General features: G+C 48.2%; 5 protein-coding genes across 7 annotated transcripts in view; 2 read left to right on the top strand and 3 right to left on the bottom strand.

Annotated features, from left to right (window-relative positions):
* Positions 1–3,055, bottom strand: part of Mavs (mitochondrial antiviral signaling protein) — a 13,903-nt gene extending 10,848 nt beyond the window's left edge. The window contains exon 1 of the mRNA XM_032904240.1: positions 2,829–3,055. The gene's annotated coding sequence lies outside the window, so the exon portion shown is untranslated. The remainder of the gene's footprint in view (positions 1–2,828) is intronic.
* A 19,567-nt stretch (positions 3,056–22,622) lies between these two features.
* On the bottom strand, positions 22,623–25,595 carry Ap5s1 (adaptor related protein complex 5 subunit sigma 1). 2 transcript variants are annotated; one of them, XM_032904238.1, is made up of 2 exons: positions 24,858–25,580; positions 22,623–23,680 (listed from the first exon to the last, which is right to left on the bottom strand). In XM_032904238.1, the coding sequence occupies exons 1-2, from the start codon at positions 25,031–25,033 to the stop codon at positions 23,254–23,256; spliced, it is 603 nt and encodes a 200-aa protein (XP_032760129.1). In that variant the 5' UTR covers positions 25,034–25,580; the 3' UTR covers positions 22,623–23,253. The 2 variants fall into 2 exon arrangements, with proteins under 2 accessions (XP_032760129.1, XP_032760130.1); XM_032904239.1 differs by having other exon boundaries at positions 23,496–23,676; positions 24,858–25,595.
* Positions 25,596–38,289: 12,694 nt separating this feature from the next.
* On the bottom strand, positions 38,290–48,486 carry Cdc25b (cell division cycle 25B). Of its 2 annotated transcripts, XM_032904236.1 has the most exons (16): positions 48,061–48,486; positions 47,205–47,326; positions 46,519–46,570; positions 44,371–44,412; positions 44,171–44,207; positions 43,831–43,953; positions 43,617–43,739; positions 42,853–42,984; positions 42,313–42,393; positions 42,053–42,226; positions 41,745–41,837; positions 41,262–41,324; positions 41,001–41,099; positions 40,681–40,814; positions 39,781–39,892; positions 38,290–39,627 (listed from the first exon to the last, which is right to left on the bottom strand). In XM_032904236.1, the coding sequence occupies exons 1-16, from the start codon at positions 48,258–48,260 to the stop codon at positions 39,487–39,489; spliced, it is 1,728 nt and encodes a 575-aa protein (XP_032760127.1). In that variant the 5' UTR covers positions 48,261–48,486; the 3' UTR covers positions 38,290–39,486. The 2 variants fall into 2 exon arrangements, with proteins under 2 accessions (XP_032760127.1, XP_032760128.1); XM_032904237.1 differs by lacking the exon at positions 43,617–43,739 and having other exon boundaries at positions 43,786–43,953; positions 48,061–48,485.
* A 7,478-nt stretch (positions 48,487–55,964) lies between these two features.
* Cenpb (centromere protein B) lies at positions 55,965–58,763 on the top strand. The gene has a single exon (XM_032904233.1). The coding sequence runs from the start codon at positions 56,159–56,161 to the stop codon at positions 57,971–57,973; it is 1,815 nt and encodes a 604-aa protein (XP_032760124.1). The 5' UTR covers positions 55,965–56,158; the 3' UTR covers positions 57,974–58,763.
* Positions 58,764–58,871: 108 nt separating this feature from the next.
* On the top strand, positions 58,872–65,110 carry Spef1 (sperm flagellar 1). The gene is made up of 7 exons (XM_032904235.1): positions 58,872–61,464; positions 62,727–62,838; positions 63,363–63,519; positions 63,730–63,769; positions 63,859–63,910; positions 64,093–64,216; positions 64,344–65,110. The coding sequence occupies exons 1-7, from the start codon at positions 61,356–61,358 to the stop codon at positions 64,449–64,451; spliced, it is 702 nt and encodes a 233-aa protein (XP_032760126.1). The 5' UTR covers positions 58,872–61,355; the 3' UTR covers positions 64,452–65,110.
* The last annotated feature ends 4,173 nt before the right edge of the window (positions 65,111–69,283 follow it).

Here is a 69,283-nt window from a genome sequence, read left to right as displayed (position 1 = left end):
GTATATATTCACACAGACATGCACATAAATTAAAATTTTTTAATGATTTAGGGAGCTTATACAACATAGTAGTTCAGAGATATAAGCTTAAATATTTTTTAAAAAAGATTTTTTTCAAATTATTTATGTGTACAGGTGTTTTGCCTGCCTGTATGTTTACACACCACTTGTGAGCTTGGTGCCCATGGAGGCCGGAAGGTGGCATCGGATGCTGTGGAACGAGAGTTAAGACAGTTGTAAGTTGCCATGTAGATGCTAGGAATCAAACCCAGGTCCTGTGGAAAAGCAGTCAGTACTCTTGCCACTGACCCATCTCTCTAGGCCCAAGGTTTATTATCTATTTTTATGTACTCAAATGTTTTGCCTACATGTATGTCTGTGCACAGAGGCCAGCAGAGGGCACTCACAGATGGTTGTGAGCTGCCCCGTGGGTACTGGGACTCACACTTGGGTCCTCTGGAAAAGCAAGCCGTGCTCCTTCCCACTAAGCCTTCTTTCCAGATCCTCTAAGCCTAAATTTTTTAAAAATATGCCACTTTCATATTTTTACTCACTTATTATTGTATGTATATGATGGGTGTGTGAATGTGTGCACACACATGTCACAGCACACACATGAAATCGGAGGACGACTTTCGTGATTTGGTTCCCTCCTTCCACCATGGGTTCCCGGGATAGAACTCGGTCATAAGGCTTGCACTTTCACCCACTGAGCCATCCCACCATTTAAACACAGCAAAGTGCCTTAAAAGCAAGCATTACGTATGAAGCACCACCATCTGCATTCACGTGTTTTGTTCACTTGTCTCTCAGTTGTTCTCCACATCATCGAGAAGAAAGACAAGATATGCCACATCCAATTTATCTACTATTGGTGTGGAACAGATACCAGATCCATTAGTGCATAATTAGATGACAAGTCCAGAGAGTAATTCTGATTATGAAGAAAGTAAAAGGAGACAATGGGACAGAATCCAGGAGCAAATTCCTTGCTTAAACAGAGGTGATCAAGGAAAGGCCCCTGATTGGTAATGCCTGACTGAATGATTTTCCACTGTGAAAAGACTGGCGTCTTGGGCAGAAGGCAAAGCAGATGCCCAAGTCCTAAGACCTGATGGAATTTGGAATGAAGAGAAACTAAGTGAGTGAAGTGGTTTAAAGCTGAGGGGTGGGACAAAGGTCAAGGTCAAAAGGCCACTAGCACAGGAGGTGTTGTGGGAAGGAATTTGGGTTTTACTCGGTGTGGAACAGGGAAATCACTGACGAGCCAGGGCTCCAATTTGCACTGCAGAACTCTCTGGAGGTTCTAAAGTCTTCAGGAAGCCCAGGATGGAAAAAGGGTGACAAGTCCCGGCCAAGTGAGAGGAGGATGGTGGGTGGGTGTGGCCAGGATGGCAACAGAGGTGGGGATGAGCAGCTATATTCCTGGTGCTCTTCGGACATGGGAGGTGGGTGGGGATCAAACATTGCTTCTTCTTGGGAGGTGGGGCAAGGAAGGTGCCATTTACTACATTAGGGAAGGCAGTGAGAAGCCATGAAAAGAGCTCCACTTTGACAAGTTTAAAAAGTTGTTGGGTTCCAAGAATATTGTTCAGGAGAGAAGAAGGAAGGGGAGTATAGGCCTCTGGGAAACAGTGCAGAGAATATCTACAGTTGCTGCAGGTGCAGGCCCCTGCCACACAGATTAGGTACTGGTTCTGCCTAGAGACCTCAGCCCATGTTAACTCTAGCACAGCTAACTAACAAATGCTACATGCTTATGAAGAGCTACGGATAGAAGGTCAGGAGATGAGGGAGATAAGATTGAGGTCTGTTGGGCCTTCAGGGGATGAAAAATGATACCTCTGTAGAGGCCAGCCACGTGAAACCCTTCCTCCTCCTTTCCCAGGTCACCTAGAAAAATATGACGAGGGAGTCAAATTAGTGATTTTCTGCAGTCCAACCACAATACTGAATGCAGATTAGGGGTGGGGAGTGGCATGTAACCCCACCAGAAGCAGAGGAAGCTCACATTTATTCATTTCTTGAGGGTTTTCTGTTAACAGAAGCAGTCTGGGGTTCTTGTACTTAAATCCTTTGACACAATCACAAGAGAGGAAGTGATACCAAGCTACACGGCTGACCTGCACTGTGGAATTTGTACCCCCGACTTGTTGCCACAGACTAATAGCATAGAGGTCCCTGCAGCAGAAAAGCCACAAAACCCATCTTTATGCCAAGGTCATTGCCTGGGGATTAGACTACAGGTTGAGAAGATGCAGCATTTAGGCTTTTTGAAGACATAAAGGTCTCTCAGACACAGCTGGAATTAATGCTGCCCTCACTGACATTCACCTGAGTTCTGAGATCGAGGCTGAATGCCCTTCAAGTTTTTGAAGCTTCGCAGTATCCAAAGAACATTTTTTTTTTTTGCTTTCTCTTGTTTTCATCCTTTTCCTCAAACTTCTTTCTTATATCAGAGAAAGGGAGATGGCAGGGGTGTCCTGGATACAGCAAAACTTCCGACCTGACTTCCACAGAGCTTCTGATCCGGTCATGGAAATTAATATCCACACTCCCGAGAGACAAGTCTCCTGGCCTCAGGCTAGATTCCTGGCGGGACTCAGGTCTCCAAGTGCAGAGAGGCTGTTTTGAACAGATGTCACTGCCTACAACCTCCAGATCCAGGATCAGGCCGTAGCCGGGACTGGCAGGCCTACCCCCTGGCGCGGCTGCCACAGGTCGTTGCTTGCGGCCAGGCCTCGCTCGAGTCACCAGGGCCTGGAAGAGGCAGGGGGCACTCCGAGGTTCTTTCTGTCCAGCCTGGGCAAACTCTCTGCACCACCTACCTGCTTGCTAAAGGTGCTGGATGCGGTTCAAGGAACTGCCGGGGTCGCGAATCCCTATGGGGCATACCGCATTCTCCCCTAATCCGGTTCAGGATCTTCTCTGGCACCGCGCGCCCAGGCCCGGGGCGCTCCTGCGAAATCCCAGGAGCACTCGGCTCTGACCAAGGTCCCCTCCCTGAACAACCTCAGTGAGCACAGAGCACTGAGGACCCACACCCAGGCTGCGAACTTACCAAGAAGAAACCAGACTAGGCAACAGGTTGACCGCGTTCGACTGTACAGAGCCCTCCCAGATGAAGGGGCGGAGTGGGGCGGGGCCAGCCACAAGGCCATTGGTCAGGCGTGGGGAGGGAGGAGGGGTGGGGCCGGAAGCGCGGCCATTGACCTAACCGAGTCCCGCCGCGATGGTGTCGGAAGTATGGCTGTTGACTGGCTGGGAAGGCCTGGGTGGAGCTGAGCCAGGTCGGTCTCTGGTCCATTGGATGAGTCCCGAGGTTCCGGAGCGGCTGGTCTAGAGGTTAGCGCCCTGCAGGCCTTGCTCTGGGGCGCTTCTGATTTCCTGCAGGTGCATTAAGGAGATTGTTTCTTCCTGCTGGATCTAGAACACTTTCCAGGGAAGTCCAGAAGCCAAGAAAACTAATGTTCTTAAATTCCGTCCCATGTTCTTCAAGCAAAGCAGCTCTTCTAGCCAAATACTGAAGGAGAGAGGGTCTTCGTGTGATCCACTCTTATGTCTCCAGTACTCCGTAAACGAGGGATGTCACGCAAAATGTCACAGGGGTGTGGGTGCCTAACCAGGTGACACCAGCTGGGCTGATAGGAACAGGATGCAACAAAAAGACTGCACCTATCTGGGGATATGCACCAAGTTATAACCGCTTATAACTCCAGCACTAGGGTAACCTGACACCTCTGACCTCCACTGGCCATCAGAGACAAACAAAGGAATGCATGCTTTTTACTTCCAGTCAATTGTTTCAACAAGAAGTAAAAACTAACGTACTTAAAAAGAAGTATCAGTTACCCTAGCATGCCCAGATGGTAGAAATGTTTTATAACTCGATGTAGGTGGTGAGTACGCAGCTTGAGCATATGTAAAAAAAATCTATCAACTGGGGCTGCTGAGATGGCTCAGCAGGTAAGGGCACTTTTTGCCAAGCCAGAGATCTGAGTCTGGTCTCTGTAATCTGCATGGTGGAAGGAGAACTAACTCCCCAGAGCATTGGCATTTATCACCCCTCCCCCTATAAATTTAAAACATGAAAAAAGTTGAAAAAATGCATCAATGACATACTTAATGTTACAATTTCCATGTTAAAGAGAGGCCTAAGAGATTCAGTGGAGATCACTGAGGTTTGAGCTGCCACCAAACGGAATTAGTTGTGTGACAAAGATGCCGGAACTCTTTGAATGAGATTAGATTTTATTAGTGTTTGTCTTAGGTTCCTGTTACTATGAAGAGACATTATTAGCATGGCAACTCTTAGAAAACATTTAATTGGGCTGGAGAGATGGCTCAGTGGTTAGGAGCACTGGCTGCTCTTCCAGAGGTCCTGAGTTCAAATCTCAGCAACCACATGGTGGCTCACAACCATCTGTAATGAGATCTGATGCCCTCTTCTGGTGTGTCTGAAGACAGTGACAGTGTACTTATATGTAATTTAAAAAAAGAAAGAAAGAAAGAAAACATTTAATTGGAGTTTGCTTACAGTTCAGAGGGCTAGTTCATTATGGGCATGGCAGGAAGCATGGTGGAGTAGACTCCACGCAGGCAGACATGGTGCTGTAGAGGGGCTGAGAGCTCTAGCTCTGCATCCTCAGGAAGCAGGAAGGAAGAGCGAGCCACTGAGCCCAGGTTGAGCTTCTGAAACCTCAAAATCCACTCCGGGTGACACATTTTCTCCAACAAGGCCACACTCACTCCAATAAGGCCACATCTCCTAATAATACTCTCCCTATGAGCCAGTGGGGACCTTTTTCATTCAGACCACACTGTTCGTTCTTGGTAGTTATGCAAAATAGTTCACAACCTTCAGCATATGCAAATCACACATAAGTTTCATCCCTGGGACAGGCATGGCAGAAGAACTCCCTAGAGCTGTCGTCTGATCTCCACAACTGCCTGTCCCTGCAAAACAAATTTGTAAATGTAAAAAACGATTCTAAAGTGAATTTTAGTAACAGTCTTGTTTCGAACAAGGGCCTTTCTTTGCAATTCTTGGACCAGCTTCTAAATGTAATTATACATAGCCCTGCTTCTAAATGTAGTTATACATAGCCCTGTCCTTGCTGGACTCTGAAGGGCATTGTAACAATCCAGCTTCCTGGCTGCATGGTTCCCAATCACCTGTCAGTGCTTTTAAAATCTAGACAAGGGACATTGTCATGCCTCCAGCATTCTGAGCCTCATTGGCCACACTTCAAATGTGAAATCCATCCGGATACTGGCCATTGAGCTATGGAACATTTCCACCTTAGAAATGTAGTGAGAATTCTGGAGTTTTGTTTCTTTTCTTTTTTTTACACAGAAATATCGTAAGAACGTGCTTTTGCTTTAATCACAGGAATGTGGGGCTGCTTTGGACTGTCTGGAGCAACTGACCATGATTTGCCTCGTGCTTTAGCAGAAGTATGGGTTTGCCAGCTGCAGATAATTTCTAGGATTGTGTGACATTAGGAATTCTGGGAACTTTACAGAGAACATATCAATGCTAGGGCCCTGAGAGGCAGGGTCAGTCCTTGTTGGTCATTTAGGGAGGTTGGTGGCAGTTTGCTAGTAGCCAGGGTCAAAAGAAGAAACAAAAGGAAAGAAATTAGATTCAGGGAATTTCCTAAATCCTCTCTTCCTTAAGTCCTTGTTTCTCTCCTAGTGTTAGAGGTGAAACCAGGGGGATAAAGGGTTGGGGATGGGGGAGAACCCACAAAGTAGCAAAGACCAGCTACATACAAAGTTCCACTGGATAGCGCTGGTCTACAGATTAACTTCAAAAATGTTAGGGTCATGTGATATAGCCTATGACTCCAGCACTTAGGCAGTGGAGGTTCAAGCAAGAGCATCCAAAGTTTGAAGTCAACCTGGCTACCTAGCAAGACCCTATCTCAAAAAGGAAAGGAAAAAGAAAAGAAAAGTGGCAAGGTCATGAAAGTCAGGGAAAGATCAGAAAACTATTCCAGAGTAAAGGAGACCACAGCGACATCACCGCTGAATGCACAGTGGGATCCTATGTGGCTCTGGAAATACACAGGAAAAGGACACCAGTGGGGCAAAGGTGAGATCTGAAGTAAGCTTTGGACGGTGTGGCTCTGTCATGTTACTATTCTGTTTGGACTGATACACTGCAGTTGAATGACAGGCTTGCGTTACTTGGAAACTGGGTCCTGAGTCTGAAATTTTCCCCAAATTATAAAGTAAGACAAAATGAATAGTTTTTGGACTCTGGTTATGGTATTACTTTTTTTTATTGCTTGTTATATCCCCCAGCTTCATGGCCACAATTAATTGTTGTCTTTGTTGTTGTTGTTGTTGTTGTTCATGTGTTTGAGACACAGCGACTAGATCTATGTAGCCCACGATGTTCTAGAACTCAGTGCATACACCAGTCTGGCCTGGAACTCACGGAGATCCACCTGCCTCTGTCTCTCAAGTGCACTACCAGGCCCAACTCTATTAGTGCAAGGACAGATCTAAGCTCCAAGTTGCTCTCTATGGTGGCCTTAGAATGTCCCGTCTCTGGTAAAGCTCACCCAAGGTCAGAGCATGTCCTCAGATCAGAGCTCTGAGAAGACTGTGCTCACCGTAATGGCTCAGCAGCAATCGACTCATGTCCCCTGGGAGCAGTGATGAGGCCTGGAGACAGTGACGGAGGACCTCAAAAAGGGCAACGTTTACATTCCTCTGTCCTTCAGGGTGCTATCTTAGACAGAAAAACAAAATTATTTCTGCCTTTACAACTTCATACCAAATAATATTTTCATTTTCTTTTAAAATACAGTGTGGCCCAGTATGAGCTGGGGTGGGGAAGCATGGCCCTTGGCTGCTAACTGAAATTCTAACATGGTTCTACAGCTAGATCTAGTCAGTTAAAAGGCACATGGGGAGACATTCCTTATGCCCAGGTTTCCTTCTCCTTAAAAGACAATTCCCACTTCTATAAAGACTACAAACTGGATCTTGATTCAAACGTTTTATTCCTGAGAGCAAGTCTGCTTTCATGAGTTCAAAATTCATGATGGGAGCTAAAGCAATGGCTCAGTGGTTAAGAGCACTGACTATTCTTCTAGAAAGTGTAAGTTCAATCCCCAGCATCCACATAGTGGATCATAACTGTTTGTGACTCCAGTATCAGGAGATCAGATGCCCTCTTCTGGCCTCTGTGGGCACCAGGCACACAAGCAGTGTACAAAAATATACATGTAGGTACCTACCTATACTCATAAAATCAAAATAAACAAATCAGTTCTTTTATTCTGTAGGGAGAGAAACTAAACACAATCATATCTTATTTCACAGAGAGTACTAGAGGATCTTAAGCATTAAAATGTTAGATGCCAGCTTTTCAAAACCGAATATTCCCCTCTGGTAGCTTTTCCTTCTTCCTAAAAGCAAGCGAAAACCACACTGGGAGAAAAGTTTTGTTTCTTGCCAATTCCCGTTCCCAGTGAACAGTGCAGCATGCAATGGTAGCTCATCTGAGCAGATCTATGCGTGTTCCGGACAGGACAAATCTCTGTGTCCAGCCTGTCATCCCCAGGCTCAGCAGTGAGTGTCCCATCCTGCCTGCAGCACCAGATGTTTGTTCTCTCTTCCCTTGGCACTCGAAGAGAAGTGACCATGTGCTGTCTTCCTCAGTTCTTCAGGGGGCGGATGCCTTCTGAATCTCAAGCTATAAGTTACTAGGTTAAGATTTTGGGCTATTTTCTTGCTTTCAAGGCACTTTACTCTCCAAGGTGGCTGGGAGCCCTGTTATCTGGGCCAACTGTTGCAAGAATGGAACGTCCTGTGATTCTCAGACTTTTAGTTAAAAAAAAAAAAAATCAACCCCTGGATCCCGTGGTGTGAAGAGAGAACTGAGCCCTAAGACGTATACTCTGACCTCCACATATGTGCTATAGCAATGCACACATGGTGCACAGGCCCATATGCAGGCAGAACACCCATAGGCATAAAATAAAAATAAACCTGGAAAATTTGTCAAGAAGTTAAAGAAAGTAACACAAAAAGAAAGGAACTGATAAGTAGGCGATAAAAATAATGCAAAAAGAGTGAGAGTCACAAACATGTGGTAGACCGAACTGAAGTCCGGTCTGTGTGTAGTGACTAAAGGTTATAAAATCCCTTACGGTCAAGATTTGGGGTACTTACTGCTCTTGCAGAAGACTGGGGCTTGGTTCCTGGCACCCAGGGAGCAGCTCACAGCCTTTGGAAGCTCTAGTTCCAGGGGATTCGATGCCCATTTTGGACCTCCTCTGGGACCCAGCATGCAAGAGACACCCAGAGAAACATGCAAGCAAACACTCATACATATTTTTAAAAATATTTTTTAAAAATGTATTTTCCTATCATTGTTTCAATGGGTATGGTGAAAGTTGTTCCCTGCTGTCCATCAACAAGATTTCTTATGCAGCTGTACATTTTCAGACCCTGCCTCCTTCCATAGCTAATCGAAAGTCTCTCTTCCAAGCTTCAAATGGTTATGCAACCAAAATGTTGGCTCACCTCTTCTGAACCCGATCCTGAGATATGCTCTACACCGGAATGGGGCAAATTGTGTATGAGACTTTCTAATCAACAAAATTAGCTGTTACTCGTACCAACAGCTCCTTTCTTCTGCTTTAATTTTGCCTTGTGTCTTGGATCCTTTTATTTAACTTTCTGGTATAATCGATGCCATCTAGACTCTGGAATCTAAAACCTCAAGTGATTCTGACCAGTGATGCCAAACCTTGACCACCATGACCACCTCCTTCTATAGAGTGCTCCTGGACCAGCGGTCCCCAGAGGAACCCCAAGCCTCAGGCACCTATCGTAATGTCACCCTTACTTACTGAGAAGTAGCCAGAAAAGCTGTTCCCTCTATTCCCTGAAGGGTTTCTGGGGCCTAGTTTCTGCAGGAGAGAATGTTATTCAGGAGGTTAGCTCTTGTAGGGACTGACCAGTTGGCCTCCAATGACAGGATATACAGAACAATGTGAGTGAGCTTAAGGCCCTGACAGTGTAACATAATGGCAGTGAATGGTGGTAAGGATATAAAGATGATGGCCGAGGTCGACTCCGACTCCTAGAACCCCAAATGGATAAGGGACGATGAATGATAGTGGTCCACGCTAACTAGATCAGATTAAAGCCACTCCAAGACTCCCTCCAAAGTGTATGCAGAGTGTGCTGTTACCCTTGTCTCCAGCAAGCTTTGGAACTTTAGGAGTACTTACATTCCTGTGCATATCCTTACACATCTCGTTACAACAGAGTGAATTCTGGGTAAAATGGCTTTCTGAGGAGAGAATGCCCACCCAGGGGAAGGCACAAAGAGGAGTCAACACAGAAGAGTGTGACAGGTCTCACAGCTGCCGGACTAGCCCACTCTTTAGTGAGAGAGTGTCTCATGCTTCCTTGCTTCTAAGTAGTCCTATTGTTCAGTACTACTGTGTCCCATCTTAACTCTCGTCTTCAGGATGCACAGGCACCAAGGCTGCTGCTGGGATCCAGCCAAAGGAACCTGAGACCTCTGGACCTTCCTGTAACATTACCTAGTGGTAGAGGCAAGCACTCTACCACCAAGACAGACTCCTAGCTCCTTAGCGGTGCTTTAACTAGTCTTTGTTCTGCCTATTTCTCTCTCGGTCTCTCTCTGTCTCTCTGTCTCTCTCTCTCTCTCTCTCTCTCTCTCTCTCTCTCTCTGTGTGTGTGTGTGTGTGTGTGTGTGTGTGTGTGTGTGTGTGTGTGTGTGTGTGTGTGTAACAGAAATGTCTGATAAAGAACTTCCAAGATACAGTGCAAGAGCTAGCAGGAGCCTTCCTGTGCTGCTAGTTTTATGTCAACTTGACACAAGCTAGAGTTATCTGAATGGAGGAACTCTACACTAAGAAAATGCCTCCGTAAGATCTGATTGTAGGGCATTTTCTTAATTAGTGACTGATGGGGGGAGGCCCAGCCCATTGTGGATGGTGCCACCCCAGGATGCTGGTCCTAGGTTTGCGATCTGTGCAAACGATGAGGAGCGAGCCAGCAAGCAGCGCTCCCCTATGGCCTCATCAACGGCTGCCTCTAGGCTCCTGCCCTGTTTGAACTTCTGTTCTAACTTCCTTTGATGTTAAACAGTGCCGGGGAAGTGTAAGCCAAATGTACCCTTTCCTCCTCAAGTTGCTTTTGGTCATAGTGCTTCATCACCCTAATACCCTCTTCTAAACACCACAGGCACCAGATATGCTCACGGCATACATGCAGGCAGGCAAAACACTCGGAGACATTTAAAAAAAAAACCTAAAAAGAAAAAAAAAGTAGAAAAAAGGTAGATTAAGATACCTTTTATACTTGGATGTAGTGGCCTATACCTATAATCCCAGCACTTGAGAGTCTGAGGCAGAAAAATCTTTGCATTCAAGGCCAGCTGTCTAATGACATCCCATACTTACAAAAAGAAGATGAAGGAGAGAGTTGTTAAAATCCACAGCCCTCCCCTAACGCATTTAACTTTTCCTTAGGAGAGGTGAACAGGACACCGATAATTGACCAAAGAAATCATTACCACCAAAGTGAACCAGTGAACTTACTGGTCACTTACAGAGCACAGGTAATGAGTTACTTATGAGTGACCTCAAAACAGCTGCAGCACCACAGAAAGCCAACCCAGCATAATGGGCTCATGGAAGCTGCCTTGTGGATCCCCTTTCAGGCACTCATACACTTCAGTGACACTTGTCACTGGGGGAGGGCAAGAGGGATGGCTGCAATCCCAGGTGAGGGTGCATCCCCCCTCCAGCTCCCCATACCTGCCCATCCTCCAACTAGCTCCATTATTATTAACAGAAACCTGGCTACTCCTGTTCTGTTCTGCTCAACTGACTGCAGCGTGAATGGGCAAATATAAGTTCCACTCCAAGATGCCAATCATATTGTGCAAAGAACCTTTCCCTGGTCATGCCTCTCCAGGGTCCTAGCTTCCCATTGTACTGCTGGAACGCACATGCCCTCAGCCCCCTTGCTACCTGTTGGTCTAGAGCCCTTCCTCCAGTGTTGGGTGTTCAGTTCAGGAATTACAAGTCCCTGGATACTTCATGCCTAAGAAGGTTTGGCTCTTCGAAGCATAACTTACTTTCAGTGAGTCATACCAATCTTCATGTATGTGAATGTATGTGTGTGTACCATGAATGTATGCCACAGCACATGTGTGGAACTCAGAGGATGACCTCAGGTGTCAGCTTCACCTTTGACCTTCTTTGGTGGCAGGGCCTCTCTCTCCTTTCTTGTTTGCTGCTGTATGCTCCAGGCTAGTTGGCTTGCAGGCTTCCAGGGATTCTCCTGTCTCTGTCTCCCATCTGCCTCCCATCTCTCTGTAGGTATGCAGGATCACAGACCCACACTGCCACGCCTGGCTTTTAGATGAGCTCTGGAGATTTGAACTCATGTCTCCCTAGCCCCTAGCACTTGATTTTTATCCAAGTAAATACCTATGTAGTAGCACTCAGATAAAAATATACCACTCAGGAGGCAGAGGCAGGCAGATCTCTGTGAGTTTGAGGCCAGCCTGGTCTACAGAGCAACTTCCAGGACAACCAGGGCTACACAGAGAAACCTGTCTCAAAATCTGCCCCCTCAAAAAAAATCTAGAATGTTCCATATTCTAGATCTAGATTCTGGATTCTGAATCTAGAATCCAGAATCTAGAATCTAGAATGTTCCATATTCTAGACAGTTCTGCCCAACATTTTAAAAAATGGTGGGAGGGCTTCACATAGCCCAGGCTGGCCTCCATATTTATGAACTTGCTATGTAACAAAGGATGACCTTGAACTTCTCTCTTTAAATTTTTTTATTACGTTTAGTGTGTGTGTGTGTGTGTGTGTGTTCGCGCACGCATGTGCGTGCGCGTGAACGCTTGCCCATGCTCTATAGTGTGTATGTGGAGATTGTAAGCTAGGGCACAGTAAAGAAACCACAGAAATGACCACTTGTCCATTTTGGGAGGTTTTTATTATAAATATGAGAGCATGCACCCAGAAGCATCTGGAAGAGTCCAGAGCAGAGAGAAAAAGAAACAGACTGGCTATTGCTGGAGCAATCTCTTGGGATCAGAGAAAACAGCAGGGAGAAGCAAGGGGAGGGAATAGTGGGGAGGGGATGGCCTTGCCATGATGAGAGAGCCTCTGAGAAGGGGAGTGAGCTGTAGTCTGGAACAGCCTGGGAGCTGTCATAGTGGGGTAGGAGTGGGTGGTGAGCAGAACCAGAGGCTACCATGGGGCTTTTGATATTCAATAACAGGTCCTTGTCACTAGGGACTGGAGGAGCCTGGAGGGGTCTGGAGGAGCCTGGAGGTTAGCTTTGGGCTTTGGTATTTAACCACAGGTATATTCCAAGAGAACTGACCCTTCCTGACTGGCAGAAACCCACTTCACAGACTCTAGAGGAATGCTGACTGTAGGCTTTGACCCATCTGCCAAACTCCTTCTATAGTCTACCTCGAGCTGAGCCTAGGCCGTCTATTGGACAGAGTCAGTAGGCTTGCAGTGTTTTGGAGTGCTTGGGGTGTCTTCCTTTGGACTGACGGAGACCAGCAGACAACTTGGAAGAGGTCTCTCCCTCCAACATGTGGGTCCAAGGGATCAATCTTGGGTTCTCAGGCTTGACAGCAAGTGCCTTTACCAGCTGAGCCATCCTGTGGCCCCGCCTTAACTTCTGATCTTCCTACTTCCACCTTCCACATGTGCTGGCTCTCTCAAGCTCTTGGCTTTTTTTCTGATTCTATCACTGTGAAGGAGTGGAATGTGTAATTTCCTCCTCAGGCTCATATTTTGAACTCTCTCGGACCCCAGCCAATGAATGGTGTTATTTTAGGAAGTTCTGGAAACTTTAGATATGGAACCTAGCTGGAGGAAGTAGGTCACTGGAACGTGAGCTTTTTTCTTCTTTTTTCTTTTTCTTTTCTTTTTTTTTTTTTTTTTTTTTTTGGAGCTGGGGACCGAACCCAGGGCCTTTTGCTTTAGGCAAGCGCTCTACCACTGAGCTAAATCCCCAACCCCGGAACGTGAGCTTTTGACGGCTACGTCTGATCCTTTTGGGTTATTTCAACCAGGGATGAGGATGAGCAGTCATTTGGTTCAAGAGGAAGAGGCAGAGGTGGAACCACACCCAGCTTGTTCTGAGCGTGCTGGGGTGCAAGCTCAGGTCCTCAGAGGTTCACCGCGAGTGCTTTTAACCACTGAGTCTTCTCTCGTGTTCATGTTCCTTCTGTTTTTACTGAAACATTTGGGCTCTCTCAGGTTTGGATGGACAGGAATAAAGCTGCTATGAACATTCACAAGAAGTCTTTCTGTGGGATGCTCATTTCCCTTGAGGTTAAGCTGTATTTAGCCTTATCAGCAGTTTCCAGAGTTCTCCAAAGAGGCTGCATCACATCCCCAGCAGCAGCGTGGTGGGAGCTCCAGTCACTTCAGTCTGGTTCACTTCCTCACCAACACTTGACCCGGGTTTTTCCAGTCAAAGAGTTTAATGCACACATTTAATAGGCTTCAGAATGTGGGAGTCAGCGCACTGCCATTGAATGGACTTGAGAGTATATTACTGCAGTGATATGCATCTGTAACCCCAGCACTTGAAAAACCGAGGCAGGGAGACCATAGGTTTAATTTTAGGATATCTGAGCTACATAGTCTGACCTTTTCTCAAAAATAATATCAAGGCTGGGCAGTGTGGGTACCTGCCTTTAACCCCAGGACTCAGGAGGCAGAGGCAGGTGGATCTCTGTGAGTTCAAGGCCAGCCTGATCTACAGAGAGAGTTCCAGGACAGCCAAAACTACACAGAGAAAAATAATGTCTCAAAAAAAAAACAATTAAAAAAAAAAGAATAAAAGAGAAAAAATCCTCCAAAATAAAATAAAAGCAAAAACTCATTTAAAAAAAACCCTTGTTCAAAAGTGGAGATGGCTCCTGCCACCCCCATTCACATGGCTCTGAGAAGCCTCTTCAACACTGAAGAGACATGAATGCTGGGGCTGGCTTTTGACCCTATCGTCTTTGTGTCCTGTTATCAAGTGACAGCAGGAAAATTGCCTCTGTCCCTTGAATAGCTCATGTGGTATCTAATTATTTAACTCACTCCATATTTACAGTTGCAGCTGCCAAGAAGTCTGGGAAGTGGTGAGGCGCTTCACCCTGGAAGAAGGTAGAGGAGCTGGCTATGTTAGTCGCACCTCTTACTTCTTTCACTGTCTGTGTTGGTGATGTGGGGCTGGCCTTCCCGAAGCAGCTCTGGAGTTACTTGGTGTTGTGTTCCTGGGGAGACATGAACATTAGTTCATATCTACTTACCTCAGACAAGGAGTCTATGACAGTTTAAACTTAAGACTCTAAAGTAAGGATCACACTTAAGTCCAACTTGGTGAGCCAGTGAGTTTTATTGTGGTTTCTTACAGGAAGGAACTCAAAGGCAGCTATGTCACCAAAGTTCTCCCAGCGTGACAGCTCAGGGAAGCTGAGAACATGGAGCACACTGCATAGCCTTCTGGCAGCTCAAAAACCTAGAAAGCATCTCTTATAGGCAGCTCATAAGGTCTGAATCTCTTCTAGGCAGCTTAGTTTATAAGCAGTCCTTATTGCTTAGGTATGCTTGGGGATGAGGGAGCCTAGTGAGCCTTGTCAGTTTCAGGGACTTCCTGAAGACTGTGAATTGTTTATTTGTTTAACAGAGCATTTTCATTTTGTCTTAGAATATACTGAGCATTTTTATTTATTTTTTAATTGTATGAACATGAGTGTTTTGCCTGCATGTATATCTATGAACTATGTGCCTGCCTGGTGCATGAGGAAGTCAAAAAGGGGTGTTCAATTCTCTGAAACTAGAATTACATACAGCCATTTGTGAACTGCTATGTGGATTCAGGGGAATTGAACTTGGTTCTTCTAAAGAACAGCCAGTGCTCCTAAACTTTGGGCCATCTTTCCAGCCCCAACGTCTCGTGTCTTGTCCCTATTTCTTTATTTCTCTTTCATATATTACATTCTGACCAGTTTCATGTCTCTCCTCTCCTCCCAGTTCCTTCCTCACACCTCCTCTCTCCCCCAGATCCACTTCTCCATTTCCCTTCAGAAAATGGCAGGCCTTCCACGGATATCAACCAAACATAGCATAACAAGATACAACAAGCCTAGATACATACCCTCATATCAGGGTCGATGAGGCAACCCAAAAGCAGGCAAAAGAGTCAGAGATAGTCCCCAACACAGTTAGAAGTCTCACAAGAACAACCATATATATCTGCAGAGGATCAAGGGTAGACCTGCACAGGCTCTCTGGTTGTAGCTTCAGTCTCTGTGAGCCCCTATGAGCCCTGATTATTTAACTCTATGGATTGTATTCTTGTGGTGTCCTTGACCCTCTGGCTCCTACAATCCTTCCTCCCTCTCTGCTGCAGGAACCCCAGAGCTCTGCCTAATGCTTGGCTAAACATCCTGTGTCTTAACAAGCTTTTAACATTGAAAAACTCAAAGAGACCCACCTGCCTCTGGGATTAAAGGTGTCCACCACTGCCTGTTCTGTTTGTTTGTTCAGTTTCTTTTTCTTTCTTTCTTTCCTTCTTTCCTTCCTTCCTTCCTTCCCTCTTCCTTCTCTTCCTCCTCTTCCTCCTCCTCTTCCTCCTCCTCCTCCTTTTTTGAGACAGGGCTTTGCTGTGTAGTTGTATTAGGCTGGCCTTGTACTCAAATATCTGCCTGCTTCTGCCTCCCAAGTACTAGGACTAAAGGTATGTCCCACCCCATTAACATCTTTGGTGTTTCTTTTTTGTAAAATAAATAAATTAATAAAACTTCCTGCATTTGACTATTATATGTTTTGTTATGTGGTGTGCTCTTTGTTGATTGGCCTTATTTTCCAAATTGTCTGGTTAGTTTTAAAGATAAGAATAACATCTGAAGCCTGGCATAGTGGTGCACACCTCTAATCCTAGCACTTGAGAGGCCGAGGCAAGCTTCTGTGAGTTCAAGGCCAGCCTGGTCTACAGAGTGAGTTCTAGGACAGCTAGGGCTAGGTGAGAGACCCTATCTCTAAAATGATGATGATGATGATGATGACAATGATGATGATTCAGAGAAGGAGGAGGAGGAGGAGCAGGAGCAGGAGGAAGAGGAGCAGGAGGAGGAGGAGGAGGAGCCAGGTGTGTGTCAGGTCCAAAGAAAACTTCAACTCCTCAAACTCTAAAAGTCAGCCCCACTATCCAGAAATGAGCTCATCCTGAACTGTAGGTGGGATCCCAGTTTCAAGGGGAGGACCAAAGCACTGAGGCAGGAAGGTGTGGCTCAGTGGTGGGCCCCTGATTCAACCCCAGCATCACAAAGAGGGTGTGGGGAAGTAACGCACCAAAGAGCCCTTGCGGAAGTTCTGTACACATCTACTGACACTGGATTCGGTGGGGAGCCTGAGAAGGGCCTCCAGCAGCACCAGCACAGGGGCCTTCTATATGCAGGTTTTCTGTAGTGATCCTGTGAAGTGTGGGTGGGTCACCTTGTTTCAACCAGTGTTTTCTGGAGCTATCTGGTAAACTGCATAAGCCAGACTAATGTCTTTAAATTTATAGAGAAATACCAAAGGCTTCTGTCACGTTAGCATAGAATTTATTAGCTAAGGTATGTTACATTTACTTAATACTAAAGTGCCTAAATGACAGTGCACGGTGTCTGTGTAGACTATACCACTACAGGTGTGGAAAGGGCCTTTGCAGAAACCATGAAAAGACAACACGCCTTCATCAGTATCAGTGCAGGCATGACATCCCTGCCACCTCAATGTCATAATGTCATGGCAATATATCCCTCTCAAGTAGCCTTAGTGTCACAGCCCTGTAGCCAGGGCATAGCCAGTGAAGTGTATGTTATATATAAGGGGACAAAGGGCTAACAGTATGTGTAAGGTGAAGTCCCATTGTGCCCAGGGTTCAGCCTTAGGGTATGAGTTGACTGAATTGGCATCAGCATGAATAAAGCTGACTCTTGGCAGAAAACCTCACTGTCCTGTCTCTTTATTCAAGAATTCCATTTCTCTTGCTGACCAAGTCTCAGATTCTGGAAATAACATCAATTTGTGGCTGTCCAGGCTCTATCCACCTTATAGCAGAGGCCTGAATTAATGTTGGAACCTACAGTGTCTGTGCAGACTACCAGTACAGGTGTGGTAAGGCACCCTGAAATCTGGATACTGGTTTCCCTAGTGCCTAAAGAGACACCGGGTCTGTTTCCCAGGGTACACCCTTCAGTGAGAGTAGCACAAAGATGCACTATCGCATAAAGGAGGTCCCATTTTATTTGCCCTCACAGCAGCTAGCCACAAAGCTGCAGGCTTCAAGCAAGAACAAATGAAGCACCCATTTCAATTAGTGAGGAAAGCACGATGCATTTGCCCACCCAACTTGGCTGAGCCTCCTGAATTCTACTTGGACGCCCTGGAAAGTGGGTGGGTTCCAGGTGGATCCTGACCCCATCCATCCTATGCTTTGAATTAGGTCTTAAAGTTCTGCACCTCAGGTTTCACTGCCTTGCCCTGTTTTTCAGAGAACAGACTAAATTCTTCAAAACATTTTCCTCTGATTTGTCTAAGGTTTCCTGTCCTTCCTTTCCTTCCCCTCTCCCCTCTCTCCTCTCCCTCCCCTACCCCCGCCCCCTTTCTTTCTTTCCTGGCTAAATTCAACTTAGGAGTTTTCTCCTAAGTGCTCTGAGCCCTCCCCTCCATCAGGTGGGGTTTTAATTTTGTATTTATTTATTGCTTTTTGAGACAGTCTTAACATGAAGCTTAGGATGGCCTTGAGCTCACTTTTATCCCTGTTGGCCCTGAAGCACTCTTCCCACCTCAACCTCCCCGTTGGGAGGATGAGGAAAATGCGCCACCGCCTGTTTCAGGTGAGCACTCTTGACCTCAAAACCTGTGGAGATTCACTTTGACTCCTTGGCCAGGGTTACTGAACATTCCAACCTGTAGGAGTACTGATCCCCACTTCATGCTGTTGTTGTTGTTTTGGTTTTTCAAGATAGAGTTTCTCCGTGTAGCCCTGACTGTCCTGAAACTCGCTCTGTAGGCCAGGCTGGCCTTGAACTCTGCCTGTCTCTGCCTCCTGAGTGCTGGGGTTAAAGGTGTGTGCCACCGTTGCCCGGCTCTGATCCCAACTTTGAATGATTGAGTGATCAGGCAAAGGCACTGCGAGCCTGTTCCCCACTGTCCTTTTGTTGTCTACTTTGACATTTCCAGATTGCTCGAGGTCTTTGCACATACTCTGTTTATATCTAATTATGCTTGGCCGTGAAGGTTTTATGGTTAGCCCTGTAAAGTGGTTAGCATCTTATTTTCTTTATATTTACTGACTTACTATTTTGTACCTAGGAAACTGCTGGTCTGTGTTTCTGTCTTTACTGTCAGCCTCTGCTTGGGCCTCTCTGAGGCTGAAGTTTGCTCTGCCTGCCAGCACTTTGTTCTTATCATGCGGACGTCCCAGGACTACACGAAATGGAGGACTGCTAAAGGCTTTTAATACCATTTTGAGTGTTGATTCCCAAGCAGTGCCCAAATGCCACCTCTCTCTAGCCTCAGGTAAAATCTTTGCTGCTCCAAACACTTGTAGCCCTTTAAGCTGGCAAGGACAGGTTGAAATTACTCTGACCTTGCCACAACAAATCAGGTGACTGACCTTGAGAGGGAGTAGTTCTGGCCACTCTTCACCTGCCTTCCCTCAGGACGGAAATTGTGCGTGTGTAGCAATGTCCCATTATAACTCTAGCCTCATCTAGAGCACGCACTGGAAGAAAACTTGCTCTCCCGAATACTACCCTTGAGCTTGTTTCTGAATCTCAAGAGAAAGGCAAATCCCTTCATCGGGCTAGGACAACACCTGCCAAGAATAAACAAGGCTCTGGGTTGCTTCCAGTACTGAAGTGGGAAAGGTTGGCACATGGTGAGATTTCAGAGTTCCCAGCCCCAAGGATTTCCTAGAAACTATCTGCCACAAAGCCTAGAGTGTCTGTCTCAAATGGTAATGTTCTAGAAATAGAAACTGTTACCAGGTTGTTGCTCTGCACTGTTCTGCTCCTTAGACCCTGTACTGATTTAGTTTGAAAGAGACATGCAGTACATAGCATAGATCGATGATTAGAGACTGTGGTACAGAGGAGAATTTAATAAACTGAACCATTCTCACGCAAGGGAGAGAGCGGGCAATGACCAAAGGGGCTACTGCTTGGGTTGACATTACAAGACAGACTTTATACTTGTTCTTAAAGTGTGTAGGGCATAAGGAGAAGTCCATCCTCAGTATTTACCAAGCCCATGGATATCTATGTAGCTACATCACAGAAAAGATGCCCTGCATGTATTTGATTGTTCTTTATTATTTTGAGATCAGGTCTTGCTATGTAGACAGGCTACTTAGCAATACACCCCCAACACCCATACCCGTACCAAGTTTTCTGAAGGTCTCTGGATTGACTTCGAGGCCTGACCTTCCACCCCAGCCTTTAAATAGCAACTGTTTTTTCTCTACATTTTGTTTATTGAGACAAACTAATTAAAAGGCACAAACATAGGACATTATAACATGGACATTATATACATGGACATATATACATGGACATTATAACAAACATATACATTAAAAGTGTAGGAATATGGGGTTGGGGATTTAGCTCAGTGGTAGAGCGCTTGCCTAGCAAGCACAAGGCCCTAGGTTTGGTCCCCAGCTCCAAAAAAAAAAAAAAAAAAAAGAAAAAAAAAAAAAAAAAAAAAATGAAAAAGACCCAAAACATATAGCAATGTAAAAAACAACTACAGCATCTTGGTTTGAATGAACACTTCTCTAACACAATGCTTTGAAAACATGAAGTGTGGCATGATGGTGTATAGAGTGTCTGTTCCCCTAGCTTTTGGTTTCTACTGTATGTACAGGGGTAAAGCATCCCGCTAAGAAACAAAAAGCACATGTCTCAACATGCACAATCATAAATAGCAACTTTTTAAATTAAGAAATTATTTGTGAGTTTGATGTGTGTGTGTGTGTGTGTCAGAGGACAATTTTGGAAGTCCGTCCTGCCTTCTTTGTTCTTTGCCGCCATGTACAACAGGTGAGCTGGCCCACAATGCCATCTTGTCTCTGCTTCTCTTCTAACCACAGAAGCACTGGAATTTCAGATGCAGGCTACTGAGCCGGGCTTTACATGGTTCTAGGAATTCAAACTCAGGGACTCATGCTTCTACTACTCATACAAGAGAGTTTTGATCCATGCAAGATTCTCTCCAGCTCTGAACTTAAAAAAAAAAGAACGTGATGGCTTGAGAACTAAGCCCCTCAGAAGAATGGTTGGGAGCTCCAGGGAATCAACGTGATGCGGTTTGTCTCTCAGATTCACTGCTTAGGAACTTGGTCCTAAGTCTGTTTTTTTGTTTTTGTTTTTTTTTTTCCGGAGCTGGGGACCGAACCCAGGGCCTTGCGCTTTCTAGGCAAGCGCTCTAACACTGAGCTAAATCCCCAACCCGGGTCCTAAGTCTGATACTGGGAGGTAGCAGGCCTTTCAGAGCTCATAGCTGCTGGATACTTACAGATGCCTATGCACAGAGACAAGAAATTAATATTGGGGCTGGAGAGATGGCTCAGTGGTAAAGAAGACATTCTGCTCTTGCAGGGGTCCCTGGTTTGGTTCCCAGGGCCCATAGAGGGCATCTTTCAATTGTACTCCATTCAGAGAGACTGACTCACTCTGAGATGACAGGATTATCAATCTCCAAGTATCTTCCTCTTATCTTTAGCAGGGTGAAGAGAAACAAAAGCAACTGATCACTCCAAAGTCCAATCTAGTCTCACTCAAGTGGTTGGACTTGACTCTGAGACTCACTTAGTGTGGGGGATGCAAGGAGTTTTCATCTACACAAAGCCAGCCTGAAACCTTTGCATTCATCCTGAGACATCAAGATTGAGGGTTGGCTCAGAACAAACTAGTAGCTGGGTATATATGTATTTTCCTTCCGAAGATGTACAAATATGCTCTTGTAATATAGAATATGGATATAGACCACCCAGAGCCGTCAGCTACTAGTAGTGCTGAGTATGAAGTCATGGCTGGTTCCTGTCTCTTCCTCAGCTTCCCGTGTGGCTCTTCTCTTCTTCTTCCTCATCCTCTACCCACCATGAGGACATCACCAGAGTCAAGCTGATACCAGTAACATACTTGAACCTCAAAACTGAGAATTACGTACACCTCTTTTCTTTAATTTCATCATAATCTCGGATATTTCATTACAATGTTGGATAGGTGACAAATATGAGGATTTTATAATAATCAATTGTGAGATTTTTTTTGGGGGGGAGCTTGGTTATTTTTTTATGATCCTATCCCCCTAAATGTTCATAATAGTCTGCTGTAACCAAGTGTTTGTTTCTCTGTGAATCAGCGTCGGTGGAAACAGCATCTGTTACATGCTTAAGAGAACAAAGCAGAAAGAAAAGCCACATGTTCTGAAACCCAAGTGAGACTGACGATGCCATAGAAGTAGAAATGTAGAACAAATGATGTGAACGAATGATGTCTTGGAGACACAGATGATACGTGAGATCTTGAGATGCCAGGGTGGTACTGAGCATGCCACTGCTGAGAGAATGGGGTTGAAGACATTGCTATGCGATCCTACTCCACAGAGTGCATGATTTGGAACTACACCTATGGCAGAGATGTGGGACTCAGTTGAGCCTCATTTTGCAGCCTGCAGGCCTCTCCCTTGGTTAAGAACAATTGTACCTTCCTTGTAGGACTGTCCTGTGCCTCCTTACTCACTGTAAACAGGAGATCTATCGTCCAGAAGTAACTTTTCTTTTCTGGAGCTTTCTGCTATCTGCCACACTTAGGGTGGAGATGAGCAACGGTGGCAGGCTGCGGAGCTCCACCTGTTCTGCAACTGGATGGTCGGAATGGAACAAGGGACACAATAGCTACCCAATGACCTAAGCTGAGAAAATACTTCTGAAATAAAGAAGGGCTTCAGTTTACTTTGGAAAAAGTGCTTCATGCACTGGTGAGATGGCTCAGCTGAGGAGAGAGCCTGCCAGAAAAGCTTGATGACCTGGGCTCGATCCTCAGGTCCCACAGTGGAAGAACAGAATCGCCTCTGAAAGGCACCCTCCAAAATTTTATGCTTTAGTCTCTGCTGCTTGGGTAATACGCACACTAACCTCCCACCAGTGACACATACCACAGCAAAACCAAGCACCATCCAAAAGAAGCACAAACATGTCTGAGGGAAGAGGAGGGAGGGGAAGGAGAAGGAAGAAGAGGAGGAGGAGGAAGAAGAGGAGGAAGAAGTGGAGGAGGAGGAGGAAGAGGAAGAGGAGGAGGAGGAAGGGAAGCCTCAAAAGGGAGCTTCTTAGGAGGGGACTTGAGCTAAGTAGCAGGGAGAAGGAGATGGGGCCACCTAGGCAGATGCTCACTTACAAGAGGTCACACAAAGTGGTAGAGCGCTTGCCCTAGCGGCCAAGGCCCTGTTCGGTCCCCAGCTCCGGAAAAAAAAAAAAAAAAAAAAAAAGAAAAAGAAAACAAGAGGTCACACAAAAAGACAAAATCAGACCGCCATTGTTTTTAATTCAAAATAAGACATCGCCTGGCCCAGATGCCTGGCACCTGCTGGCCAGCAGACAAGAAAAGCTGTTGTGCTCTCAGCTGTCCTGGCAGACACAGGCTTGGTACAGAAGAAGCAAGAATAAGAAGAATCCCCCTGCTCCACACTGTGGTGGAGATGGATGAAGAACAGGCCTTGCTGACAAAATCCTTGCTCATGTGCAAAGGCAGGAACCAGGGTGGCTTCCCAACCTTGAAGAGAATCTGAGAGACTCCTTCTGTGCTGTAGCTATCGACTAAGGTGAGTCTGGCAGGCAGTACACTGCTCCAGTACTGACAGCTGGAGGGCTGAAGGGAGCTAGAGTCAAGGACATGGTGGACACTGCACAGTCTAAGAGGCCACAGGGCAGCTCCAGGTTCAGGATGTTCAACAATTCCAGTGGCCTGAGAACAGGCACAGACATCCTTCTATTCAGGTCCCTTCCTGTGGGCTTGCCCAATCCATATGTCCTGAGTGTGGCCACATGTCAGAGTAGGGAGCAGACTGGGCAAGAGGCAGACGCCAAGCTTCCCTTAGCAGTATGCAATCTTACCTCCCTCTTTGTCCTTTCCAGAAGCCTCATTCTGGTGAGGGGTCAGCGGGGCCAAGCAGCACTGAATTCCTTCTCCAGATCCTGGACGAACTGGTCATTGAGGAAAAGCAGCTGCCCGTGTGGCAGGAAGCGGGTGAGGATCCCCTCAATACGATCAGCCCGCAACAAGAAGTTGGTACCTGGTGTCAGCAGCCGGAGGTGGTCAAGGAGGAGGCGGGCCAAGAGCCGGAGTGTGCGCTCAGCTAGCAGCAGGTTCTCATGGGTATCCAACACCAGGGCGAAACCTAAGGAGAGCACGCCCAGCCATAGCACTGTCTGTGGCTCCTGGAAAGGGTCCCCAGCTGCCAGGTGGAAGGCTCCGTGAGGGGCCTCATGCAGGGACACAGACTCGGCTGAGAACTGAGGCTGCGGGTCTGTGGAGGAACATCCAGATGCTTGCTGCTGCAGCCTACACAGTGACTCCACCTGTCTGGAAGAGAAGTCAGGTCTGTGTGGCAAGCTGGGAAGTCTAGTAAGACCAACAAGGCACCCCAACCCCAAACACACACACGCACATACACATACTTCTGTCTACGTCAAAACTTCCGATGTAGCTGAGAGCTACTGATGGCTCTTGGGTAAGGAACTTAGGCTTAGAAAGCTTAAGTCATTTGTCCAGGGACACAGAGCCAGGTTGGGAAAAGGACTAGCAAGTAAGGTCTTGTCTCATTTGTTTCACAGAAGCCTCCTCAACAGAGACCAATAAGTGAGGAGAACAAAGTCCTCCGACGGGGCCGTCTGACCTCTCAACTATCCATCCTTCTCCAAGTCAAAGGTGCCTTCCATGCGTCTATCAAGGTTGCCTTCCCTGCTTCCTCGAACAACTTCTATTGGGCAGTCACAGACTGGCATCCTGATACACACCTATGATCCTAGCACTGAGAGGCTGAAGTAGGGGTCGGGGGAGGAATAAGGTTACGACCGCCCTGGAATACACAGAGGTGGAGGACAGCCTGAACTAGATAATTAGTCTCTGCCTCAAAACAAAATGAAACAGTTAACTCTGAAAGGCCATGGCTTGGTTTTCTGTGTTACAGGAGAGGAACAAGTTGAGAATAAGCAGGTGGCAGGAGCTGGCAAAGAGCAGCATCCTTTGTGTGGGTCTGGGATGCGAAGGTCCCAGCCTACCAACCTGTCTCATACAGCGTTTCTCCAAACTGCCCGAGTCCCCGCATCTCCTCTCTTAGGAAGATCTCCATTGTAAAGCATGCTTCATCCGCATAGGCGTCTGCCTGCCTGCTCTATAATCTCGACTACGCTAATTTTTCTCACATGACCTTGGGCTGGTTAAGTGCCTTAAACATTCTGTATTTTTGTTTGCTCTTCTGTAAGGTGAAGATGATAACCACGGTCACCTCAGAAGACCAAGAGGATTAAAAAAATATACACACAATTCCCAGAACACATTCCTGGTGTAGTAATGACTAACCACCACGATAATAATAATCTTTCTTTAGCTCCTCTTCATAGCGAACTTATAAACAATGGTGGACAACTGGGGTAAACATTCAGGGTTTTGGTTTTCCTGCTTGCTTGTCCTACTCCATTGTCCCTCATTATTACCTGTGTTTGGTAAAGCTTGGGGCTGGGTTGGGCTGTGTGATTACCTGGCCACCGCCAAAATCTGTTCCTTTCGGAAGAGCCTGTCCCTTTCTGCACCATGTGGTCGGGGATCATCAGGTGATTTCTCAGCACCAAAGACACAGGAGTAGAGCACTCGGCAAAGGCCTGTATCTTCCAAATTCGGGGCCCTCAAAGTGTGGATGAGGAAAGCATGGACCATAGCTCCAGGGTGGGTTCTCCAGAGAAGCAGGAGACCTAGGAGGTGAAAGTGAAACCCCGGCTAAGGAGGCATCCTCTTGAGGGGTGTGGCCTGGAAGTGTCCTGAGATAGTTGTGGCTAGACACTGATCACCATCTAGACGAGCCTAGCCTCTGAATAGTGTAATTCCTGGTCTGCATCACAGAACAAGGGCCATCCATGGCTGGACATATCTCACATGTCGCTAAATCTACTTCTGCAAAACTGTCAGGGAATCTCCAAAAGCATCAGGGTCATGAGAGTGCAGGAAAAACTGAGAACTAAAAGAAATCAGAGACCACAGCTGAATGCAATGCCTGCTCCTGGAACAAAAAATAACCCAGTTTCCATACCGGGCACCATTAAGACAACTTTTAAGTATGGGGTGTGAGACAGGGGTCTTCATCAGTGCCACTTGGTTTTGAATGCAGGAACATGTCTTTGTTTTAGGAAACACACACGAAAATACCTCTAAATGCCACAACTGCAACTGATTTTCACATCAGCTGGGACAGAAGGTACAGAGAGAGTGGGATCATTTAAAAAAGAAAGAGGTGGTGGCACATACCTGAAATCCCAACCCTCGGGAGGCGGAGGCAAGAGCCCAGGAATTCAAGTTAGCCACAGGTACACAGAGAGGGCCTGGCCGCTCTGGGCAGCGTGAGAGTGGCGGCCCCGGGGTCTCAAGGCTGAGGAGATACAGTGTTTAAACACGGCTAAGACCAAGAATTCAAAGTTACCCAACAGGAAATTTGGCAAACGCGCTTCAGGAAGAGAACCTAGATTTGCAGACCTTGACCTCTGGTCACCCTTCTGCTAGCAGAACACGTCATTACCCCAGGCCACCATGGGTCCCGCCCACTGTCGGTCCCATTTGCGTCACTGCCTCGCGTGGCCAGCAGCGGCGCGCTGAACTCTGGGGGTTGTAGTGCGGAGGCAGACCTGGGCCTATGGTCCCGTCGTGGCCCGAGTACGCACACGCTTCTGACCATCCGATGCCCCTCGGCTGCGGGGGCGCCCTGGAGAATTCACGGCTACCGCAAACTTCTTTGGAGGTGTTGGAAAGCCCTTGACCAACCGCGGCCTGGCTACTGCGAGGGTGGCCACCAGGGGGCGCTGAAGCCCCCAGCGGTGTGCGCAGAATTTTCACGGAAGCCTCCCCTTGGCTGTCCTAAGCTAAGCTCTGTGCAGTAGTAATGACCGAATTGCAGGAGCAGAGGTCTGCCTGCTGAAACGGGGTCATGAGTTTACCTCTGGGTGTGACGACTTTGGAAGGAGATACCAATATATAGGCAGTTGTAAAGATTCTGACCTTCAGTGGGTTAAGGCTAGTCCTGGATTTGACAGAATTCTAATTTCTGTCCCAATTTTGTCAATAGCTGTGTGTCCCTGACAGGTCCATCAACTTTGCTAGGCCCTAGTGAAACTCCACAAACTGACAGCTGGGGCAAGTGTTTAAGGATATTTTCCACTTCTGTAGCCACTGTTAGACTCCTCGCAAAGAGCCATAAAAGGTACTTAATAATTTAAGAAACCTAAAACTAAAGTTTGAGCCAGGTGTGGTGTCGCACGCCTTTATGCCATCACTCAGGAGGCAGAGGCAAGCAGATCTCTGTAAGTTTGAAGCTAGCCTGGTCTACAAAGTGAGTCCAGGGTAGACCAGGGCTATAACACAGAGAAAGCCTGTCTCAAAACAAAACAAACAAACAAACAAACAAAAAACCAGTGTTCTGTGCTTCAAAGTCCCCACCAGGGCTGTTCCCTCAGATTAGAATCACCCTGCCCCTTCTTTTATCTTTCTAAGCTTTTGTCTCTCGTGGAGTGGGGCACATCTCTGTCATTGTTCCAGTCTTCACTCCCCAAGGCCAGGTGTAAGGCAGGTCTACAGTCACTTGAATAGTGTCTGAGGACAAGGAGAAAGATCAGAGTGGCCCAGGCAGGGGTTCTGAAGAAAGACCCCCATGAAGAACTGCATCCTGAATCCTTTAGTCCATAAAAACTGGGGCTGTTTGCAGGGGATAGGTACTGATATGCTGTGGGTGTTTTGATCTCAGGTGCAACACATAAATATGCAGACTAAAGGATGGGTCCAGGCAGTGTGGGGCCTCAATCAGAGAGATAGGGAGTGAAATTTACTCCATTCCTGGCCCCCAGTCACTATCACTCTGGGCCAGGCCTTATGTCTGCCAGCAGATTGTAGCAAAAAACTGGCAGAGAGGTCTGTAGCAGCTGGGGGTGGGGTGGGGTGAGCTTGGCATTCGGAACATGATATCCTAGCCTCTGTTCACTGTTTAGACAGTCCATATCAAGTCCCAAAGCACTGGAAACTGACCTTGTGTGGGGTGTGGGGAGAAGAATACCCTGAGCCATTACCCTGGAGGACACTGGAGGATACAGACAGAGGTGGTACAAAAGGAAGCCTCCCTGGTCAGTGCTGGGGGCAGGCAGCACTGGAGGGCTCACCTGATGTGGGTATGCCCTGGGAGATCCCTTCCCTGTGGCCAGCGACCTCTTCTGATCTTCGTTTCAGAGAGTCTGTTGGGCCTCCTGGATGCATGCATGTTAACTCAGACACAATCAAAAGCAGCCAGCCTATCAGAGGCTACTTCATGTTAGCAATGTGCTTGACCATCTAGCAAACCCACTAAAGTAAGAATTTACTTTGAGTTCTCTCTCTCTCTCTCTCTTCTTGAGAAGATTCATCTTGATCTTGAGATCCATCTGCCTCTGCCTTGAATTTTGGTTTTAAAGTAAGCTAAGAGCCAGACAGGGCTCACCTTCAACCCTAGCACTGGGGAGGCAGAGGCAGGTGAGTCTTTGTGAATTTGAGGCCAGTTATGGGTTCATAATGAGATCCTTCTCAAAAAAATAAGCCAGGCTGTGGTGGTGAATGCCTTTAATCCCAGCACTTGTGAGGCAAAGGAAGGCAGATCTCTGTGAGTTTGAAGCCAGTCTGGTCTACAGAGAGTTCCAGGCTACACAGAGAAACCCTGCCTCAAAAAGCAAACAAACAAACAAATAAAAATTAAAAATTAAAATAAATAAACAAGTAAACTAAGTATGTAATAGGTTCCATCCCCTGCATTAGAAAACTACAAGGCTTGAGTTAGACCTGGTTCAGATTTATAATACGGAAAGAGACCTGGGCACAGTCTCTCATTTGGCAGATGATTAAGTCACATATCACAGTGCTAAATGGAAAGTATTTGGATCCTGAGCTCGGCTTCCCACAGCGGCCAGCATGGAGGGAAGAGAGGAGGGGGAACCTGAACAAGATGGTGAAGGGCAGACATGATCTGAGAGACATGCTGCCGTCCCAAGAATGCTTTCCCTGGGAGACACAAGCGTTTACTGTTTCTGGGTAGAGCTTGACAACAATGTAAGATTCCATCAGAGCCCAACTTGGGGAAAGAATGAGCTCCCCCAGCCTACTTATTTGGTGAGCACAGGGAGAGGGGCTGGCTAGCCTCATAGGCAGTCCATGTAGGCGAGCAGTCTCAGGCTGTACAGATCCAGTGGAGGAAGCCAGAGTTGCTAACCTTTGCACACGCTGTTCGATTGTTAATAAACATGTATACATTGACTCCTCAGGAATGGTTTCCCAATCCTCTGTGCCTGGCCTATATGGGCAATGGCTTTGATAATTTCTCATGAGTCAATTGGCCTTGGAGTCCTCGACAAAATACACATTCACTCATGACATCACTGGCTTCCTCCACTCCCTATGGAGATGCCAACAGTCAACAAGCCCGGTCTTGGGGGGCTCTTAAAAGAGTCACAGCTGTCGTGTTGAAGATGAAGGCACTTACACTTGCTTGAGAGCATTCTACAAGTACAAATCCTTGTAATTATAGCACTTGGAGGTGAAGGCAAGAAGACTGTGAGTTCAAGGTCAGCCTTGGCTACCTAGTAAATTTGAGGTCAACCTGAGCTGTCTGAAATGGGAGTCAGGAGGAAGAAGAAAGTAGCCTATCAATTCCTGAGCTGATCATGGTCCTCTGGGTCCTTCTAGCAGATATATGTGGGCAAGCACAGTAGCCACAGCAGGCGGGAGTTGAGAAAGGGGAGTAACAGATTCACCAACAGCAAGAATCCAAGCACTGACCCTGCAGTAACAATCTGTAATCACAAAGCCATGGAGGAGGTAATGTCTACCATGCCACATGATGACCACATACGCATATGTGATAAAACCACTTCAGGGTTCCCACACGTGCAGGCAAAAGTGCCCCTCACTGACGCAGCACGGGAAGTGGGCAGAGGGGAGCCTAGCATCTAGTAGGGACTCAGAAAGCCATGGGCAGATGAGGAAGACATTTCCTTAACTGAGGTATGTCAGCCACTGAGGGCAGCTTGGGGACTGGGGATGGTATGGGGGTGGGACAGAGCAGCCACTGGGTTATAGGGCCTTCCCTGAGGACAAAGCAGAGTCATCTGAGTGGGCTGGGGCAAGGTGTTGCATAGTGGTTGTGTGGGGCTTTTTATTAGTCTAGCCCTGGAGGCAGGGCTGGGTACACAATAGGTTCAGGCATGGAATTGTATGTGTGTGTGTGTGTAGCAGGCAGAGGAGCTGAGAAGACACAGAATGTAGTAAGTTACTATGACAAAACCAGAGGAACTTGAAAGGAACATAGAGCTGGATTCATGACCCAGCCTTTCAGCCTAGATGGGGCTGAGAGCTGCACGGCATGCCTTGTCTTTCCCCTTGGATTGCAGAGAGCTCCATTACTCCACACACCCCAGCCTTGCTCCTTTGCAGTGGACCTCCCAGTTAAGTGTTGCCTGCATCTCCAATATTGACCCCTTCTTCCCACCACCACCCCGGCTCCCACTCTCTAGTAGCAGGCAGCTGTGGTTCCTGTTTAGACTCCCTTGGGGCCCACTGCTAGGATGTTGCATTGCTGACTTGGATGGGAAAGTGGATCTCATTCTTCAACTGCCCTGGCTGGATCAAGAATTGCTGGTGGGAAGACAAGCTTGGTAAGTCATGTTGTTTCTCTCACACCAACCTCCAGGTTCAGGCTATACACCTGCAGTGGATGGCTCCCTTCCAAAGACAGCCCCATTTCTCCTTGACAGCCAGACACTCTCATTGGTGATCTTTACAGAACCTTTGAAGGGACCTCAGGCTATCACTCTCTGCATCTGGGTGCAGGGAGGACTGTTCCGTGGAATCTGCCAGCCTCAGGCAGGGGATTATTCTTTACTGGCTTCCTGATAAGGGCTAGCAAAAGGACGGATTGTGCGATTTCTTTCTTTCTTTCTTTCTTTCTAGAACTGGTGTGGGCTGAATTTGGGCTGATTACAGTTGCCCTAAGAAAAGAAGACAAAAACTCAGACACTGTTTGAACATTGCTGGGCTCCACCTCCCTGTGCACGTCCTTGTGCTGGGAGCCTCCCTCAGGCCACAGAGGCTGCTTTTCTTTATACTCCCCCCCCACACACACACAAAGCCCTTCTTCTGTGTGCTGCCAAGACCAGAGCAGAACGGCCACCACTTGCGCACCGAAGCTGGGCTTCACCCTGGCACCGTCACCCAGGGGCTCGTCCAGGTGAACAAAGGAGAGGAAGGCCTTAGCTGGCCCCCTTAGCTAAATCCTTTTAGGCTCTTTCTTTTCGTCCCCTGATCTTGTCTTCGTCCTCACACTGCTCCTGAGTAGCAATAGCCAGAGGGACTCTGGATGGTACTTGTTGTAGGTAGACCTTGCTGTGTGCGTCTTGTACATCTACTCACTTGAGCCAATCCGTAGTCCTTAGAAAGGGCTTCATTTTAATTTTATTCTGTGTATGGCTATTTTGCATGCATGTATGTCTGTGCACCACTTGTGTGCTCGGTACCCACAGAGGCCAGAAGAGGGTATCAGATTCCCTGGAACTGGACATACAGAGGACCTCGAACCATTATGTAGGTGTTGGGAATCAAATCCAGGTGCTTTGTTTGGAAGAGTAGCCATTGCTTTTAACTACTGAGCCATCTCTCCCAACCCCAGGGATTTTCTTAGCCCCATTTTTCAGATGAGGAAATAGAGGCCCGAGATGATGACTGAATTATCCCGATGTGTGTGTCACTGGACATATGTGCCAGTAGACTTTAGCTCATCTTTACACTCCTTCTGTTTCTCCTCCTCCATTCCCTAGTAGCTACCCCATAAGCTAGTTTAGCCTCCTCTCCTTAGACCCGTGGAAGGCCTAACACCTCCAGCTATCCTACCACCGTCCAGCCAGCCAGCCAGCCAGCCATAGGAACTTCCTTCTTGCCCAGAATTGGGTGTTTTTCTTCCAGCACTCCCAATCCTACCTCAGGAGCCTCCCCAAGCCTTCCTTCAGGGAAGTAGTACTAGCCCAGGCCCAGGAGAACAAAGATATATGTGATTTGTCCTTTCAAATAGCCTTGCTTCCTGTAGGGCTGCAAGCCAGGAGGCTGCACGAGGCAGTCTAAGTTCAGCCACGTGAGCTCCCTTTCCCTCTCACTACCCCAGACCTGCTGACTCCAAATCTGGCAGCTGCAGCCACCCCCGAACCCCACCCCTGGGTGTGCACATCAGTGTGGGCTGAGGGTGGAGCTCCTGGCACCCACACTTCTGTGTGGAGAGGGTAAGCACGCTTCTTCCTCCATACAGGTACTGTAGCTAGCAGTCCTTTTCAACTGTGCAGGATCTCACTCCTTATCCGGTTCCCTTGCCCCAACGGGACCATGACTCAGTTGTCATCTGATTGTTTCCAGATTTCACGTGCCCGTGGACTTCCCTGTCCAAACCCTCAGGACCAACGGGTTTTATGTTTGATTTTTGGTTAGTTGTTTTGTCTTTTTTCAGGAGGGGTTGGAATTTTTTTTTAATTTGTTCTCTTTTTTGAGACAAGGGTCTATCTTGCTCTGGATTGCCTGAAACTCACTCTTGTAGAACAGACTGCCTTAAACTTGCAGCATCCTCTGGTCTCTGTTTGCCAAGTACTGGGATTATAGGTGTGCCACCAGACACAGTTTACCAATGCCTTCATTGCCTGCAAAAAGTGGGGCGTCCATGTGTTCAATTCCAGGGGTGACAGACTCTAAGCAAAGCTTTTTGGAGGCATGAAGGCTGTTGTCATCGCAAGAGTTCAAACTAGAGTTAACAAACAGCCAATCCAAGAGTCCCAGGTGCCCAAAGGACCTCAGGTGGGGAAAAGTACACCGTAGATTAGCATTACCTCAGCTCACAGCATTGAAGTCAGAAACTAGGCTGGGTCAATATTACTTAAACGCCTGCCTAGGCCAGATTGCAGTTTGTGGGCTCAGCTCACAGCTACCTGCACTCTTTGCTATACAGGAATAACAATTAATTCAGACAAAATTATAATTTGTCCAAACCTTTTTGGTGTGTGTGTGTGTGTGTGTGTGTGTGTGTGTGTGTGTGTGTGTGTGTATGCACTCCCAGTCATGTGTTCAGGGGTGCAGGGCTGCAGACCAGAGGTGGACATCCAATATTTCCTCTATTGCTTTTTCCCTCACTCTTTGAAAAGGGTCTCTCACTGGACCAGGAGTACATTGATTCGAATTTGGCTGCCTTTAGTGATTGACCTAAATTATTAGCTTAATGGAATTCAGAATCATCTAGAAGACAGGTCTCCGGGCATGCCTGCAGGGGATTATCTTGGTTGGCTTAATTGAGGTGGGAAGATCTGGCCACCATGAGTGGTGCTATTCTCTATGCTTGGGTCCTGGGCTACATAAAAATGGGAAAGCAGGGGTTGGGGATTTAGCTCAGTGGTAGAGCGCTTGCCTAGGAAGTGCAAGGCCCTGGGTTCAGTCCCCAACTCCGAAAAAAAGAACCAAAAAAAAAAAAAATGGGAAAGCAAGCTGAGTTCTAGCACCTGTTGCTTTTTTTCATGACTTCAGATGCTCAAATCCTAGCACTGGAGAAATGGAGACAGGAAACCATAGGATCCCCAGAGTTTTCTGGCCAGTCAGTTTAGCCAAGTCAGAAAGCTCAATGAGAACCCCTGTCTCAAAGAATAAAGTTGAGATTGTGGAAGGCTCACCTGACTTCATTACTGACATTGACCTTTAGCCTTCACAAACACACACACAAGTCTTAGATAGATGTTGTGGCACATAATTCCAGATATTCAGGAGGCCGAGACTAAATAGATGATCACTTTAACTTAGTGGTTTTGAGGGCAACATGGTATGACCTTACTTTTTTAAAGACAAGTTTCATATCATAGCCCAGGGACGGGCCTTAAAATCATAGCACTTTTGCCTCAGCCCCCTAACCCAAACCCACAGGAATAAGGGTCCTGAATGGTACTGAGGAGTCAAGTGGGAAGACCAGGGATGAGAAGTAAAGACAGAAGTGAGGTCAGGAGGCCTTGCATAAGCTGATGATGTACGCCAAGCAAGTTTATTAAGGAGTTCCTCTTACCAACTATTCGCAGAGGTGGTAGTGGCAGTGGTGGTAGGGTGGTGGTGGGAATGGCCAACGCCAGCAAATCAGACAATGTTGGCAAAGAGAACAAAGGGTATCTCAGACCCAGCTGCCTTACAATGATAACAACAGCCCAAGAGAAAGAGTTGGTTCCACAGAAATAGCAACCTTGGTTCCTGAAGAGGCACTCTCTCCAGCCCTAGACCAACTTTGCTAAGTCCATTCCAGGACAAGGACACAGAACTCAAGTTTCCTTTGTCCTTTCACTGGGGCCTCTGAGAAAATCTCGAGTTAGTCTGGCTTCTCACAGCCTCTAAAATATTGGGGTTACAGCTGAGCGCCTATGCTCAGCTGAGAGCCCCATCTTAATCAAACAGAAAAAGAAGGTGCACTAACCCTTGTGGCAAAATCCTCTAATCCCAGCTGCTTGGAAGGCTGAGACAAAGTCATCCTCTACTATGTAGTGAGTTCAAGACCAGCCTGAGGTACGGGAGGCTCTATCTCAACAGCAAAACCGTGAAAGCAAAGGGACTGAAAACAAGAGAGGGCAGAGGTGTTGCACTTAGTAGGTCACCTGCTCAGCGGGTGCGAGCTCCACACACAGCTCTGCAAAACTATAGGTAAATAAAGCAGAAGAACAGAACAGAACCGAATGATACACATCCATTCTATAGACTCAGCACTAAAGAACACCCACCTTATTAATGAGAAAACACAATATCAAAATCATCAGGCCAAATGAAAAAAATTATAAGCAAAAAGAGTACCAACTATAGAATTTATAGGAAGTTCATGAGAGACTAAACCAAAGTGCTAAAATAGGAATCAGAATAATGGATACCTATGGACCAGCAAGAGAGCCTGTGATATTCTCTACTTAAAAGGACACACAGCCAGGTGATGCTGGCACATGCCTTTCGTTTCAGCAGGACTCAGGGAATAGAAGCAGGCAGATCTCTGAGTCAAGGACGGCCTAGTCTTCAGAATGAGTTCCAGGACTGGCAGGGCTACACAGAGAGAGAAAAACAAAACAAAAACAAAAAAAACCCCAAACAAACAAACAGAAAAAAAAACCCAACAACAAAAAAAGAAGACACGAGATGGCTCAGATGTTAAGAGCACTGACTACTCTTCTAGAGTTCTTCTGAGTTCAATTCCCAGCAACCACATGGTGGCCCACAACCGTCTGTAATGGGATCCAATGCCCACTGAAGACAGCAACAGTGTACTCATAAAATAAAATAAATGAAAATCTAAAAAAAAAAAAAAAAAAATGGAGATGACACATGCTAGGGACAGAGTCAAGTGGTAGAGAGCTCGCTTTGCTGGGTTCAAACCCAGAACTACAAAACCACACTACCATCTTACTAAAAACACCGCCATTGGTCCAGGCCTGGTGGTAAACACCCTTAACCCAATACTCAGGAGACAGAGGCGGGTGGATCTCTGACTGGAGGCCAGTCTGACCTACATAATGAGCACCAGGCCACTCAGGATTGCACAGTGAGACCCTGTCTTTAAAAAAAAGTCAGGGTTGGGGATTTAGCTCAGTGGTAGAGCGCTTGCCTAGGAAGTGCAAGGCCCTGGGTTCGGTCCCCAGCTCCGAAAAAAAAAAAAAAAAAAAAAAGTCGTCGAAAGAGTCACAGAGTAAGAAGCTCATGAAGTAGATGAAGGCTCTCCCTATTGTCTACCAGGTCCTATGGCTTGCCTCAGCCAGACCACAACAGACAGTACTTGAGCTTCTGCCCTATTCCGAAGAAGAGTTGGTAGCACAGCAATGGCTGCTCCCAGGCTCCCCACAATCTGAAACTCCAGATTGCCTTGATCCCAGCAAAACCACCACGACTGGCTGGCATCCCAGGAGTTTAAATGCCTCACCTCCTGCCCCATGTTTTCTCTTTAAGAGGAACACAGCAGCTTCCCAGGAGAGGTGAAGGTAAGAGGTTCTGCTCTCACCTCAGCTTCCCAAGGCAGGGTGTATCCTGGGGAAGGCAGAGGCCAAGAGGTAAATTCATGATTGCCTAGGATCCCTGCCTTCCTTGGCATGGATGACAATAATACTTGTCTTGGGGAAGACTTCTATCTCCAGTCTTTACCAATGCCCTCTGCATTCCTTCCACCTCTTAGCTCTTGGATAAAATGTGCTTCAGATCTCCCGCTGGAGGCTGAGAAGACAGAATGTCTAAAGGTGTCTGTAGTATACATACAAATTACCCCATTATTACTATTGTAACTATGGCTTATGTAGGAATCCATATAACCAGGGTGTTGTGTAACAGTTTCCATCTTGCTCAGAAGCTCCTTAAGCAGGAAATGAACAACTCAAATAGGCTCCAGGAAGTCCCTGAAAGTGAGCAGATTCACTAGGCTCCTCGCTGCCAGTTTAGAAAAAAACAGAGCCAGGGGTGGGGGTAGGAAGTGGTTACACACACATTTAATCCCAGTTATCTCTCTGAGTTTGAGGCCAGCCTGATCTACAAAGCTAATGCCAGGACAGCCAAGGCCACACAAAGAAACCCTGTCTGGAAAAACCAAAAAAAAAAATAAAAGCTGAGCTTCCCTTTTAGAAAAAGCAATACTTAGCTGAAAAAAAAAAAAAAAAAAAAAAAGAAAAAAAGGGCTGAAGAGATGGCTCAGTGGTTAAGAGCACTGACTGTTTTTCCAGAGGTCCTGACTTCAAATCCCAGCAACCACATGGTGGCTCACAACCATCTGTAATGAGATTTGATGCCCTCTTCCTGGTGTGTCAGAAGACAGCTACAGTGTACTTTTATATGCTAAATAAATAAATCTTTTAAAAAAAGAAAGAAAAAGATCCTGAGAGGAAAAAAACTCTAAAGAAGACTGAGACAAGAGCTGCCTGGAAGAAATTTATACCAACAAAGGCACCTAGAAAGGACATGCTCCAACCTGTTGAGCTGCCTGAAGCGGTTCAGTGAGCTCCAGGTTTCCTATCTTTTGTGAACTGTTACCCATGCTGGCTGGGCCTTGGTGATGCCATTGTCTTTTAGTCATTTCTGCTCCTATAGAATTCGCTGGGTCACCAAGTTGGACCCATGGATTTGCTGTCTCAGGTGAGTAGACCTGGCCAGTTTTATGTCAACTTGACACAAGCTAGAGTCATCTGAAATGAGGCAACATCCATTGATAAAATGTCTAAGATCCAGCTGAAGGGCCCAGCCCACTGGTACTATCTTTGGGCTGGGGTCCTGGGTTCTATAAGAAAGCAGGCTGAGCAAGCCATGGATGCAAGGCAGTAAGCAGCACCCCTCCATGGCCTCTGTGTCAGCTCCTGCCTCCAGGTTCCTACTCTGTTTGAGTTCCTGTCCTGACTTCCTTTGATGATGAACAGTGCTGTGGAAATGTAAGCCAAATAAAACCCCTTTGCTCCCCAAGGTGCTTTTGGCCATGGTGTTTCATTGCAGCAATAGAAACCGTAAGTAGGACAAGTATATTTCCTCTCAAGAAAAACTTTGTCACACAACTCAGGGACATCACCAGGTTGCACAAGGCCTGGCCTAGATAGCCTCCACCCTGTCCAGGGACAATATAGACAGATGATAGCAGAAGCAAGGCAGCCTAGCCCTAGTTGCCCCCCTGATGCTCTCAAACGTGCAGGGTAACTGATGTGCCCTGGGTAGGATCAAATGTCTCTGCTTCTGTGTGCTGTGTCCTCAGGGCAGGTAAGTACCTTCTCAGAGCCTCCAGTTGCCTTCCAGTGACACCAGACTACCTGGGCTCTGAGTGGGTTAGATTTCCTGTCCCTCACCTATTTTCTTGTATAGGTATGCAGTTTGTGTCTTTTTCTGAGGTGAGTTCTTTATCCAGATAGATGCTGTTTAGTGCAGAATCTTTCATGACCCTCCCTCCATCCATAAAACCCAGTGCCTAGACCATTAAAGCCACATCCCAGCATAGCCCATTTTCTGTGCCATTCAGGTACTCTAGACCAAGGGTAACTGCAAAACGGGGCACATAATCATAGCTCTATCTATTTCAGAACAAGCCCCATAGAAAAATGAGACTCATACTGGAGGTGTATTCACTCTGGATCACTACCTCCTACCCATTAAGCTACCCCAGCCTGGTTGTACCATCAACTCAAAAGGGCCTATAACCACAGACCTCATACCTAGCGGTCATTTGCACTGTTTATTCTAGCTCAATCATGCAGATTGATCTCTAGGAGTTTGAGGCCAGCATGGTCCACATCATAAGTTCTAGGCTAGCCAGGACTGCATAATAAGACCCAGTTTCATTATTTTTTTTTCTTGAGAAGCTTGGTTCATTTGGATTGGCTCTTTTTGCTCTTCTGAGGAAACACAGCTGGGGAAGGCCTACATTTTAAGGACTGTGGCATAATCCTTGCAGTTTAGCCTGAGGACAATGGAAACCACTGGCAATTCCTTGAGGTGTGATAAAAATCACTCTTACCACTAAGAGCAAGCTTGGAGAAGGGTGAGCTCAGGGAGAGCTTGGGTAGCACAGGGAGAGAGGGAGGGGGAAGGGAAGGGGAAGGGAGATCCAAAGCCCTAGCAGGAGAGCCATGCATGAGACTCACCAGCTAGGAGCAGTGGTGCATGATTACAACCCCAGCGTCAAGGAGGTCAAGACAACAGCCACAAGTTTGACACCACTCTGAGCTACATAGGAAGAGGACCCTTTCCTCTATTTCAAAAAACCAGAGAGCAGGGAAAACTTGAGAAGAGAACATGAGGTATAAGGTCCCTCTCCTCCAGAGAGTCTTTCTACCTCCACTGGTCTGTCTTCACCCCCATCCTACCATCCAGTCTGCTATGGCCTGGTCAGCAGCTCCGCATAAACGAACAGATTATTCAACTTGCTCAGTGCTTTATTGAACCAAGGCCCCAACAGAGGATGCATTGGGGGCCTTCCAGCATGACCTTTTCATATGTAGATTCTCAACCCAGAAGTTGCTTCTTCCTCCCTCCCCCATGACAATATTTCTTTAATATTTCCAAATGTTAAGTGTAAAGACTTTGTACACACACACACACACACACACACACACACACACACACACCCTCCATAGGCCATCATGCTTACCAAAATACTTCACTCGATTTGTGTGCATACATGTGTACAAGGCACTGTGCATCCATGATCATCCAACAAAGGGCCTAGACTCGGTCACTAGTACAGCAACACGGAAAAACCATGCATACTCAGGAGGTCTTCTGGACCAGATATGGAAAGAAGGACAGAGAGGGACAGGGAGGGACAGAGAAGGACCAAAAAGTGAAGCTCAGTGACTGGTCCATTGCCCAGCAACAAGTGCTGACCAGCGAGACTCTAGGGTTCACAGCAGTGAGGATGGGGCTCCCAGAGGCTCCTGAATCAGGCCTTTGCTCTAGCTCTGGGGGTCTTAAAGGAGAAGATCCCTTTGTGGGCTAACAAAAGCCAAGCCTAATGAGTACATGATATTTGAATCTCTAGTCCCCAGCTGTACAAGGGAGCCTCCCCAGCTGTCAGTGTGTCCTGGGACACGCTAAGTGAGACAGACAAAAATGAAAGCTATGGGTAAGACGACAACAGGAAAAGTAAGCACTTATGCTTCCAATGGAGGTATCTGTGCAGAGGCCAGGAGAGGAGAGCAGACACAGCCCTGTGCAGCAGTGTAGCGTCCTGCATCCAGGCCACCCAAGAAGCTACTGTGCTCATCTTAAAGGGCTGAGGCTCTCCCTGCGAAGGGGTAAGACAAGGAGTCAACACAAACAAGGAAAAAGGAGATTGTAAAAGGGCTCTTGTTGAACACAAAGGACTTCCTCTTAGCTGGTATTCACCCATTGGTTCAGCTCTTTAAGATGGGACCAGTACCAAGATACAGAAAATTAGTGGAGTGAGACAGGAAAATTGAGGACAGGGACAGACAGATGTGACACCACACCATCCCCCCAACCCCCTATAGCACCTGAGGCGTCTAGCAAGTAGGTGGCCGCATAGGCCCATGGGACCCACTGGCTCGCAAGCCTCCTGAGGTAAGGATGGTGGCAGGACTGAGGCTGGCTCGTCACTGGTCTTGCAGCCTGCTACAGAGTTCCCTCCTGCTCCGTTCCCCAGCCCAGCTGCGTGTCTTGAGGCGGAAGTTCCTCAGCTCATCCCGGAAAGCTGCATGGTTCATGGGTCGGTAGTCCTGGGGCTCACAAAAGTTCTAGGGGATGAGAAGATGAGGAGAGTCCATCAGTATGGGAGAAAGAGTAAGTTCTGGGGGCTGGGGTGGGGGTATGGGTAGGGCCTATAGCCTAGTTGGGTCCTGTTCCTATAGTCCATGATGGGAGAGCCGTGACCATCCCACCCATGGTACCGGATGCTGCGGGAAGAACTCCTTGTAGCCGCCTTTGAGGATGTACATCTCGGGGTAGTACAGGCTGGGATAGTCGTTAGCTGCACGGTCCCGTTCCCTGATGAAGCGGCACCTGGAGCATCATGGGAGGAGGTTCAGGGCAGGCCGCATGTCGGAAAGAGACCATGCCCTGTACACACTGCTTTAAGAGCCCCCAAGTGCACAGACTTCTCAGCACAGGCAAGACTGCTAGGCAAGACTGGTTACTAGGTAGCAGACACTGGGTACAGCAACATAGAAAAACCACATATACTCCAGGGTCTCCTGGATCAGAGGTGGTAAGGACTCAAGGGAGGATGGGAAGGGAGGATCAGAAAGATCGAAAAAGTGAAGCTCTGTGACTGGTCCATTGCCCAGCAAGAATCATATGAGAAAGCTGGAACCCTGTGCTGGAGGGGTGAAGTCCTGTGCTGGAGGGGGGAAGGAGATTCTGGTCTGCTGAGACAGATGCTAACAGCTGCGAGGTGGAGCTGGTGGCCACCCTGGACCAGGAGGCAGAAGAATAACCATGAATGCTAGGACAGAGGAAAGACAGCTGAAGGAAAGCAATGGACCCCAGTGGTCGTCAGCACAGGAGCAGGGTTCCAAGTGCTTGAGTGTCACAGTTTCCTCAGATTTTAAGGATGCTACTGTACTTGGCACTACGTTTTGTGGGTATGCAGCAATGGACTGAAGACGGTCTGATGATGTGGGTGGAAGGAAGACAATGGTAAGATACGTCGTCTATAACAGGAGAGCTGAGGTCAGCTCTAAACTATCACATGCAGCAAGATGCTCTGGCACTTGGTACCAGGCAAAGAAAGCCGAGGGCGGGTCCCGGCTGGCCACTGACCACAAGGACGGGACAGAGCTAGGACTCACATCCGTGGTCCACGCTCAGATGAGAATTCACAGTGGAAAATGAGGATGATTCTCTTGTCCAGGTTACAAGGCGTGATGGGATGCTTCAGCAGAAAGGTCTCGGCATCCGGTTCCAGGGGCAAGTTCACAGCATTCTGTCAAAGGATCTGGGGGTCAAGCTGAAGCCTGCACCATGGCCCTTCTTGTTCAGTTCCCAGGTAAGTAACCCCACCTCTTGCTGGGCAGAAATCCTCCCCATAGGAAATTCACCATGGAAGGCTATTCATCTTCTCGGCAAGGAATCTGAATGGAGGGCCTGGCCTTACCAGCATCCGTCTCACCTTGATGTGCCCGCCTTCATACTCATAGGGGTATCTGCAGTCCACAATTACAAATTTCTCCACGATGTTGCTGAACTTGCCTGTCAACAGGGCCACCATCTGTAGGAGGCCATCAAGGTTGGTGCCAGCAGGGGAGACTGGTAGTCAAGGTTTTCCCTCTCTCTTCCGATAGTCTATGCATGCAGCCCATCCCCAGAGGAAGACAAGAGCCAAGAGAAGGTGGTCCCCAGTGCACCTGGACAGTGGCTCAACCCTGCTTACAGTTTCTGGTGAGATGTACTTGAGGTCTTGGTGTTTGCCATCCACAGTCTGCAGGAGGAAGGCCTGAAGGGAAGGAGGAGGCGGAGTCAGGGAAACAGGGAGGCTGGAAGGACAGAGGCAACACCTGCTTCGGCCTTCAGATTCAGCTGAGAGAAACCTCTGGGGGCCTGCACCCAGGGAACAACCTTCTGAGGGTAAAAGAGGAAGGAAAAGCCCTAGACCTTCTTGCTTCCTGCTCTTGGGTTTGAAAGCCGAAGGCTGAGGCAGGAGATGGCATACCAGAGATTGATTTGGAAATGTTTTTCGAGGCTGAGATGCCTGGACAGATTTGAGGTGGCATCCGAAGGGGAGCCAGAGGGAGAGTCTGCATGAGAACAAGAATGAAAAGATACAAAGGGAAGAGGGGACCTCTGGGGACAGATGGCTCCTACATTAGGGTTCCAGAGCGGGTGAAAGAAGCCTCCTGAAACCCTAGAGTGCTACCTTAGAGTAATCTCCAATCAGGCCACGGTGGTCACTGTCCAGGATGCTTTCAATCTCGTGACACAGGGACTTTGAGCGGAAGACCCGGGCCTTCTGGAAAGTAAGGCAGATGGAGGCCAGGGTGAGGGAAGAGACTGCCTCTCAGTGCTGTTTGGTTGAGACCTCCTTCCCCTGCCACCTAAACAACCAGCTGCACACTACCCACTGCTGCACCTTTGCCCAAGAGAGGACACCCAGAGCATCTGCAGCCCAAACACCACCCCCCAGGTGAGCAGCGACAGCCCAGCCCCCCAGAGAGCGGAACTAACGGGCTCTTCAAGCTGCTGCTCTTCCAGGGGTGTCACACTCTTCCTGCGCTTGCTCTGGACAGGGACGTCCCTGTCGTGGGGCCGCTCTAGCCTCTTGAGGATGGGCCGGATCACACTGCACGGCATGGATGGAGAGCGGAAAAGCCGCTGGCACTTGCTGAACATGATGAGATCCTGGCAAAGGTAACATGGCAGGAGTCAGAGCCTGGTCCCTCCACCCCATGTCCCCTTAGCTCCGAGGGGGCACTACTGGGCATCACCTGTTCCTCTTCCTTATCCAGCTTTTTGACCAGTGGAGCACTAATGAGGTTCTCCATGCCTGCGGGGACCATATCATCATCCTGAGGTCAAAGCAGTAAGGACAGAATCACCAACTCAAGCGTGGAGTAAATGGTGGAGAGTCTTCTCTTGCTTACTCCCAAAGAAACACTGGTTGTCCCCAGCCCTGCTGACTATGGCAGCAACACTGCCCCACCCCACCCCCAACACACACACACCCACACACACACCCCACACACACACACACACACACACACACACACACACACACACACACACACACACACACAAAGCTGCACAAAACACAGCTGCTGCTGCTGCGCTGGGCTTGCCCTGACCCAGAAGTACCTTCATCATGCCTAGCCTCCATTCCTCTGCAGCACCAGCCCACCTGGTCTTCTGATTGGCCAATATCAGTTCCCTCAAATTCTTCTGACATTGGGTGAGGTTGGAGTCTGGCTGATAGCCTGGACTATCCAAGCAGAGAGCAAGTAGGGGCCTTGTGGACCAAGGCTGTTTACCTTTAAATCACTCTCTAGGATGTCCACAAATCCGTCATCTTCTTCAGAAGCCCTTTCGACAGGAGTCAAGGAGGAAGAATGTGCCACAGGGCTCGCCTCCTCCACGTCCATCTTGCACTCAGTGGTAAGACACTGTCCAAATGGCAAGCATAGAACACTCAGGTGGGGACCTGTCACTCCTTCTGAGGAAAAGTCTGCAGTACCCAGGCGGTTGGTGGGGAAGGAGTCTTCTACTGTCTCTTTAAAAAAGTGTTTTAGCTTTTATTTATTTATATTTTTAATTTATATTTTTAATTATAAATATACAAACATATATTTATATATAAATAAAATATTTTATAGCTTTTATATTTATTTATTTGACTTTTTTCAAGACAGGGTTTCTCTGTGCAGCCCTGGCTGTCCTAGAACTCACTCTGTAGACTAAGCTGGCCTTGAACTCAGAAATTCCCTTGTTTCTGCCTCCCAAGTAAAGGCATACACAACCACACCCAGATATTTTTTTAATTTTTAACTTTATTTTATGTGTATGGGTATTCTGCCTGCACATATGTCTGAGTGCCATTTGCAACCAGTGACCACAGAAGCCAGAAGTGGGTATTAGGTCGTCCGGGACTGGAATTATAGAGGGTCGTGAGGTGGGTTGGGAGCTGGGAATTGAACCAGGTCCTCTGGAAGAGCAACCAGTGCCTTTAACCACTGAGCCATGTCTGCAGCCACCACCTCTCCCCAGAGCTGTTCCTTGGCCCTATTCTCCTATGTACCATCAAGTCAGGGGCTGAGCTGGGCCTCTGGGTAAAGGCCTCTCTGCGGCTGGCCCATTCTGCCAAAGCTCGGGCAGAGCTGGAATGAGGGAGCTTCTGTGGCATCTTGAAGATATATCCATCCTGTGGGCAAGATTGGAGAGGAGCTATCAGGACAAACCCAGTGTACCCTTCTCTCCCTGGAGATCCTCCATCCCGGTCTCTGGAAGCGCACGTTCTCTTTGTCCTCCCCAGGACTACTGGCAGCTCTGTAGCCTGCTTCATCTTTCTCCCAGCTGCCCAGTGCTTGGGAGTTGGTGATGTTCTGTAGCACAGGACTGTGTCCCAGCAGCCTCACCTAGGGAACCAGACAGGGCAGTGATTACTAAAGGCTGCATTCCAGGTATCACCCAGGATACCTTCTGCTACCTTGCTCCGTCTGACTCTCCAGCCCCTCTCCCCCCGCCCCAGATGAAATCCCATCTCCCCCAACCAGTCCGGGAATGCCTGGCTACTTCAAACACATCTCTCAGGTACCCCCATAAGCTCCCTGTCAGGCCTCAGAGGATACTCACTGGCAAAGACCGGAAGCGTTTTATGGTAAATTGCTCACTGCAAAACAAAACAAAACAAAACAAAAACAAAAACAAAAAAACAGTTCAGAGCTGTGAAATCGGAGGCCAGGGACTCAAAGCAGGCAGGATTCCCTTGCACCCACGACATCCACACCACACAAGACAGCAGGAGGTGGGTAAGGAAGGAAGGGAAGACTCACTTTTGAATGACCCGACTGGCTGCCTGAATGGCCTGTTCAAACCTAGGAGAGAGCAGAAATGACCCATTTTCCCAGTAGCCCAACATCTACCCCAAGCCTCAGGCCCAAGCCTGGCTCATGCCCATAGGGCCAGCAACAAGGGCAAGGACGAGGGCCTGTGGTCAGGCTCCAGGAGGGGAGAGTAGAAAACAATGCACTGTTGGTGGGACCAGGGACCAAGGAGGAAGGGTTTGAGGCAGCCTGGAATTGTAAAGGCTGCTGTGAATGAAAAGCAGGCCCAGAGAAAGGCAGTGATGGAGACAGCTGGGGCAGGTCACAGGGTCATTAAGACATCACCAAGGCAACAGTCTCGCCAGCCTGCACACACAAGCACAGGCCTTCCACCTGTATGCAAATTACATTAGTGGGGCCATATGGCCACCATGAAAGGCATTGATCCATCCCAGACAACAGGCTGAAGGTACCCTGTAATATAGGTGACCCTGGGGGTGGATGCCAGCAATGCTGGGTTTCCCTTTCTGCTAGCCACTGGCCTGGCTCCCTGGACAGGGGCTGCTTGGTGATTTTTCTGGATCAGCCCAGCAGACCCTTTAGTGACAAGTATACAGGGTTACATTCTCTCCTCCCTCCTATGGAATTTTCTAAGACCCAACCTCTGTTCCACCCCCTCCTTCTGTCTTAGAAGAGGCTAGCCAGCAAGGAATTCCAACAGATGCTCTATTTGAGGCTGAGGCGTCAACTTCTACATACAGGCCCTGCCTTCCAATGTTGCTGGAACACCTGTCATGTGGAGCTTAAAACACACACACACACACACACACACACACACACACACACACACACACACCCAGCTTCTTTCTGAGAAGCTGTAAATAGTCAAAAGTAAGTGCAGACTAACTGGAGAGGCACTTAATGTCCAAGTGACCCTCAGAGAGGCCTGTGTGCAATCAACCTGGCATCATTTGTAGCTGGGCCTCAGGGGTGAGGGATCTATCTGTGTTGTCGCTAAAAAACAACGTACACTCCTCCCATCCCCACCCAACTCTCGATTTCCTGTTTGTGAATAAACCCTGAGACCAGCACAGTCTGATCAAAGACATCAGGGGGAAATAGTAACCCCCGCCCTAAACCAAAAGCTGTGACTGGCAATGCCCAGCTGTTCCTCCTAATGACTGACAGCTACTCCACAGCTGGATGGGAACAGGTGTGCTCTACAAGGCTCTATTGTGCCACAGCCAAGGAGGAGGAGTCTGCTCACAGCAAAGACCAGCTTTCTCCTCTCCATTCCCTGTTGCAAAGGGTCTGGTCAAGGGTCAGTCAAAAGCACCAAGTGTCAGGGAAAACTGGGAGCTGCTGATGAGCCGGGCCAGTCAGGCCAGTCTGCAAATGCAATTTTTGTTTGGCCTAGGTTAGCCTTGAACTGCCTATCTTTCTGTCTGATCTTCCAGAGTGTTGGGCCACCACACCCAACAGGACCATATTTTTTTCTTTTTTTTTTTTTTTTTTTGGGGACCCAACTCAGGGCCTTGTGCTTAGGCGGCGCTCTACCACTGAGCTAAATCCCAACCCCAGGACCATATTTTAAGTTTGAAAAAATGTTACATGTACAAAAAAAAATGTATACAGGAGAAAAAGAAAATGGGAACATGAGGGGCATTGTTTTTCTGAATGACAATGTTAGCTGGACTAATATTGGAGTATACTTTCCCAGAGGTCTGTGACCTGTGGTCCTGAGCCCACGTTCCTCTGGCTTCTATGATATCAGGCCTTCTCTGAATAAGGAGCCAGTTCTTAAGAGTTAGGAAGAAACCAACCCCTCGCAATGGGGATCCTGAGGAACCTGCCTATTATTTGGTTTCCCTTTCTTAAGCAGGATACTGGGGGCTGGAGAGATGGCTCAGTGACGAAGAGTATTTGCTATTTTTGCAGAGGACCTGAGTTCAGTACCCAGCACCCACATATGGCAACTCACGACAGCCTGGAATTCTAGCTCTAAGTGTTCCAAGCGCTATAGGACAACACGCTTACACGCACATATCCCCATGTAGAAAACCATATAACACATAATTAAAAACACATTAAAGAAAGATCAGTCCTCAAGAGCAGGTGCCAAGTCCTCAGTGGAAGGACTCCTCCCCCTCTACTCACGTGCGCTCTGCTGTCTGTGGGTCCATAGGGCTAGGGGAGTCCATGCAGAGACCTGGTGGGACAGAGCACCTTGGCTTGCAGGTAGCAGCCTTTCCTGCTTACTTTTTCCCCAAGAAAGGAAAAAGAAACCTCTTTCTCTTTGAGATCAAGACATACTTTAATGGGATGCTGCCCCCCATAGGACGTGGGGCTACATTCTCTATTTACTATGGAAAACGTATCTGCACTTTTTTGTTTTATTTATTTTTATTTTTTAGTGCTTTCTAAGCATTTTTCTTAAGCTGGTTTAAAACAACTTGGAAAAGATAATGGTTTTCTAAGGAGAAAAGGCTACAGCTTAAGAGAATGCTTCACAAGGACAGGCTTTTGGTACCAAGTGCTGTCTGGGTGGAGCTGTAGTTTAGTGGCTTTACCGCTAGGTTTCAAGTACGTAAGATACCATCTCCTACCAAGAGCCGTCCTTCCCCAGACTCCCAGTTTAGGCTGGGTGTGGTAAGACCCACCAGAGGTTTGTTTTCCTCATAGTTTTGAAGGCAAGGTGGGGGATGATTCTGTGGAAAGGACCGGGATCTATCTCATGGGCAGAGAATTTAGAAGGTCCAGAAAGTTCCCTGATCTCTTTTGGTGGTGGTGGTGGTGGTGGTGGTGGTGTGTGTGTACCCCCCACTAGGGGCCCTGGGCCTTACCTGCATCAGAAGATTCTGAGGACTCAGATGACAGGGAGCACTCAGAGGTACGTCTGGACAGGGACAGGTCTGTCAGCCTGTTCTGGAACGACAGGCTTCCTACTTGAGTTTTTGGGGTCTCGCTAGGAAAGGAGAAAGAGGCACAGAGGAGGAGAAAAAGAAATTAATGTTGGATTTGGAAGCTGGTCGGTCCATGAATTCCCCAACTATGAAGGGCCCATCTATCTGTCACTGAGAGGTGATCCTAGGACTAGCCTGTATCTCAAGTCAAAGCATTTCATTCTACTGAGGCCCGAGAGGATCTTCTCTGGGTTGACTGGTTCAGGAAAGACCCTTCTAAGGGTCTGGAAGAGTGAGAAGGATGGGCAGGAGACAGCCCAGAAGCTCTGGAGAACCTTCTCCTGCTGGGCACACATCCTCACCTCGTCAGCATTTTCCAGGAGGCAAAGGCTAAGCAAGACCTGGCTCTCTGCTGCAGCTGGACCGACCACCCAGCTGGGACCCCACAGGTTAAGGTGGCCCGTCTTTTTTCAGTTTAAGCCTTAGGGGAGTTTGGGAGATATTTTCAAAGAGCAGGGCACAGCCTTTTAAGACCCACTTCTAGGCCAACCTCATGATCCTCTGCCTAAGAACAGTGTGCAGGAGGCACAATGAAGGAGCAGTGAGGTAAATGATCCTTAGACGGTCGGTCATCTGGAGGGTGTAAGTCACATAGCTGCTGACTCAGCACACTGGTCCCATGTCACTGAAACAAGGCTAAAGGCGTCGGTGTGCTGCACTCCATGGCTCTGGTGCCTGGTGTCTCCTGGTCCCGGCCTCCCATCCCACCACACCCAGTGCCCTTGGGGCATCCTACCTGCCGAGCCCTGCGAGGTTGTACATGGTCTGGGTAAGAGTGGTAACCGGAGAGGAGGAAGCCGCACGCTCTGGAGACCCCAGTAAGCCATCAGACCCAAACCCGAAGCCTGAGAGGTGGCGCGGCCGCTGAATGCCACCCAGCACGCGGGCAGTACTGAGAGCTGAGCCCGGCGCAGACTTCTGCGGGGGTACCTCCATGGTGGCGGGGCGGGCAAAGGCTAGCTAGAGGGCCACAAGTACAGCGGCCAGCAGACGCCGACCCAGCTGGCTAGGCTCCGAGAGTGAGCCTGGGGTAAGGGGAAGGAGGGAGGGAAGGGAGGGAGGAAGAGCAGTGGGCCTGGGAGTGAGGAGAGGGATGTGGGGAGGAAGGGAGGGGAAGACGCGAGCTGGGCAGCTGCCACCTCCACCTCCTTATATATTCGAAAAATAACAGCGGCAGCGCCGCCAGACGCCACCAATGGGGGCGCCGGTTCTGGGAGGGCGGGACCAAGGGCGGGGCTCTGGTGGCTTGGGCTGAGGCTGGACCAGCTACTTCTGCCCGCTTGGCTTCTTAGGGTGAGTGACTCAGGGAGTTGGGTTAACCCCCTGTTCCACACATATCCTCCGCTCCCTTTGACACGAGAATCCTGGTCTCCAGGATATTGCCTCATGGGACAGGGTTTGGAGGTACATAACCTCAGAAGGAGTAGCCATCACTTAGGGTGGCCTCGTAAGGAGCCCTCGACGTTTACCATCAGTGCACGGTCACCGGTAAGGGTCGGTGCTACACTCTGCTTGAGCCTAGGACGTTTGCCAAGTTTGCTGTGAGCTCTGCGTTCCCTGTCCGGTTTACAGACCGAGCGTTGAAAAGTTCCTTAACTCGTTTAAGGTCACGGGTTTGGTTGAGTGGCGGAGACATAGATGCACCCTCCCGGGCTCCTCTGATCCTGCAGCCTCCCTGTCAACGCCCCTGGGCCGCAGAGAGCAGCTGCAGTCATTCAACCGCGGCGCTTTGCGAGGCACAGAGGAACTGCCGGGTCCTGGGCTCCAGAGTTTAGACCTCACTGAGCCCAATAGTCTCTCCTATGACCCCTGAGAGTTAAACGTTTAGATTGAGGCAATGATTTCTGCAGCAGGCAGTTGGGAGCAGCCAGAGAACCCAGTAAGGGAAGAATCTCACACCCACTTATGGCTTAGCTAATTTGGGGTTAATAGCACCATAGTGTTTCTTTGAAAGTAAAAGAGGCTGAATTTGCTATTAGTTTACAATGAGCGTTTTCTAACGATCTAATCACCTTGCAGGCGAGAGTCTGTTTTCCTGGAATGAGCTGGGAAGGACCTAGTAAGTAGTTGGGAACTTTTTCAAATTCCCCAGTGAGGGTGTGGCTTCTGGGACGGTCATGGGGTGCAGTATAGGATCTAGGAGCTGAGAGCAGCCTTGAACACCTGCCTTTGCTATTTTAACCACCACCCTAGGCCCACCAGGTAAGAATGGCAAAGGGGTAACTAAGGGTAGGGATAGAGTCTAAGAGGTTCAGCTGTGAATAAAGGAGGACACTAGACACACCTGAGAGGAGTGCCCAAGGTAGGAACCACGACCCGACCACTCTTTTCTTTCAACATTTTGCCCAGTTCCTGTGGTATGTCAGGAACTTATATACTGCTACTGGGGACCCATTTCTTATTCCAGTCATAACTCAAGACCTTAGTGCCAGGACCAGGAGAGAAATGTGTCCCCACATGGCCTTCCATTCCAAAGACCTGAAATAAAATTGCTCCAAGGAGTATATTTTCAAAACCAACATAACTGGTTTCCCTCAACCTGCATCTCAGCACACACACTCTTCGGAGTGAGGAGGAGCCATGCTGTGTTGAGTTTTGAAGATCACTTGAATCTCATGAAGTTCCACAACTGAAAGGTTCTCCTTGTCCCAGTGGAGGTGAGAGATGTCCTTCCCACGGCACCCACTCACACCCTCCTGAACCTCACTTTTCCACTTAGATCATAAAATACATACTCAACTAAAACAACAAATTGCTCTTAGAGATTGAAGCAAAGGCCACCCAGAGACTGTCCCACCTGGGGATCCATCCCATCTGCAGACACCAAACCCAGACACTATTGCTGATGCCGAGAAGTGCTTGCTGACAGCCTGATACAGCTATTTCCTGAGAGGCTCTACCAGATCCTGACCAATACAGATTCTGATACTCAAAGCCAACCATTGGACTGATCCCAGGGACCCCAATAGAGGAGTTAGGGGAAGGACAAAGGAGCCAAAGGGGCCTTATCTGGCATCAATGGGAGGGGTGGCTTGGGTCCTATGAGGCTTGATGTTCCAGTGTAGAGGAATGCTAAGGCAGTGAGGTGGGAGTGGGAAGGTAGGTGGGTGGGAGGAGCACCCTCATAGAAGCAGGGGTAGGGGGGTATGATAGGGGGTTTACAGAGGGGAAACTGGGAAAGGGGATAATCTTTGAAATGTAAATAAATAAAATATCCAATTAAAAATTTGCTCTTTTTTGAGATTAGGAAGAGGAGTGTTTCATTATGTAGACATGGCTGGCTTCTGACTCTGTGTGTAGAGCAAACTGAATTCAACTTTATGGTGACCGGGCTGTTTTTGATTCCTGAGTGTTGGGATTACAGGCATGGAGTGCCGCTGCCGGCAGGTTAAAATCTCACGGTGCAGCCCGCAGAGTTTTATGTCACAGGTGCTTTGCCTGTGTGTGCACCATTTGCCGGCTTGGTGCCTGTGCAGGACAGAAGAGGACTTCAGATCCCCTGAAACAGAGGGTTGTGAGCTGCAATGTGGGTGCTGGGAGTCAAACCTGGGTCCTCTACAAGAGCAGGCAGTGTTATTAACCTAGAGCCATCTCTCCAGGGCCTTTTTAGGAACGGTGTTTCCTCTACTGGTCCCCCAACACACACCTTTTTTTTTTTTCCATAGCTGTGACATGTTAAATTTTTGTGCCACTAAAACCTCAAAGAACAACATCTTATGATACGAAAGACAGCCCCACCCCTAAATCTTCAGAAACAGCACTGTGAGAAATTTCTTGTATCACCTCCTGAAGATGATTCATATTTAGCCAAAGGAAGCATGGTGGCAGACGCGCACGGCGGCCACAAACAGAATTAAAGATTCCTTAGTAGCCACGTTCAAAAAGCAAAAGGGAAGCTGACCTCAGTCCTGTACTCTGTCAACTCACGGAGGAGGAGTGAGGAAAGAGGATCAGTGACAGTTTGAGGCCAGCCTAGGCTGTAGAGTGAGAGCCTGTCACAAACAAACAACCCCAAAGTACTACCAACAAAAATAGAAAAGGGTCTGAGGTGTGTCTCAGGGGTAGACCATTTGCCTAGCATATGCAAAGGCCTGGCTTCTGGCATCTGCTCATAACACGGCAAAAATATAAATAAATGTGGTAAGGATAGTAAGTTTTATTTTTATATTTTAATTTTAGTATTGTATTTAATCTAATATACTAAAAGTATTACTGTGCTGGTTAGTTTTTTGTCAACTTGATACAAACCAGAGTCTTCTGGGGAGAGGAAACAAGAACCAGCTTTAGGCAAGCCTAAGGCTTAAACAGCATTTTAGAGTAAAGACAAACTAGGTTTATTCCTGTTTATGACTAAGCCTCTGCTTCTCAAGGATTGGGCTATACCCCACCATAACCTTACCTACCAATGGCTCTGTGCTGCCTGTTCCAGGAATGGCGATCGTGTCCCTGTTTCAAACAGTTACGACCATCTTGCAACCCTATCTTTGTTTCAAAGATTACTTGACCACTTATGACTACCAGTTGTTTTGACTACTTTATAATGCCCATCTTGCAACCATGTCTTTGTTTTAGAAGGTCATTAGGAATAACTTGAGTTTGTGTTCTACTCCTGTAACCTTATCTATTCTGCCCACCAAACCTCCCATTGGAAACGCCTACCCCTGAGCTACAAAGCCTTGTCTTCCTCACATCCAATGCTGACCTCTTAAGCCCCACCTTAGAGGGAGGCAGCCTTTGTGCAGACTAGAAAAGCTTTCTTTAAGTAAGTGCTTGCTTTAATTAATTTGGCCATGATGATTTGGTTCACTGGTTTTTCTTCTCCAATCTTTGGGATTAACAGAAGCCTCAACTGAGAGTACGTCTCCAGCAGACTGACCTGGAGGCAAGTCTGTGGGGCATTTTCTTGATTAATGACTGACGTGGGAGGGCCCAGCCTACTGTGGGTGACATCACTCCTAGGCAGGCGGTCGTGAGTTGTATGTGTAGGGGATGGAGAGACATCTCCGCAGTTAAAGAGCACTTGAACTCTTCCGTAAGACTCAGGTTTGATTCCCAATATCCATATGGCAGTTCACAACTGTGTGTAACTCTCATCCTGGGGGATCCAATGCTCTTTTCTGACTTCTACAGACAACTAGGCTTGGTGCACAGACATATGTGATCAAAGCATTCATACATATGGTGATTTGAATAAGAGAATGACACCCATAAGCTGGCTCACATATCTGAATGTGTAGGATGGCACTATTAATTGGAGTAGATGTGGCCTTTATTAAAGGACATGCATCACGGGGGTGGGCTTTGAGGTTTCAAAATCCCAAGCCAGGCCCAGTGGCTCTCTCTCTCTTCCTGCTGTCTGTAGAACTCTCAGCTACTTCTGCACAGTGTCTGTCTGCATGGCCCTATGCAGTGAACTAAACCTCTGAAAGTGCAAGCAAGTCCCCGAGGTCACCGTGTCTTTTCACAGCAAGAGTACGCTTACAACTAAGGCAATACATATAAAATGAGTAAATCTAAGCAAGCAAACAAAGAATATTTGTCCCCTGGGAGGCTAAGACTGGAGAATAACAAGAGTGAGGGTACCTTGGGCTATATAGCGAGTCTCATACCCCCCCCCCCCAAAAAAAAAACCAAACAAAACCAAAGCCAGGAGTGGTGGCACCAGACTCTAGCACTCGTCTCTGTGAATCCATACAAGACTGCTCTACGAAGAGTTGCAGGACAGCCAGGTCTTCATAGTGAGCCCTTGTCTCTAAACAAACAAACAATCCCCAAACCAAACCACACAACAACAACAACAATCCAGATTGTTTTAAAAGAATGCTTTTGTCTTTGTTTTCCCAAGTCACTGTTTCTCTGTGTAGCCCTTGCTGTCCTGGAACTTGCCCTGTAGACGAGACAGGCTTCAGTAATTTGCCTCCTGAGTGCTGGAATTAAAGGTGTGTGCCACTACACCCAGTTTAGAAGATTTTTTTTTCTCTCTTTGGTGGGAAAGGCCTCTGTGTAAGATACAAAAACAGAAGCAATATAGCAAAGTATAGCCAGAGCTGCCTACTTGGAGATTACAAGTAATCTCATAAACTTGGAGAAACAAGTGGTCTCTAAAACGTTTTCTAAGCTAAGAGGCCGTGGGCAACTTAAGGGAAACAGGGTTGGGGATTTAGCTCAGTGGTAGAGCGCTTGCCTAGGCAAGCGCAAGGCCCTAAATTCGGTTCCCAGCTCCGAAAAAAAAAAAAGAAAAAAAAAAAAAAAAAAAAAAGGAGAGGAAGATTTAAAATACACCTATCAAAGACTTTATATTCAGAGCACATGTAGGGTTTTTTTTTTTTTTTTTTTTTTTTTTTTTTCTTTTTTTTTTTTTTTTTTTTTTAGACAACCTCAAAACCTTTCTTTGTGGTCCTAGCAGTCCTGGGGCTCTGTGTAAACCAGGCTGGCCTTGAACTCACAGAGACTCACTTGCTTCTGTCTCCCAAGTGCTGAGATTTAAGGTCTGTGGTACCATTGCTTGGCTAAAGTGGAGTTCCTAACCATCAGGATGATATGGTTGGGAGTAGAGCCTATGATTGGCAAGCACGAGGCCCTAAGTTTGATACTTATGGCACGTGTAGAAGGGAAAAGACCAGCGGAAGAAATGTGGACGAAGATAGAGAATCTCAGGATCCAATATATACACGGACATTCTCTTCTCTGGCCTTGCAGAATACAACACTGATCTGATTTCTGGTTCTGTCGTTATCAGTTCCTCCTAAGTGTGTTGGTAATTTCTAGAGCCCTTCACTCGGAAGTGCTTCCCTTAAAGCTCCCAGGGCTTGGTCCTCTTTGTTTCTTGACCTAAAGCTTTGTCTACCCCAGCTCCTCAGCCTGTCATCCTGGATGCTACGCTTCCAAGACTTTTAAAAACATGGCAACTCCACTAACTCCTAAATAGAATGTCTTGATCAAAACCCTCACCAAAGGGCTCAGGGATCAATGCTGAGAAGGAGGTAAAATGATTTTTAATAGATAATTCCACAGAAATAGTAACTTCCACACACAGCAGGACTGATACACATATGAACTCACAGAGACTACAGCAGTATGCACAAGGCCTGCACAGGTTCAAGACAGACCAGGTCCCAGCATTCAAAGGGAAGTGGTCAAAGTGTCCCACCCCAAACCAAGATGCTATCCACAACTGATACCCACTGGCAAAGGGACAATCAGTTTCTCCCATGGAGTGTCACCAAGGGCAAATCCCATGCCTAGGTGGAGTTGGCCAACACAGAATGAATTCAATGGTATTTTTTGGAGACTTTTGGGGCATTTTTGTCTTACTGGTCTTTTTGCTTGTTTGTTTTGAGTTTTCTTTTTGTAGGGCTGTGTGTGTGGCACGCGCGTGTGTGTGCACATGTTTCTTGTGTTGTCTGGTGTGGTGGTACATGCTTTAGTCCCAGCACTGTGGGAGGGGGGAAGCAGGTGAATCTTCATGAGTTTGAGACCAAACTGGTCTATACTGAGTTCCAGGCCGGCAAAGGCTACATAATGAGACTGCTCAAAAAAAAACAAAACAAAACAAAACAAAAACAAAAACAAAAACAAAAACAAAAAACAAAAACAAAAACAAAAAAAAACAGGCAAGCAAAACACAACAATGTGTTGATGAACCTTGAGGGTTCATCACTTTCATGTGTTTGGTGCTACAGGGAGAAGTTTTAAGATTTATTTGTACAGATGTATATGTACATACATATTTCTGTAGTTTTAGTTATGGCTACTTTCATGGGGAGGAAAAACAATAACACCCAGATGTTAATAGTATTTATGGATTTGAATGACTAGATTTGTTTATTTTTGTTTTTCAAGAAAGCGTTATTCTGCATAACAAACACCCTCTGTAGACCAGGCTGGCCTCGATCTCGCAGAGATTCACATGCCTCTGCCTCCCTCATGCTGGGATTAAGGCATGGTCCACCACACAGAGCTGGATTGCTAGAATTTTTAAAATGTCATTAGCGCCATCAAATGGATTTAAATGCTATGGTGTCTTTACAATAAGCTGTATAACCATAAACTGGCCTTTTCACATTTGGAACAATATACGCCATTAAAGTTCAGGTTAGGTGTCTGAGGAGAAGGTGCAGCACTTAAGTGCACTGGCTGCTCTCACGAAGAATCAGTTTGGATCCCAGCACTCACTTTGCAATTCATAATTACCTGCAATCTCACTCCCGTCTGACGCCCTCTTCTGGTCCCCTTGGGCATCTGCACGCAGGAGCGCCTACACGCAGACAGACATACATATGCAATAAAGACAATTATTTTAAAAAGAAGCATACTGCCAGTTGCATTTACACACAGTGAAAAATCCTAATCGCTCGACGCCAGCCAATTAAAACGCAGTCTAAGCAGCCTGATGCCAGCTAGCCGCCTCTGGAGGACAGAGCAGAAGCGAGAGCACCAAAACATCCCTGTGCATCTGTCCAGGTGCCTGAGTGCGTTTTGTCTCCGCCAATGACCTTTCCCGCGCGTGGCCGAGGCGCACCGACCGGGCCTCAGCGCCCCCCGGCGGGCGGGTCCGCAGCGGCGCGGGTCGGGGAGGCGGCGCCCAGCGTCCCCCGCTTCCCGCGAGATCCCGCGCGCGCTCCGCCCGCGCCGCGCGCCGCGCTCCCCTGCTGGGCACGTCCGCCGCCCGCGCCTGCCGCGCCGCTCGCCACCGCCCGCCGCCGCCCCGCGAGCCGCTTTGTCTCGGGCGGGGCGCGCGGAGAGGCCGCCAGGTGCCCCCCGCCGCGGGCCCGGGCCCCCCGCCCCGGGGCGGCGACGGCGGTGCCGGGCCCCGGGGCGGAGGGCGCGCCGGGATGGGCCCCAAGCGGCGGCAGCTGACGTTCCGGGAGAAGTCGCGGATCATCCAGGAGGTGGAGGAGAACCCGGACCTACGCAAGGGCGAGATTGCGCGGCGCTTCAACATCCCGCCGTCCACGCTGAGCACCATCCTGAAAAACAAGCGCGCCATCCTGGCGTCGGAGCGCAAGTACGGAGTGGCCTCCACCTGCCGCAAGACCAACAAGCTGTCCCCGTACGACAAGCTGGAGGGGCTTCTCATCGCTTGGTTCCAGCAGATCCGCGCCGCCGGCCTGCCGGTCAAGGGCATCATCCTGAAAGAGAAGGCGCTGCGGATAGCGGAGGAGCTGGGCATGGACGACTTCACTGCTTCCAACGGCTGGCTGGATCGCTTCCGCAGGCGCCACGGCGTAGTGGCCTGCAGCGGCGTGACCCGTTCCCGGGCGCGAAGCTCTGCCCCTCGGGCCCCAGCGGCACCTGCCGGCCCAGCCACGGTGCCCTCGGAGGGCAGTGGTGGGAGCACACCCAGCTGGCGCACTCGGGAGGAGCAGCCGCCGTCGGTGGCTGAGGGCTACGCCTCGCAGGACGTGTTCAGCGCCACCGAGACCAGTCTGTGGTACGACTTTCTGTCGGACCAGGCCTCAGGGCTCTGGGGAGGTGATGGACCGGCGCGCCAGGCCACCCAGCGCCTCAGCGTTTTGCTATGCGCCAATGCCGATGGCAGCGAGAAGCTTCCTCCACTGGTCGCAGGCAAGTCTGCCAAGCCCCGTGCAAGCCAAGGTGGTCTGCCCTGCGACTACACTGCCAACTCGAAGGGTGGAGTCACCACCCAGGCTCTGGCCAAGTACTTGAAAGCTCTGGACACTCGAATGGCTGCAGAATCTCGTCGGGTCCTTCTGCTGGCTGGCCGTCTGGCTGCTCAGTCCTTGGACACCTCGGGCCTGCGGCACGTGCAGCTGGCCTTCTTCCCTCCTGGCACCGTGCATCCATTGGAGCGAGGAGTGGTCCAACAGGTGAAGGGCCACTACCGACAGGCCATGTTGCTCAAAGCCATGGCAGCACTCGAGGGCCAGGATCCCTCAGGCTTGCAACTGGGCCTAGTGGAGGCCCTGCACTTTGTGGCTGCGGCCTGGCAGGCAGTGGAGCCCTCGGACATAGCAACTTGCTTTCGTGAGGCTGGTTTTGGAGGTGGCCTTAATGCCACTATCACCACTTCCTTCAAGAGTGAGGGAGAGGAAGAGGAGGAGGAGGAGGAAGAAGAGGAGGAGGAAGAAGAAGAGGAGGGTGAAGGGGAAGAGGAGGAGGAAGAGGAAGAAGAAGGGGAGGAGGAAGAAGGAGGGGAAGGAGAGGAGGTAGGAGAGGAAGAGGAAGAGGTAGAAGAGGAGGGTGAGGTTGATGATAGTGATGAAGAGGAGGAGGAAGAAAGCTCCTCTGAGGGTTTAGAGGCTGAAGACTGGGCCCAGGGAGTAGTGGAGGCCAGCGGTGGTTTTGGGGGTTATAGTGTCCAGGAAGAGGCCCAGTGCCCCACCCTCCATTTCCTAGAAGGAGGAGAAGACTCTGACTCAGACAGTGATGAAGAGGAGGAAGACGAAGAGGAGGATGAGGAGGATGAAGAAGATGAGGATGATGATGAGGATGGTGATGAGGTCCCTGTACCCAGCTTTGGGGAGGCCATGGCTTACTTTGCCATGGTCAAGAGGTACCTGACCTCCTTTCCCATTGATGACCGAGTGCAGAGTCACATCCTTCATTTGGAACATGATCTGGTCCATGTGACTAGGAAGAACCATGCCAGGCAGGCGGGAGTTCGGGGTCTTGGACATCAAAGCTGAGCTCCTGGACATAGCTGTGCTCCAGCCCAGATGGGCGTCACCTGCCCAAGGCAGAGAACTCTGGGCAGCTGCTGGAGATGCCTGGAGAAACCCAGGGCTTTCAGTAATGCTTCGCCAGGCTCCAGGCTCCGAGACAGGCCCAGGGGCTGAGGTCCGCCTCACTGCTATTGCCTCTTTCTCAGAATCCTCTTTCCTCCCCATTAGTCCCTGGGCTCAGGGCACTGGATGGGTGGGGAGCTGTCCGGTGCTACCACACCATGCCATCAGTGGGCTAGACCACAGCAGCAGCCAGGGTTGGGTCCTGGAAGCTCTTGGCCAGAGAGTGCCTCTCCCCCTGCCACCCAACCAGGTCTTTGGTCGGGGGATCCCAAAGCCATTCTGGAAAGGGCTCCAGAGGAAGGTCTAGCCTAGGCCCCCACAAAACTAGCAGCCCCCCTCCTGCATCTCTAGGTTATCTAAAGAAGCACAGTGTAACTTAGGGCAGGCTCCTGAGCCTGCCTCTGCCTGCCTTCCACCTCCCCAGATCCCTTTCTCTGGCCCAGTCTTTGGCCCTTGGTTTTCTTTCCAGATTGGAGGTTTCCAAGAGGCCCTCCAGGGGAGTGAGTGACAGCAGGCACCTCCAATCTGGGTAGCTGCAGGCCTTTGTGCCTCATCCTCTGCAGGCCCCCATCCTGGGCAGAGGGGCCTGGGGCTGGGCCCAGAGTCCAGCCATCCAGGTGCTTCTTTCCCAGTTTGAATTCAATAAATCTGTCCACTCCCCTTTTGTGGGAGTGAATGTTTTAACAGCCAAGGATGCATCCTTCATGGTCTGGGCTTGCGTCTATCTTGGGGGACACATCCTTTCCAGGTTCCTCTTGGTTCTTGCTGTAGTGGGGCATGGAAGCAAGGTTTGAGCAGGTGGACGTGGCTGGGGTGAGTGGCAGGCAATGGGTGACACCCACATCTAAATGTTACAGAATTCTGGGGAAGGAGAGTGTTACATCTTTTGAGGAACCTTAGCCTTAAACTTTGTTAGTGAGAAGCTCTGGGTGGGGCAGGAGATAGGGCCAGCCGTCTCTTGGGGCAGATCAGCTGATGACCCAACCCACCAAAGCTAGTTAGAGTCCTGTAGCAGTGGAGCAGGAGTGAGAACAACTTCGGGACCACTATGAGCCAGGATGGGGTTGGAGGTGCATATAAGGCACCCTTGTTTTACTTTCAGAGAGAGAGTTCTTCAGGCCTTCCAAGTGATTGACATTTTCAAGCCCGTTAGCCACAGGACAGTGACAGGTTCTGGGAAACAGATTGCAGCCCCATAACTTGGTAGCTCACTGTGCAAGGCCACTTCCCCACTCTAGTCCAAAGGTGAAAGCATACCCTTCTTTCAGTACCTAGCACCTCCCTTCATGGCTCTTCCTTACTGAGGCCTTCAAGTTCCAGCCAAGGAAAGGCTTGATCAGGGTAGGTAACTCTCAGCACCAAACCGGTTTTCCCACCTTGACTAGGGCTGGCATATTACTTCTGGTAAATTCCCAATCCCAGCATACCCCAGCCACCAAGTTCTCCCTACCCTGGAATGTAAGGGGGTGGGGGATAGCCAAGTCACCCTTTGTGCCTTGTTTGCCTTAGGTGCGGGCCAGAAAGGCAGGCCAGAAAGGGTTGAGTCTTTTGTATTTCTGGCACTATGGGATTACCTCCCTTGAAAATTAGGTTTTTTTTAAATGCAAACTTTGTTTTTATTTGTATCAAGGTAGGGAGGAACTAGGGCCTATAGCAGCCTAGGCAGGTGTCTCACTGCTGAGCCACACCTCCCTTGAAAGTTTTGAAACAAAGTCAAACAAAGGAGTTGGGATTCCATTTGACATCACTCCTTCCTCTAGTTGGAATTCTAGAGGAGAGGACCAGAAAGTCTAGGCTACCCAATGGGCTTACTCTGAAGTAAGTAGGAGGGACCAGTGGCCTTTTCTCTAGATGCCCTGGCTAATCCAGGTCCTTTATCTCAAGTACCAAGTCAAATCCCTTGGATCGGTCTCCTTCCAACAAGAATCTCTTACTGGACTCTGATTTAACACAAGCTAATGCTCTTTTTCTGTGCTAAGTGTCAAACACTCAGGTGCCCATATGAGGTAACAAAAGCCAAGACAAACAGAGGCAGAGGTTCAGTAATGTGCCCAGTGCCACATTATTAATCTATTGGAAGCAAGCTTTCTCCTCAGGCAGGCTCTAGAAGTATCCCTTTAGTAGTTTGTGTTCCTGCAGAAATCAGTTTCCAATCCCGACTAGCCTTAAGAGGGAGACCAGGGCTTGCCAGTGTCTGTAGAAGCTCTTACTTTCAGTGTACGGCCATCTTGCAATCCCCTAAACCCATTAAATTCAAGATACTTATACTTTTATTCCTATTTTGTAAATTACTTTGCAAGTACACCTTTGGGACAAGTAGATGAAAACGGTTTCCATTTTACAAAGGAAATAGGGTTAAGGAATTAAATGACCTTCCCTAAGAAAATGGCCTTGGTCTGCTCTCCCCGGGAGTCTGCGTTACATATTGAAAGGTCCAGTAGAACACATTGCTGAGATGAGGAAATGCTAATGACCCTAGGCCGACAGAGCTTACAGGGAGGGAGTTATAGAGGAAACGCTGATAAATTGCTTATCGGGCAGGAGAGATGGTTTAGTGGTTAAGAGTACTGGCTGTGCTTCCAGACGATCCAGGTTTGGTTCCTAGCACCTGCAATGGTGGCTCATCACCATCTGTAAAGCCAGTCCCAGGGGGATCCAACACCTGTCCTTTGCGTGCACCAGGTACACACGGTACACATTTATCAATACAGCTAGAACACCCATACACATAAGGAAACAAACCAATAATTTCAAAATAGACAACTTAAAACACTATCTCCGTATGTATCAGATTAGCAGAGCTCTGCCCTGTCCACTCCCACCTTCCACCCCAACCTAGACTTGTCTGGTGATGCTGCCACGCTACTTCCTTTAGAGCTGATAAATGACACAGAAAAGGAATGGGTTCTGGGGGCATAGTAGGTTTTCACAAAGCACAGAATGGTTCAGTGATTGTGCAGGAGGTGGTGTGGGCAGATAGGTGATGCCTTCTTGGGGAGAAAGGAAGATATAAATAAAGCTAACTGCCTTTTCAAAGCCTGGGCCCTGGGGACGGTAACATAGAAAAACTACAACTCCCAGAAGTCTCTGTTTCTAGGCAAGTAGCGACGGTTGCTATGGTTTCGGAAAACAATATGGCTGCTCCCAGATGGGATTTGAGTCTGTGCGGAATAGGGACCCAAACACCCATCTGAACGCTCGCAATTGCGAGAGGAGGCATTTGAAGGGTTCTGGGGCTAGCGCTGGGCTCTGTCGGGAACGGTGAGGCCTTGCTCTGGATCCAATGGAAAGCAGCGTGGATGAGGAGGCTCTTCACCAGCTGTACCTCTGGGTAGACAACATCCCTCTGTCCAGACCCAAGAGGAACCTGTCCCGGGACTTCAGCGACGGAGGTGTGCATTGTTGTGTCTTAAGATATTGTTTTTATGGTTAATGGATTTGTGTACATGCTATTTTTTGTTATGTGTGTATGTAGAGTGGGGCGGGTGGGATCTGTATTTTGGGACTTCAATTGTGGAAGTGTGCAGTTGCATGTTTCTTCTATTTGTGTGTGAACAATGTATGTCCATTCTATCTTGTGTACATGGAGTTTGTCTGTGTGTCTCCCTTTAGGGGCTTTTAAAACTGAGCTGTGTGTCTGGGTATGTGTGAACCTATTGCCGCGTACTGTAGTCTGTCTTGTAATTTTTGTTGTTTTGTGAGATCATTTTGAACTCCTGACTCTCCCACCTTTACTACATTCCTGTGTTTGCCTACCATGTTCTGATATTATAGGCATTGCGTCACTATTCCTATTGTTTAGTGTGGTGCTAGGGAGTCAAACCCAGGGCATTGTGAATGCTAAACAAGCTTGCTACCACTGGGCTGAATCCCTAGCCTGTGTTCTTCTGTATTGACATGTTTGGTCCTGAATGTGTATGGGTTTTTTTTTTTTCGTGGTTATGTGTTTGTTTTTCAAGAAAGGCTCCTGTATTTAAGAAATGCATAGTTCTGTAGGCAGAATGCCCTTTATTTCTATGTATATAATTGAAGAGGCTATGCATATATATGACTTCTATGTGTGTGTGTTCTATGTGTGCACTCATGTGTACTTGGCATTTACTTGTTGTGTGTGTCTATATATTCTGCCTTGTGTGCATTTGTAGATGAACATTTTCAAGACACACAGTTGCTGTGTAGCCCAGAACTATTTTCCTGCATCCCGTGTGATAGGATTGCAGGCATGTGCTACCAGGCTGTCTCTTTGTACATGCACTTGTATGCAGTGCTTTGTACATGCTATTCGAGAGATCACACTACTAATCAAGCTATACCACCAGCCCTGTAGGAAGATGTCTTTCTGCTGTGTTAATCTGTGATTCGTCTGAGACGTGTGTGTGTGTGTGTGTGTGTGTGTGTGTGTGTATGTGTGTGTGTGTTCATTTGAATTCCTAGGATAAGGTTGCAGACTACTGTAGGGCCCTCTTGGAGACTCTCACTTTTTCTGTGATGTGAGATTGAGGAATATGCTGAGAAGTGACGGGTCTTGAATTGATCATTGATCTGGCTTTCTTTGTCTCCTTTCTGTAAACCTTCCCTTTTCTGTATCTCTACCCCTTCTTCCTTGACCCCATGGTCCTGCCTTTCGTATCTGTTCCCAACACTATTCCTTCAGTCCTGGTTGCAGAGCTTATCAAGTTTTACTTCCCCAAGATGGTGGAGATGCACAATTATGTCCCCGCCAACTCTCTCCAGCAGAAGCTCAGCAACTGGGGTCACCTGAACAGGTAGTAGAATTCCTGGGTGCAGAAGTAAACTCTGGCTCCTGCCTGCTTTCCAGAAAGAGCTGCTCAGCCCTAACTTCCTATGACCTTGGCTGGGGATGTGACACTGTAGTAGAATGATTGCCTAATGTTCCCAAGAGCACTCACGTGCATGCACTTGCACACACACACACACACACACACACACACACACACACACACACACACAGAGAGAGAGAGAGAGAGAGAGAGAGAGAGAGAGAGAGAGAGAGAGAGAGATATCCCTGGGTTGGTTCCTAGCAATACAAAGCGGGGGTGGGGGAACAAAACAACAACAACAAAACTTCCTATGATCTAGGCTGCGGGGAAGGGGAAACAGAAGAATCCACTCAGAAACAAAATCAAGTAATTATTTTAACTGGATAGAAACAAAGAACCTGGAACACTGGAGCAGAGGGCTTCAGATGTCTGCCCTTCTTCTGGTACTTTGTCCACTTCTTTCCCATTTCCCCAGTACCCGACCCACCTATCTCATATTCACCCCCTAGAAAGGTGCTGAACAAGCTGAACTTCTCCGTCCCAGATGATGTGATGCGGAAAATTGCGCAGTGTTCTCCGGGGGTAGTGGAGCTAGTGCTCATTCCATTGAGGCAGCGCCTGGAGGAGCGGCAGAGGCGCCAGAAGCTGGGTGTTGGCTCCTTACAGGTGGGGCTGTTGAGTTTGGTGTTGGGGCAAGGCAGTGGGGTGGGGTATGGGAGGGTGCTCCCCAGACAGTGGAGAGCTCTGCTGTGGTGATAAACAGGAAGACTGGGTGCCTATCTAAAAGAACCGGGCCTATGGTGTTGTGGAAACGAGACAGGGCTTCTTGGAGATAGATGAATTGAGGTTCACCGGAGTCCACGTCTGTTCTTTCAGGAGCTGGCTCCTCAGGATAGCAGTGGCTACATGGATATGGGTGAGATGGGTTCCCCCATGTCCCTTTAATCAATTCTAGGGTCACCCCAGGACTTCAGCAAGGTCACTTCTCCACTTGCTTTGTCTTAGGTTTGTCCCAGAAGGTTCGAGGAGATGCCCCAACCCTAGGAGAACAGCTCAGGTAAAGCTGAGAGCTGGACTTCACCAGGCTTGGTAACTTACCCACACAGACTAGGTGGCAGTGCCTTGGGAACTGGGAGCTTCGGTGGGGAAACAGTGAAGAGGGAAGGTCTGGCCACGGGTATTAGAAGGGAAAGATGGGGTCTGATGTCCAGGCCTCTGCTAAGCTGCTACCCACTGCAGAGAGGGCCATCCGCTGGCTCCCCGACCCCCTGGGTATAACCAGGCGCTGCAGGGGGATCCGAACTTCGTCCTCCAGATCGCTGAAAAGGAGCAGGAGCTGTTGGCCTCTCAAGAGACAGTACAGGTAGGTGAGGAGGGGGACACTGAAGCCTAAGGGGCAGCTTGAGGCCTTCGGGGGCAAAGCACTATTGGGGCAAAGCTCTGGCAGAGCAACAGGCCTTCAGGTTTGATGTCTCTGCGCCGCCACCCAGGTCCTTCAGATGAAGGTGAAGCGTCTGGAACATCTGCTCCAACTCAAGAACGTGCGCATCGATGACCTCTCCCGGCGGCTCCAGCAGGCCGAGCGCAAGCAGCGGTGAGCGGTGCCAGGGCTGCGCGGGGTTTCCCAATACCCGCCAGAGCCCAGACGCCGCGACCCACCACTCACCTGCGGACGCAGGATTGGGAGGGCGGAGCGAGCTGCTCGTTAGCGTCTCCGGCAGCTACCGCGCTCCGCTGCAAAGGGTTCGGGCGAACGTGGGGGTGTTCAAAGCCGAGGCCGGGCACTGATCCTCCTCCTTACACTCCACCTGGGCCAGGAAAAGGACCACTTTCCAGAGCCCAGAAAACCTGTACGAACACACCTCATGACTTCCCAAATCGTGTCCTCTTTGAAGCTCCCGGCACTGGGCCTGGAGAGGCGGTCCTCTGGCTCGTTCCACACCCCTAGAACCGGTTCCTTTCTCAGCATAGAAGATAGCTTCATCTCTGTCCATGCTAAATCTCCATGCCCCCCGACACGCGAGAAACTATCCCCGGAAGCTGAGGAATTCTCTTGCCCCTTCTGGGTGCCGACCTGGGATCCTTCTCAGGGCTGGAAATCACAGCAGCTGGCGAGGAAGGGATAAGGTGTTGAAGTAGTCGGGAGTAAGGGAGGCATCCAGCTGTGCAATCGCTCTCCTCTCAGGGAGCATTATCAGGAGTGCCTGGGGAAGACAAGGCAGAGCTGTCTCCATTAAAGGTGGTGTTGTGCGTTCTTTCCTGTGCCTCGCTTCTCTTTCTGCCTGTATGGATCCCCAAAGGCAGTGAGTTCCTGGCTTGTCCTTTATCCCTTTCGTCTAGCTGTCTCCTTACAAACCCTGTGGACCCATGTTATGGTCTCATGTTATGGTTCCCACTGCTTATTAGATTGACGATGCTGCCAATGGGAAGATTTTGTGAAGTGTGACTCCCTGCCACTAGGTGACCCCCTGGTCCCTCTCCAATGTCCTCCAACCTTGCCTAAACCCAAGTTGCTGATTTTCACCAATGGTGGCCACTCATATTCTCAATTCTTGCCCATGGACTCTCTTAAATTAGCTTTCTGTATGATTCTCAACCCTGTCCACACACCGGCCTCAATCTATCAATGGTTGGCTACATATCACTTAAAACCCTGACCAAGACACCTGACCGTGGTATGACCCTCACTGTGACGATTTGCTGACTGACCATGATGGGCTGGAGAAATGGCTTAGCCATTATAAGAGCATTTGCTGTTCTTACGCAGCAGCCAGGTTCCATTCCCAGCACCTGCACGGCAGCTCACAAATGTTGATCACCCCAATTCCAGGGGCTCCAACACCCTTTTCTGACCTCCATAGACTCCAAGCCCACATGTGGTGCACAGATTTATGAGCTTAAAATAACTAAACACTTAAAAAAGAATTAAAAGGAACTTGTATTTGGTTATCTATTACTGTGTAACAAATTACCACCAATGTAAAGGCTTAAAACAACACAATGGGTTGTTGTTGTTGGTCTCTCTCTCTCTCTCTCTCTCTCTTTTTTTTTTTACTGTCCACAGCAGCTGACTGTGATTTGTTTCATGCTTTAGGAGGGGCATGATTTTGCCAGTGGCAGATAGACTCTTCGATTGTGTAATGTTTGGAATTCTGGGAACTTTTCAGAGGGTGTATAAATGCTAGGGCCCTGAGGCGCACTGTGGGTGGCGGCTGCTGGTGCCTGGCATTGGTTGTTGGTTGCAGTTTGTCAAGAAGTTGTGCGAGGAGAGGAAGAAAGAAGAAGAATTAGACATCCTGATAGCAAAGATCAAACGTGCCCCAAGGGACTCGATGTCTAATCAGCAAGAAGTAGTCTACAAATGACATCACAAAACAGCCGAAGTCCAGATACAGTAACTAACTTTAACAATTTTTAAATTTGCATATTAAATTTATGTATATGTGCATATATATGCATGCCACAGTTTGTGTGTTTGTGTGTGTGTGTGTGTGTGTGTGTGTGAGAGAGAGAGAGAGAGAGAGAGAGAGAGAGAGAGAGAGAACCTGAGACTACATAGTGAAGTGTCAGTGCAATTTTAAAAGTGATGATTTTTTTCTTTAGCCCAACTTGCTCCCAAATAAATGGGACAGGGAGTATAAGATTTATTTAATCATGCTTTATAGCACAATAGCTGAGCAGTATTAATCTATTCTAATCCTCTGAGCTAGTCTGGCTACCTCCCAGCCAAAATCCCTGAGATGCTTGCATTTTTGTATTGATCTGGCTCTCTCTGCTCCAGGTTTGTTCCCATGGTGTCTCCTAAACCCTTTTCTCCTGGTGAATTCTCTCATCCTCTCTATCTCTCCCTGTCTCTTTCTGTCTCTCTGTCTCTCGACCCCACTCCCCACTCCTCAGCTGGGATTGAAAGTCCAGCCCTATTCTCTTTCTTCCCAGCCATTGGCTGACCAGCTTTTATTGACAAATCAGAGAATAAATGGGGAGCGATATTTACACGACATTGAGACAGGAGATTCTTAAAATAATTATTACAATGCTATGTCTGGATTGCAACCATATATGGGGGCAGAAAAATCAGCATTACACAGGATAAACTTTACACAGTGCACAATAACATTACGCCTAGGTGCAGGAGAAAACTTACTTTGACAAGTGTTCTCTCAGCTGCACACATCACAACTCAGATTGTGCCAAATGCCTTTATCCACTGGGCCACTTGGTCCCAGAGTAGCCTACTTTTACTAGGCTCCTGGTAATTTACCTTACCAAAGCTAGCAAGTAAGAAAGTAAAGAACGGGCTAGCAAACCAGTTGTGGTACTGCACATCTTTAAGCCCAGCACCTGGGAGGCAGAGGCAGTTCTATTTCTGTGAGGTCAAGGCCAGGCTGATCTACATGGCAAGTTCCAGGTTGGCTATCCAGGAATATATATTGAGACCCTGTCTCAATTAATTAATTGCAAAGATTAAAGGGCTGGAGCTAAAGCTCAGTGATTGAGTGTATACTGCTCTTGTAAGGACTAGAATTCAATCTTCAGCATGTACAATGGGCAGGCCAAAACTGTAACTCTAGTTCCAGGGGATCTGCTACCTCTGGTTTCTGAGGGAATCTGCACATATGTTGATACACATAATTAAAAATAATGACATTAAATATTTTATATGAGTATGTAGCAGAAAGGAAATTACAGTTGAGATACCAAACCTACTCTCTCTTGGAACTGGCCTCCATCTTAAAAAAAAAAGAAATACAAAAGAAAAAGAAGAAGAAGAAAAGCCTGAGAACTTGACCTACAGCTAAACCCATACCAGGAAGGCCCCATGCTTGTCCTTGGCCAGAGTCACTCCCTTGCTACTTCCTAGCAACAGTTAATCAAAGATTAGTCTGATCATTTCAGATGTACTTTCAGATCATTTGTGATCGTACACAGTCTTGCTTCAGAGCACCCACCTATCAGCTCACAACAGACATTCAGTTAGATGCTTGCCAGGATGGACACCCTGTTTTCTATAAAACCTTGTCCCAGTGAGAATTCGGAGCTGCTTCACCAAACCATCCTGCGGGTCAGCGATGAGCCCAAGCTCAAGTTTGTATCTCAGTTGAAAGAACGTTACCCTAATGTGACTGCATTGGAGTCGGTTCCTTGGTCATCTTTTGGGGTTCACAATGCTTCCTGGCACTGTCTTATCTAACATAATTGTTTAAGTGACATCCCAACACATTTGCTGTATTCTGCTTATTGGAAGCATATCACTGGGTCCAGTCTGAACTTAGGGAAGGGTCATATACTGGCATCAACACCAAGAGGAACTGTTGGAACTATTTTTCCTTTTGTGGTAGTGGAGGTTGAAGAGAGATGAAAGAAATTCAGTTGGATTATGTTATTCGTAATGGTTTGGTTCTTAGGGCAAGTGGTGGGTTATGTGTATGTGAGTTGTTTGTGGAACCAATGGCTAAATAGTATCAAGAGTATGCTGGGGACTGTATCTCAGTGGGAAGAATGTTTACCTCACACACAAGTAGCCCTATGTTCAATCTTTACTAACATAAACAAGGTATGATGGCCAACTCTAATCCCAGCAATTGGGAGGCAGAGGCAAGAGGATCGGCAATTCAGTACTATCCTTGGCTACACAGTAAATCCATAGCCAGCCTGGGATACAGAGACCTTGTCTCAAAAGAGAAGACTGTTGTGAGTTAGGGATTCTCTCGGTTGCCCTAAGGAGACATCATGACCAAGGCAACTTTTAAGGGAAATCATTTAATTGGCTGCTTCCTTACAGTTCCATAGGCCGAGTCCATGATCATCATGGCAGGGACCATGGTGGCAGGAAGGCATGGTGCTGGAACAGTAGCCAAGAGCTCACATAATCTGCAAGTTACAGGAAGAGAGAACAAGACTGAGCTTGGTAATGACTTTTGAAATCTCAAAGCTAACCCTCAAAGACACACCTCCTCCAACAAGGCCACACCCATTCCAGCAAAGCCACACCGCCCAATCCTTCCTAAAAGAATCCCGGTAACCGGGGACCAAACAAAAATTTAACAACAAATTAAAATAATTGGACTGGTGAACTGGCTTATCAGGTAAAGGCATCTGCCACCAAGCTTAATGACTTGGTCCATCCGTGGGACCCACACAGTAGAAGGGAGAAGTAGCTCCCACAGGCTGTCCTCTGGATTCGTGAATTCTGATTTCCTTTGGTTTGTTCATTCCACGATTCCCCAGATTTTTTTTTTTCTTTTTCTTTTTTTCGGAGCTGGGGACCGAACCCAGGGCCCTGTGCTTGCTAGGCAAGTGCTCTACCACTGAGCTAAATCCCCAACCTCGGTTCCCCAGATGTTTAAAGAGGAGTGAAAACAGGCTGACAATCCTGCTGAAGAGAAAGCATGAAAATGACACCTAAGAATTATTAATGTTTTGGACTGAT

Source organism: Rattus rattus, chromosome 5 (assembly GCF_011064425.1).
Source record: "Rattus rattus isolate New Zealand chromosome 5, Rrattus_CSIRO_v1, whole genome shotgun sequence".
NCBI classification, from domain to species: Eukaryota; Metazoa; Chordata; class Mammalia; order Rodentia; family Muridae; genus Rattus; species Rattus rattus.
The sequence above is the reverse complement of the archived record's forward strand: the minus strand, read 5'-3'. Positions and strand labels throughout refer to the sequence as shown.

Excerpts from the sequence above, each read along its gene's own strand:
- Cdc25b (XM_032904236.1), bottom strand. The coding sequence starts at position 48,260 with ATGGAGGTACCCCCGCAGAAGTCTGCGCCGGGCTCAGCTCTCAGTACT. Across the intron at positions 43,740-43,830 it reads CTGGGGAGGACAAAGAGAAC|GATGGATATATCTTCAAGAT; the intron begins GTGCGCTTCCAG and ends TCTTGCCCACAG. Across the intron at positions 40,815-41,000 it reads ATGAAGGCGGGCACATCAAG|AATGCTGTGAACTTGCCCCT; the intron begins GTGAGACGGATG and ends ATCCTTTGACAG.
- Ap5s1 (XM_032904238.1), bottom strand. The coding sequence starts at position 25,033 with ATGGTCCATGCTTTCCTCATCCACACTTTGAGGGCCCCGAATTTGGAA. Across the intron at positions 23,681-24,857 it reads CAGATTTTGGCGGTGGCCAG|ACAGGTGGAGTCACTGTGTA; the intron begins GTAATCACACAG and ends CTTCTCTTCCAG.
- Spef1 (XM_032904235.1), top strand. The coding sequence starts at position 61,356 with ATGGAAAGCAGCGTGGATGAGGAGGCTCTTCACCAGCTGTACCTCTGG. Across the intron at positions 63,520-63,729 it reads TGGGTGTTGGCTCCTTACAG|GAGCTGGCTCCTCAGGATAG; the intron begins GTGGGGCTGTTG and ends CTGTTCTTTCAG. Across the intron at positions 63,911-64,092 it reads ACCCTAGGAGAACAGCTCAG|AGAGGGCCATCCGCTGGCTC; the intron begins GTAAAGCTGAGA and ends TACCCACTGCAG.
- Cenpb (XM_032904233.1), top strand. The coding sequence starts at position 56,159 with ATGGGCCCCAAGCGGCGGCAGCTGACGTTCCGGGAGAAGTCGCGGATC.